The 68122-nt window shown below is 38.7% G+C and overlaps 7 protein-coding genes across 10 annotated transcripts; 3 read left to right on the plus strand and 4 right to left on the minus strand.

The window, feature by feature from the left end:
- Window positions 1–15846: 15846 nt before the first annotated feature.
- Window positions 15847–17639, plus strand: LOC112180320 (probable xyloglucan 6-xylosyltransferase 5). The gene has a single exon (XM_024318851.2). It carries the CDS (start codon window positions 16025–16027, stop codon window positions 17393–17395), a length of 1371 nt encoding a protein of 456 aa, XP_024174619.1. The 5' UTR covers window positions 15847–16024; the 3' UTR covers window positions 17396–17639.
- Window positions 17640–19513: 1874 nt separating this feature from the next.
- Window positions 19514–21158, plus strand: LOC121050551. Of its 2 annotated transcripts, XM_040510979.1 has the most exons (3): window positions 19514–19692; window positions 19726–20136; window positions 20534–21158. In XM_040510979.1, the coding sequence occupies exons 1-3, from the start codon at window positions 19654–19656 to the stop codon at window positions 20621–20623; spliced, it is 540 nt and encodes a 179-aa protein (XP_040366913.1). In that variant the 5' UTR covers window positions 19514–19653; the 3' UTR covers window positions 20624–21158. The 2 variants fall into 2 exon arrangements, with proteins under 2 accessions (XP_040366913.1, XP_040366912.1); XM_040510978.1 differs by having other exon boundaries at window positions 19516–20136.
- A 254-nt stretch (window positions 21159–21412) lies between these two features.
- On the minus strand, window positions 21413–24088 carry LOC112176403 (probable receptor-like protein kinase At5g61350). Its single transcript, XM_040510700.1, has one exon. It carries the CDS (start codon window positions 24086–24088, stop codon window positions 21413–21415), a length of 2676 nt encoding a protein of 891 aa, XP_040366634.1.
- Window positions 24089–25455: 1367 nt separating this feature from the next.
- Window positions 25456–31042, minus strand: LOC121048766 (LON peptidase N-terminal domain and RING finger protein 1). Of its 2 annotated transcripts, none has more exons than XM_040510977.1 (18): window positions 30777–31042; window positions 30038–30139; window positions 29765–29847; window positions 29531–29615; window positions 29334–29420; window positions 29042–29103; window positions 28724–28929; window positions 28572–28632; window positions 27904–28081; window positions 27684–27722; window positions 27514–27575; window positions 27346–27382; window positions 27048–27097; window positions 26893–26962; window positions 26414–26489; window positions 26067–26146; window positions 25901–25969; window positions 25456–25712 (listed from the first exon to the last, which is right to left on the minus strand). In XM_040510977.1, the coding sequence occupies exons 1-18, from the start codon at window positions 30861–30863 to the stop codon at window positions 25653–25655; spliced, it is 1494 nt and encodes a 497-aa protein (XP_040366911.1). In that variant the 5' UTR covers window positions 30864–31042; the 3' UTR covers window positions 25456–25652. The 2 variants fall into 2 exon arrangements, with proteins under 2 accessions (XP_040366911.1, XP_040366910.1); XM_040510976.1 differs by having other exon boundaries at window positions 28724–28932.
- Window positions 31043–42705: 11663 nt separating this feature from the next.
- Window positions 42706–44163, plus strand: LOC112178823. The gene has a single exon (XM_024317054.2). It carries the CDS (start codon window positions 42809–42811, stop codon window positions 43793–43795), a length of 987 nt encoding a protein of 328 aa, XP_024172822.1. The 5' UTR covers window positions 42706–42808; the 3' UTR covers window positions 43796–44163.
- Window positions 44164–45107: 944 nt separating this feature from the next.
- On the minus strand, window positions 45108–55617 carry LOC112177078 (formin-like protein 20). The gene is given in 18 exon segments (XM_024315271.2): window positions 45108–46136; window positions 46342–46408; window positions 46497–46565; window positions 46705–46821; window positions 46901–46972; window positions 47740–47834; window positions 48700–48781; window positions 48864–48914; window positions 49004–49084; window positions 49309–49350; window positions 49522–49620; window positions 49709–49780; window positions 50155–50275; window positions 50657–51398; window positions 51401–53267; window positions 53344–53565; window positions 53641–54344; window positions 55119–55617. Coding segments are annotated over 18 exon segments (4728 nt in total). The 5' UTR covers window positions 55192–55617; the 3' UTR covers window positions 45108–45984.
- Window positions 55618–59587: 3970 nt separating this feature from the next.
- LOC112177079 (protein IMPAIRED IN BABA-INDUCED STERILITY 1) lies at window positions 59588–64189 on the minus strand. 2 transcript variants are annotated; one of them, XM_040510912.1, is made up of 9 exons: window positions 63384–64189; window positions 62685–62969; window positions 62231–62548; window positions 61551–61778; window positions 61148–61245; window positions 60966–61053; window positions 60345–60881; window positions 60105–60243; window positions 59588–59956 (listed from the first exon to the last, which is right to left on the minus strand). In XM_040510912.1, exons 1-9 carry the CDS (start codon window positions 63741–63743, stop codon window positions 59937–59939), a joined length of 2073 nt encoding a protein of 690 aa, XP_040366846.1. In that variant the 5' UTR covers window positions 63744–64189; the 3' UTR covers window positions 59588–59936. The 2 variants fall into 2 exon arrangements, with proteins under 2 accessions (XP_040366846.1, XP_024171041.1); XM_024315273.2 differs by having other exon boundaries at window positions 60345–60878; window positions 63384–64186.
- Window positions 64190–68122: the final 3933 nt, after the last annotated feature.

Raw genomic sequence — 68122 nt, forward strand, 5'->3', positions numbered from 1 at the left:
CCAAGAGGGTTTCCATTCCATAACACCGAGAAAGAGGCAGTTGAGACACAATCCATAATCTTCTTGACCCAAAGTATAGGAAACCCCAATTTCAACATCATTGCCTCCAAGAAACACCACTCCACCCGATCATAAGCTTTTGCCATATCCAACTTAATTGTCATCACCCCACAACCTTCTGTCTTTAATCTTTTCACAACATGGGTAACTTCAAAACCAATCATGACATTATCCAATATATTCCTATAAGGAACAAAAGCTCCCTGAGTTGGAGAGATGATCGATGGGAGAACCTTCTTTAGGCGGTTTGCAAGAGTCTTGGCCACTAACTTGTAGATCACATTGCAAAGACTGATTGGACGGAACTGAGAAACCTCCGAAGGGGATAATACTTTTGGAATAAGAGCCAAGAGAGTGTGATTAAAAGGCCTTATGGAATCCACACCATTCAAAACCCGTAAGCAGAGAGCAGCAATTTCATCTCCAACAATATTCCAAAACCGTTGATAAAACAAAACTGACATCCCATCCACTCCAGGGGATTTCGATGGAGGCATCCGGAATAAAGTTTGTTCCAGTTCAGCACGCTCAAAAGGCTGCAGTAAGCTCCTGTTTTGTGTTGGTGTAACCATGGGTTGAATGTTGGCCAAGACTCTCTCCATTCCAAATCCACCCGATTTGGTAAAAAGATCAGAGAAATAAGTACAGAACATCTCCCCAATAATATCTGAATTAGTTTGCCAAACTCCCTGAGAATCAAAAAGACCAAACACATTATTATTTCGTTTTCTGCCTGAAGCTCTTTCATGGAAGTACTTGGTGTTTTTGTCTCCAAGTTGTAGCCAATCTGCTCTTGATCTTTGTCTCCAAAGAACCTCCTCTTTGTCCTGCAACTCCACAAACCGTGTCTCCAATTCCACCATAGAAGCCAAATTAGCATCTCTGAAAGACTCTGAATAGGCCCCGTCCAACCTACGTTTCACCTCTCGCAACTGGTGCGTAATATTACCAAAATCAACTCTACTCCAATGAATAAGAGCATCAGCACAAGAAGAAAGGCAATCCTGTGCAGAGTTTCCCAACGCAATAGAAGCAGCCCAGTTATCTTTGATGACTTGAGAACACCTGGGATCAGACAACCACACTTCCTCAAAATGGAACCTTCTTTTTCTTCTCATTCTGGATATCACCAACTGTAAATCAGTGTGTAGAGTAAACAGCAAAGGTCGATGATCCGAAACTTTACTAACCAAATGTATGCAAGAGATGTGAGGAAAAACAGCCATTAAAACAGTATTTGCAACTCCACGATCAAGTCTTTCCTCCACCAATTCAATACCCTCTCTCCCATTAGTCCAAGTAAAAGGATACCCCTCAAAAGGCACAGAACTGAGATCACATTCTTCCAACACCGCCCTAAACCGCAGCATTTGACCCAATGGTCGTTGCCTTAACCCAGTTTTTTCCTCCACTGCAACAATCTCATTAAAATCTCCAAAGACAAACCATTCATCTGAAACTGTAGAGGAGATTCGGCGGAGAAGCTCCCAGGAATGAAAGCGAGAGTTCGTCGAAGGATTACCATAAAAGCCAGTAATGCGAACTCTATGCTCTGCATTCACAGCAACTCCATCGATATGACCCACGGATGAAGAAATAAACTTAAAATCCCAATCAGAATTCCACATCATCATTAAACCTCCACCTCCAGTGTCACTTCTACCAACTACTGTACAAGACAAATTCAAAAATTCACATAAACTAACCATTTGTTCTTCTTCCAATTGAGTCTCCATCAGAAACAAGAAGTCAGGTTTATGAGCCCTTAGAAAGGTTCCAAGAGCCCGTCGTGCCCGGGATCGAGCTAGACCCCGGACATTCCAACTGAAAATCTTCATTACAGGGTAGGCGGGCAAGAATGCCCAACCTGAGAGTCAGAATTCTCCTTTGAAGAACTACTCAACTGCTTCCCCCGCCTTCTGGTACGAAGAAAATGAACCAGATCCTCCCCTGCACTCGGGACTGCCGATATTGCTTTGCCACTATCTCCAAATTTTCGCTTAGCCGTTGGTTGGGAAAATGTAGTAGGAGGAAATTTTCTTGGACTCACACGCGGAATGTCAGTTGGGCAATGTAAGGGGACAGTAACCAACCCAGAAAAATCAGCAGGACTTGGATTAGATTCAGCAACCGCTTCCGGATGAGTATGGTAAGAGTTGTCCCCACCCAAATCGGAATTAAACATAGGCATGGGCCTGTCAAAGTGCAAATCAACATAGTTAGGGCTTGGGCCTTTCATCTTTTGTAAATAGACCGGGCCTGCACAACTATCCTTCAACAAATATGAAAAACGGTTTGCTGCAACTCTAGTCCCCGTGGTCGCCGCCGTTGCCTTCGCCGGTACTGTTTCCGGTGTTGGGTTATCTCCAATACCAGAATTTGATGGAGAAGGCAGCTGGTTAACTGAATCACTTACTGGTATGTTTTTTGGAAAACGACGAGCCATTGTCTGACGGTGATTTGCCTTCAGATCCTCCTGGAACAGAAAATCCTCCTTATTTGGAGGATGGTATCTACGCCATGGACAATTTGCCGTCCAGTGAGTTAGGAGGCCACAAAAAGCACAGAATCCTGGCACCCGTTCATAGGAGAATTCTAACTCTGTATCCCCAGTGTCATCCAATTCAATTACAGTCGTCCGACAAAGAGGTCTAGTAATATCCCACCGTACTCGGATCTTCATTGTTCCTCCAATACATCCAAACTCCTTGTCCCGATCAACATCAATGAAGACTCCCAGGGCGTCTCCAATTAACTTTGCCATCGGATCAGTCATTTTGAGCCACGGAAGTTTGTGCACATGAACCCAGAGTGAAACATGAGAAAATTGGACATTGTTAATTGAAGTGGAAGAGACAACCCGCTCCATCAATAACAAATTTCCAGCATAAGACCACGGTTCCTTTTGTAGAACAGAGTTCAAATCTTCTAGAAAGTGGAAACGAAATAGGAAGAGATTGTCATCCATTGATTTCACTGCCAAACCTTTTGCAAACCTCCAGAGGTTCATAAATGTAGAGATGAACTCATCGCGACGAAAACCCCTTCCAGGAATCAATTTCACTGCCAAACAGTGTTGGAACTCCTTACCAATCTCATTCAAAAGGGAGGACCTCGCTTTGATCCCCTGTCTTTCAACGGGATTCAGTAAAGCTTCCAATGAGAAATGATCTGGATATGAAGACATTTTGTTACTGCAAGATAAAATAAGAACCGAGAATACCAAATAAAAGAAAATAGAAAACGAAGAACACAAAACACGGTTATAACCGTTAACAAAACTGCCCAGGCGTAGCCTGAGCACGATCTCCCGTAGTGGGAGAGAACTTGGGGAGGGGGGAGAAAAACAAGGGGATATGTCTTTAAGACACTATAAACTGCCATGTCTGAGATTGGTGCAGTGACAATTTCACCTCTCAATATTAGATTAGAGAGCGCCTTGGGTTTGAAGTTCCTGATTCAGGCACGATCTGAGATTCCGGACTGTAGAACTGAGGTGGTGGTTCGTGAGTGTGGATCTGAGGTGGTGGGCCGGCGGTTCTCCGTGGTGGAAATTTTGGTACCTTACCTATGTGAACCTTGAATGTTTATAATTAATTAATGCAATCTTGAGTGCGTTATATTTGACCGCAATGCATATACTTTTTTTTTTTTTTTTTGGTAATGAAATAACTTCATTGAGGAACAAGCCCAAAGGCCCAGCAAAGCTTAATAGGCCAAGAAAACATACAGCCGAATAGGGAAAGGTCCATCTCCTCCTAGAACCCCAACCGGTAATAGGAATAGGAAAAAACGACCCAAAATAACAGAAGGTACAATGTGTAGCCTCCGCAATGCACATTCCTTTTCTAGATGGGCAGAGTAAGAAAAGCAATCAGTTATTTAGAATCAGCTTTTATTGGTTAGACTGGTACTTTTATGTCCTCCAATTCTAGCTACAAACAAGCTGCTTCTAGCTCTCTGCAAATGGTAGATAGTCAAAAAATGTGGGTGTTGGGATTAATGCATGAGAGAACTGAGAAATCACATGTGTTTTTCTTCTGTTAAGAAAAGGGCAAGAGTAATTAAGGAATGGGTTTTTGTCCATTTACACCATTTTTAGAGATTTTTTTCCCACTTACCCCACTAAGTTTTTTTAATTCCCTCTTACCCAAAACACTCTAAAGAGGTCTTTCCTAATACCCCATTAAGATTTTTTTTTGTTTTTATTATTTTTTTAATACCATTTTACCCTCACCTTTGTTGCTTAGAGAGAGAGAGAGAGAGAGAGAGAGAGAGATAATGGAAGAGAGAGAAATCATAGGGGACTTCGCCGGAGTCCGGTCACCGGTCGCCGGAATCCGGCCAATTTTCGCCGGAATCCGATCACCGGCCGGCGGATTCCGATCACCGGCTACCACCCACCGGAAAGTCTTTTTGCCCCCAATAGATGTCTATTACCCCCTAATAGACGTCTATTGCCCCCCCCAATAGACGACTATCAGCCATGTATTGCCCCCCAATAGACGACTATCAGCCATGTATTGCCCCCCAATAGACGTTTATTGCCCCCCAATAAAGGGGCAATAGACGACTATCAACCATGTATTGCCTCCCAATAGACGTCTATTAACCATGTATTGCCCTCCCAATAGACGACTATCAGTCATGTATTGCCCCCCAATAGACGTCTATTGCCCCCCAGTAGACGTCTATCAGCCATGTATTGCCCCCCAATAGACGTCTACTATCCCCCAATAAGACTTTTAGTTGCTAGAATGAGAACTAATCTCTTTAAATTTAGACAAATAAAACTTTGATTATAGGAAAAAAACAAGGAGATTACATCAATTCAAAACGTCTATTGCCCCAATATAACCTTTTTTTTTTTCATAAAAAGGCCTTACCAGGTGCTTTATCTTTGATACCAAGGGCCCTACTTGATTGAGATGCTTGTTCGGGCTTATGAACAACAGCAAGAAGGCTTTGAAGATCTTTCTCACCATACATCGAAAAGTCGAAAACCATAACTCAAATCTATCATCGATTTCAGAATCGAACCAAGTTGCCCCTTTTTCAACTCAATCGCACGATTATACTTCTTCAGTCTCTTACCCCTCTCTTTCACACGGTTCTGAATCAAATCATACTCCCTCTCCTTTTCCCCAACCAATTCCCCAACCTCCGAAAGCTTCTTTTTCTTTAACACCAAGCTCTTCTTCATGTTTTTCAATCAAAACCCTAAGAGACTCCAACTGACTCTTACCTTCTTTGGCCCGCTTCTCAACTTCATTCAATCCCTTGGCCTGAGCTTCGAATCTCAGCTCTTTCACCTCCAACAGCTTCTCACGGACTCCGATTCCCTCCTCGCGGGCCTGGAGCTCCTGGAACCGGGTCCGGAGCCCTCTCCGGGTCGAGTCAAAGTGGTCGTCCAGCTCCTTCCACGCTTCTCTCACATTTCTCTGCTTCAACTCCGATTCTCCCAACTCCGATGCTATCTCCTCCTCCATCCTGAGAAGTGAAAACCCTAACCGACTAAAATTCGAAGAAATGAGCAAAACCTTAGACCTAACAGAGCTGAAAATCGTACTCACCTCTGGTTCAATTCTACTTTATTTCGAAAATCAAAACGGAAGAGAAGCAAATTAAGAGAGAGAATGAAGCCTCATACCTTCAATTTTGACTCACAAGAGTTTTGGTTTCAGCGGGTATCTCAACTTTATCTGCGATCGATGTTGTGCAGGAGGTGGATACCGGAGGGAGATGGAGGGAGAGAGAAAGAGAGAGATAGAGAGACCGGAGGTGGAAATGGAGAGAGAGAGAGAGGAAAAAGTGGCAGAAGCTTGTAATTCTTTAATTAAGTTATGGGCAAAATAGTCATTTTCCTTAAAATTGGGTTAGTGGGTATGAAAAACTGTTGCTGGGATAAGTAGGAAAAATTTTGCTCATTTTGGTGCTTTTGGGCAAGTACCCTTAAGGAATTTAAGGAAAGTGCTAATCAGTAGTGCCTTCACTTGATGTCTAGCTTCTTCCATCTAATATGGAGATCAGGCAGGCTATATTCACTACTTAATTAATTGTTAGGGTTATCCCCTGGACTTCTCATCCATAAATTCTTGTGTTCATGATGAATTGCATGAGCTTTAAGTTTGGAATTCAAGAGGTGCTGCAAATAAGAAGCTTCCTGGAATTATTACTGAATTGAGACGCATTCGTAATTTTGATGTCATAAGGCACTTGTAAAGTAGTGAAAAGTCTGGATTATTCAGATTATTGCATGGTTGATGGTTGCTGTTGGGTTTTTTTTGGAGGCTTATGGCTTCCATGGAACTCTAATAAATGAATTTAAAATGTTCGACAGTACTCATTATTAATTTAATTATTATTATTTTTATTAAGAAGAGTTGGTTGCCACCCTATGCAACAAACACAATTGTCAATCCAAATTTCTCTTCTAACACATTAATTTCAACCATAGTAATTGCTCTACTTTGTATTACTAATAATTAAATTCTTTCTTGTTTCAGATGTAGTTGGTACTGTGATCCTTAGATATTTGAATGGTCAACAGATGAGTTGGTTAAGGTCAGCTTTGCATACATTCTCTATCTGTTTTAAAACACAAACTTTCCCTAGTTAATCTTCACAGAGATACGAGCCAGAGTATATTTGTTCACAACTTTTGACCTTCAACCAAAACATATATATAACATATTGAAGATCAACTTTGCCGTGGTTTAAACACACACATATCTATAATACGCATGCAACAATTAATTCAAGTATTAGCCAGCCCTTTCAAAAGAAAAGAAATATAAGCTAGCTTGAAAGAAATTAAAGATGTGCGTGAGCACAGATCAATTGAAGCCGTACTCACGTCTTTTTTAAGCCTCGATCACCACTCTTTATTTGTAGTCAAGGGTGTTCTTTAGTTAGTCTTCCTGTTTTCAGTAACAGACAGATTGAATCCGGCCCCTTGTCCCAACCATCAACTTCATCAATACGAAATCAAAATCAACACTGCGAGGATAGAGGAGAGCCACGGTGCAACATTCATGATGATTGAGCTGGCTGCCGCCCATCCACTTGGATTGATGGAGGCTTGCTCGATCTACTTCGTATTACTAACAATTAAATTCTTTAAGAAACAGAAAAAGAAAAAAAAGAAATGAAAGAAAGAAGGCGACAGACAGTAATGGGAGTTTAGGGACATAACATTTTAAGATGTTACTGTGGTCCCTTGATAATCGATAACATCTGATGATTCTGATCTGATCTGAGAGAGAACCACAAACTCGCACAAAAATAAAAAAAGATGCATGTCTTTTCCTCACGCGCTCAAATGGATGTTGAAGCTTTTGGTTTGGAATTTAAGAGGTGCTGCAAGACCTGAAATTACGGATATATGTCCTAGCTATTTGTCATTTTGTCCATTTCTGAGCCCAAAACTGTGGGCGCTTAATAACCTTAATTTGAGTAGAGAAAGGTTTTCCAGATTATTGTACAAGGCTAAATATGCCACGCTCACCCTTGATTGGTTGTCAACTTATCAAGACATATGGCCGACATATTTTTGTGAGACTTCATAGGATTGGCTTGCTCGGCCGACCCTCTAAGACAAAGTACTCTAATAGTCTTGTAGCAGCTGGAGATGAGCTGTGAGAAATATGTTTGTTACTAAGCTAGCTTAATAAGCTTAATTTTCTCCATTCCCAAACTCGACATCTATTACGTACTTGTTTCCTGATATTGTTTCCTCGACTCTTGGACGTGATTCGATGAATTAGTCTCTGATGCTGACAAAAGTTGGTTAGTGCTCATAAGAAAAAGGACAAATAGCTGAAAACAAAATCCAATCGTTTTCTTTTTTAGAAGTTTTGGTCTGACTATCTTTAATAGAAGACTTTTTTGAATGTTTATTTTGAACACCATGATCCACGATCTGTTGATAAGTAATGGGAAGAATAATATGTTTAGTTTTGAGATATTATTATTTACATGTAAGGTAGATTGGTGTATTAATCAAGATTAGAAATTGATTAGTGGTAATAATTAAGAGTTTTTTTATTGGAACCTCCAAATTTACTCACTCGACCTCGTTGCATTTTTCACCTCCTATCAAATTTTCAAATATTAAATTTACTCACTAAACCTCACTTAACTTCCTAAATAACCTTACTCATATAATTTGCAAACAAACTATTAATTAGATATTCATTCATTAACCAGATTACATAAATCTCTTAATCCAATAAAAAAAAAAATCAAACACAAGGTATTGGGCTTTAAAAATTAATTTATAATTTTTTTTTTTTTTAGGGTTTTTGTCTATTTACACCATTTTTAGAAATTTTTCTCCCACTTACCCCACTAAGTTTTTTTAATTCCCTCTTACCCCAAACACTCTAAGGAGGTCTTCCCTAATACCTCATTAAGATTTTTTTTTTGTTTTTATTATTTTTTTAATACCATTTTACCCTCACCTTTGTTACTTAGAGAGAGAGAGAGAGAGAGACCATAGGGGACTTCGCAGAAGTCCAATCACCGGCAGCCGGATTCCGGTCACCGGCCCCCGGATTCCGGCCAACTTCGCCGGAATCCGGTGAGCGGTCGCGGGAATCCGGCCAATTTTCGCTGGAATCCGGTCACCGGCCGCCGGATTCCGATCACCGGTTACCACCCACCGGAAAGTTTTTTTGCCCCCAATAGACGTCTATTGGGGGACGTCTATTGCCCCCCAATAGACGACTATCAACCATGTATTGCCTCCCAATAGACGATTATCAACCATGTATTGCCCCCCAATAGACGTCTATTGCCCCCCAATAAATGGGCATTAGACGACTATCAACCATGTATTGCCTCCCAATAGACGTATATTAACCATGTATTGCCCTCCCAATAGACGACTATCAGCCATGTATTGCCCCCCAATATCCGTCTATTGCCCCCCAATAGACGTCTATCAGCCATGTATTGCCCTCCCAATAGACGACTATCAGCCATGTATTGCCCCCCAATAGACGTCTATTGCCCCCCAATAGACGTCTATCAGCCATGTATTGCCTCCCAATAGACGTCTATTGCCCCCCAATAGAACTTTAGGTCACCAGAATGAGAACTAATCTTCTTAAAATTAGACAAATAAAACTTTGATTAAAGAAAAAAATCGAAGAGATTATATCAATTCAAAACATCTATTGTCCCCCAATAGATGCCTATTGCCCCCCAATAGACCTTTAACAAACCTCCAATAAACTTTTGAAGTCTAAGGAACAAATTCACAAAAAGTAGAAAAAGCTAGTAGCAATTAAATCACTAGTGCTCCAAAATAAGAAACCTTCATAATATTATAGGAATAGAATTTTGCATTTTCCAACTTCTAGTTCACACATGTCAATGTGATAGCCTTCTTCTGTGTTATATATCAACAAGAGCACGTGATGGCCTTCCTTTCTATTTTATATATCATCAAGTGCAGAAGGGTTTATCTCACCAAATAGTAAACTCACATTGGCCACGCTGCTGGCTTGCTTCGTCTCTATTTCCATGGATGCTTTGTTCAGCTAATTAACCTCTTTAGAGCTACAGAGCATAGCTAATCTTTGATTTAATTTTGTATGAGGACTTCGTTATGGAGAGAAGAGAACCAAGTGAACCTCCAGTTCAAGACCCACAACCAAGGTAACGAAAACTCACAATCAATTGAACCTCCACGACAACAATGTAGAAGGGAACCAAGTTAACTAACCCGTGCCGGTTGCCAGAAATTCCGGCCCGGAATCGAACCCTTTGACCCTGACGTCCTCAATTATGATTCCTGGATACCGCTCCGACTCGCCAAACCGTCTTCTACCTCTGGTACGACGACATCCGACGCCGAACTCGTTTTCCAGCTACCGAACCAGCTCCAATGTGGCCGGGTCGAACTTTACCCGGTACATCAAATCCAGTGAAGCAGCAAACGACTCCAATTGCAGAGATCCTTCACCGGGGGGGGGGGGGGGGGGGGGGAGGGAGAGAGAGAGAGAGAGAGAGAGAGAGAGAGAATAATTTTACCGGAGATTTTCGACGACCGGCGACGAGCTGAGTGAGTCAGTGTGGGATGAGATAGATTGATGTTGAGTGGCAATGGTTGTCATTTTTTAATTGGGTCGAGGGTAAAATAGTCATTTGACATTAAATTGTGTATGTGGGAACAAAAATTTGTTGCTGGGGTAAGTGGGATAATTTTTGCTTATTTTGGTGCTTTGGGTCAATGACCCTTTTTTTCTTCTCTTGTACATGTGAAAAAAGAGAGAGTAATTTTTCTTAATGTTTATTTATTTTCTCTATTTTATGTACCTCATGATTAATTATTTAATAGTTTTTAAGTTTTCTTTTACTGGTAGCTCTTCTTCTTTTTTTTTGCTGCAAATATAATGGATAGACTGTGATTTAGGTCATAATATGATTTCTTTTGTTATCCCTCACCAATATACATTCAACATATATGATGATAGGAAATTTTATGTCACATTTTTTTTTCCCATTAGTACAAGTCATCAATCTCCGTGGAGTGCGGATGTCCCTGTCTGTTTTCTCATCACTTGCAAATTTTTATGTCACATGATCTTGGAATAGTTTTAAATCTTATTAAATATATATAGATGCTTTAATGAGTATGTAGTGAAATTAAAAAATGAAAAATAGATAAAGAAAATAATAAAAAATGCAATATAATATTATTGAATTGGAAAGTCTAGAGAAATTAAATATAATATTTTTTGGGTATAATTATTGTCCTTAATAGTCATTTTATAAGAGGTTATATATGTCATTTAATAATTCATAATAGAGTGAGGTTAACTGAGCAAATTTGGAGGTACCAATAGAAACACTCAATAATTAAAGGACAAATAGCTGAAATAGACTTGGTTTGAAATGGGTGTCCAGAGTAATTGAACAGAAAATAAAGTCCAATAGTTATGTTAACAAAGAAGTTTTGGTTTGATGATCTTCAATGGAGGACTCTTGGGTTGTGATTTCAATGTTTGTTTTGGACACTATGATCCACAATCTCTTGACAAGCTAATGGGATTTGTTTATTTTTGAGATATTATTATCTACAATTCTACATGTAAGGTAAATTGGTAATAAAATTTAAGTCGTCTTTGATATTGATATTGAAATCATCTATGAAAAGCTAAAATTTTAGTAATTCTAACCGACTTGAGAATCCATTTCCAATTAAGTTTTGAAGATCTACATGCTCCGTGAGTCGATCCTCTTAAGATTAAAAAAAAGAGATAATATAACAAAGAATCGTTGTTTTGTCAAGCATGAAGAAACACTCGAAAACACACGAGCTATGCCACACAGATTTTTAATAAACTTTTGGAATTCATTTATTCACAGGGTATAAGAAATACTTTACAAGCCTAAGATTTAGGGTTATAAAGACTTCAAGTACCAATATGAAAAATCCTTGTTGGTTTATGTTTTTAAAGAAAATGACATAATAAGTACACACTTTAACGACAATTTAGTCATCGACGAAGGTATTTGACCTGTTTTATTTAAAAATTATCTTTCATGTGCACCTGTTTTTTTTTTTTTTTTTTTGAATAAATTCAAATTGACCTATTATTGACACTTAAGCTAAAATGACTATTACATACCATTCCTCTACCATATATAGACAAAAAAGAAGTTGTGGAGGTACTACGGGAACATAGAGATAGGATCACTCATTATACATTTATTGCTCACTTAACAAAAGCAAGCCTATTTATTCAAAAAAAAAAAAAAAAACCTATAAACTATTATATCACTACGTCATAGTAAATAGGCATAATACAAACACAAAAACTGCATAGCTCCTTAAAAAGTAGTTTATAGCTCACTTAAGAAAAACAAGCCTATTTATTAAAAAAAAAAAACCTATAAACTATGATATCACTACATCATAGTAAATAGGCACAGTACAAACACAAAAACTATTTAGCTCCTTTAAAAAGTAGGAAAATTATTAGATTGAAACAACTAACTAATTACTTAATTGGAAGCCCAAAAAGCCCAAAGGCAGCAGCCCAAAGCCCAAGGGAAGCTGCAGAACCCAATGCCTAATAAGACTGGCCCAACCCAGCTCCAGCCTTCACTTCTTTGAGAAAGAGCTTTTCATGAATCATGAGCACTTGTGGATCCTCTTGAGTTTAAGATGACAAGTCTAAAAATTTTAGTACAAAAATGATACCTCTGTTAAATTTTTCATATCAAATTGTTAGCCGCCCTAGCACTGCAACAAACACAAATGTCAATCCAAATTGTAATCTCGAAAATCTAGATGAGCAAACAGCCACTGGATTGATGGAGGCCCCCTGCAGTAGTGCAGTTCTTATATTACTAATAATTAGAATCATAAAAAAAAAAAAAAAAAATTAAGGGAATCATAGGAATCAAATAAAAAGGGGACAGGCAGTAAAAACATAACACGTGGGGGGGTGTACAATGGGATGAGAGATTGAGAGGTCTGTCAATGACAAGTTTTTAAGTTGATCTTGTGGGTCCATCTGGATCAGGGACACATCTCACTGATCCCATCTTCACAGAACCCTCACGCGCTTAATGACGGTGTGAGCTGCCTTTTCACACGACGGTGGATCAGCCGTGCAAAATTTCCCTTTGGAGGAATTTGAAAGTTACGCGTCAAAGCCAGCCAGCTTTGCAGCCGTGGAGTGCAGAACAGACCGGAACCAGCTGAGGCGTTTGACTCCTTCACAGAAACAAGCGCGTTGGATTATATTTTTATAGGGGAGTGAATTATCTATTTACCATATTTTTTTCAAGACGAGTGTGCAAGAATGTATCAACTTCATCCGTCAAGTATAGTCTAGTCGTAAACTAATTTTCATGCAGTCTCGAATATAAAGAACTAATTTACGCAACCATCAAAGTAAATGTATAACAATGTAAGTAAGGAAAATCATGTTGAATTAACAAAAAGTATTGTAATATGAATATGTAGACGTATTTAACAAAGTTGCACACACACTTATTAACAGGGGCGGATCCAGGATTGAAACTTTGGACGGGCTGAGATTTCTTCAACAAAATATATATATATATATATATATATATTATAGAGAATCTCGACGGTGTGAGAGAATTTTATTAATTTAAGAAAAATATACACCTAGTCAAGGGGAGACGTAGTGAGCCTTACCCTTCAAATGCATATCTATACAAAACTAAAAAACAAAATCAATAACAAAATAAACGTGCAATGCAATATAAGAACCTAAACTAACCACATCTGAACTTGAAGACTCAACATTTGTTCTTTTAAACCACGAGTCAATGAATTTTGATCGCTTCGGTTTTGGCTCATGATTTGACATATTACTCTAACACCTATAAATTAAGAAATTAACTTTGAATCAACTACTTTTCATAATAACTAATTTAAGAAAAATAAAAAACCACAATACAAGTCACAATTATATGCACTGATGCACAATGAAACTATGAAAGAAAAAGAAAAAAGCAACTCAGATTTCTTGACAGTTAATCAATTAATCAACTTAATCAAACATTCAAATCCAATTCATCAACACATTATCTCCAGTCCGATCATCCACTTAATCTCCAGTCAGATCATCCACTTAATCAATTAATCAAACATTCAAACCCACTTACCCACATCACATTTAACCCACAGTCCACAACAAATTAAACAATAAAATGTTAAATTGCAGATTTGCATACCAGACGATGGGACGATGAGACGAAGATGAGTTCAATCCATGAAATCTTCATTCTTCAATGAGTTCAATCCATGAAATCTTCACCTGAATACAACCCAGGAACATGAATTTCACATCAATCCTTAAACCCTATAAATTACCCCAAATTGGATTGATTCAATTAATTAAACAAAATCTTACATTGAATCATTGCCTCAAATTGATGTTGATGTCTTGGAGAAGCCGAGAATTCCATAGCCCAGAGGCCAGAGCTGCAGATTTGCAGAAGTTTAGAAGAGGAGGAGGACTGGAATCGAAGTGATGAGGAGCTGCAATCGAAGTGATGAGGATTGAGGAGCCGAAGTGCAGTCGAAGAATCGAACTCCCAGAGGCCAGAGCTGCAATCGAAGTGATGAGGAGCCGAGGAGGAGGAGCCTGGGAGCGTAATCGAAGTGAGATGAGGAGGAGAGGGACTGACGAAGACACGAAGTGATGAAGGGCGAGTTAGTCGAATACTCGAACGGGCTGGAATTATAGACAATACACTTATACCCAACTAAAATATATATATATACATCTAGTTTTTTTTTTTGTCCAAAATCTTCGGACGGGCTATAGCCCGCCCCACTTACATACTAGATCCGCCCCTGCTTATTAATAGGGGTGAGCATTTTGTACCGAAAATACGGTTACCGACCCGAACAGCACAGAAAAAACAGTTCGACAACCGCACCGAACTAAAACGGTGTCATTTTATGATCACACAGCACCGAACCGTATAAAAGCGGTTCAGTTGCGGTTTCGGGTCATAAACCGCCCGATTTAAACCTACCCATTCCGAATTTATTTTAATTACATTTTATTTATTTATTATTTCTCTATTGGTGGAAATGTTGGTTTTCAATATATAAGAAATCCATTTTTGATTAGGTTTTCAGTTTGTAATAAGTTGCTATGTTTGCTTGATCATTGATATATATATATATATTTATGTGTGTGTGTGTGTGTGTAATAAGTTGCTATGGTCTTTCTGCAAGGTGCTTGATATTTGGGTGACATTTACCGATTTGTGTGGACTCTAAATGCATTCAAAATTTATTTATGCCTTATTGAAATTGTTAGGTAAAAATAAGTCTGATTTTGACGCTCTCTTTCTAGTTGAAATTAATAAATTGCTCTAAATCGAAACTGACCCGCACCGCACCGAAAAATGGTGTAACCGAAATAATCGGTTCAGCCTTTTTGTAATGACTTGGCGGTTTGATATATAGGCCAACCGAAAAAAACGGTTTGGTTGCGGTTTGAGCCTCAAACCTAACCGAACCGCACCGCGCCCACCCCTACTTATTAACAACGAAACCTCTTATTTATCAAAAGAGATCATAATCTTGGTTGACGTATTTATGCAACAATGTCGTGTGGTTATGGTCCCATCAAGTAAAGCAGAGACATCAACCATTTGTGGGTGTTGTCTCATCTGATCTAGTTTCGACAATATCAACTCGTAGATGTTGATGTGTCCATAGACGATGAAATTAAAATTTCTTTTTATCCTGCGACAAGTGACTTCATAGAATCAAGCAATGGAGGGTTGAGCTCCTACTCTTGCCTCGATCGGTCATCCTTAAATGTTTAATGTGTAAACTATCCCAAGATAGGGTTACTCCAAAAGCTCAAAAAAGAATTTTATCAAAAGAGGAAGAAGAGGAAATGAATTCAACTCCAAGGACAACAAGATAGTGATTAAAAGCATAATCTTTTCACAAAAGGAAGTGATACAACTATTCTACAAATTCAATGGAAAGGCGAGCATCCAAACTTTGAATAATTTCTCAAGCTTTGACGATAAAACTACTTTAGGTTAAAAAAAATATTGAAAAATTAACCACTACATACAAAGCACCCGGGCCCGAATCATTCCAAATCAAATCCAACCCCATTTGGGCCTATTATAATTCAGTCCTATTTAGGAAAATTCAAACACACAGATCAGACAACAACAACAAAAAACTAAGAAAATGGAAATACCAAAAAAAAAAATGAAAATGAAAATACTTAGAATAATAAGCATAAACCCCCCAACGACAGTCGGTGTTGGACACATGTCTTAAGCACTCCATTCTCTTCTACATAAAATCTCCACACCTTCAGCACAGCCACCTCCCACCTCCGCCATGACCACCGCCGCCTCCGCCCTCACTCTCTAGCTCTTTTTCCGGCTCTCCTCAGCTAAAGACTTCATCTTTTGGCGATTCCAAGAAATGGGTCAGGACAATTTCACCCCCCAGAAGCGGAGCTCAAGTGGGCTACCCACCACCACCGGCACCGGCACCTCAGCCCGAGCAGCCTCCGCCGTCCGCGTCCTGCCACGTGGCCGCCAGATCCAGAAGACGTTCAACAACATCAAAATCACCATCCTCTGCGGCTTCGTCACCATCCTGGTCCTACGTGGCACGATCGGAGTGGGCAACCTCGGCAGCTCCGAGGCCGACGCCGTCAACCAGAACTTAATCGAGGAGACGAATCGGATCCTGGCCGAGATCCGATCCGACAGCGACCCGGACGAGTTCATCAACGGCACCCAGAGCAGTAACCCGAACGTGACGTACACGCTCGGACCCAAGATCGGGAATTGGGACGCGGAGAGAAGGCGGTGGCTGCAGTCGAACCCGGAGTTTCCGAGCTTGGTGAACGGTAAGCCTAGGGTTCTGTTGGTTACGGGGTCTCCACCTAAGCCTTGTGACAACCCGATTGGAGACCATTATTTGTTGAAGGCTATAAAGAACAAGATCGATTATTGTAGGATTCATGGGATTGAGATTGTTTATAATTTAGCTCATTTGGATATGGAGCTTGCTGGGTATTGGGCCAAGTTGCCTTTGATTAGGAAGCTGATGCTTTCGCATCCCGAGGTGGAGTGGATTTGGTGGATGGATAGTGATGCCATGTTTACTGATATGGTGTTTGAGATCCCATTGGGGAAGTATGAGAAGCATAATCTTGTTATTCATGGCTACCCGGATTTGCTGTTTGATCAGAAGTCTTGGATTGCTTTGAATACCGGGAGTTTTCTGTTTAGGAATTGCCAGTGGTCTTTGGATTTGCTTGATGCTTGGGCTCCGATGGGTCCCAAGGGGACGATAAGAGAGGAGGCCGGGAAGGTTTTGACGGCGAATTTGAAGGGGAGGCCGGCGTTTGAGGCGGATGATCAGTCTGCATTGATATACTTGTTGCTGTCGCAGAAGGATCTGTGGATGGAGAAGGTTTTTGTGGAGAATTCGTACTACTTGCACGGGTATTGGGCTGGATTGGTGGATCGGTATGAGGAGATGATAGAGAAGTATCATCCGGGTTTGGGGGATGAGAGGTGGCCGTTTGTGACACATTTTGTGGGTTGCAAGCCTTGTGGGAGTTATGGGGATTATCCGGTGGAGAGGTGCTTGAGCAGCATGGAGAGGGCTTTCAATTTTGCAGATAACCAGGTGCTCAAGCTTTACGGGTTTAGGCACAGGGGCTTGTTGAGTCCCAAGATCAAGAGGATCAGGAATGAGACGGCTACTCCGTTGGAGTCTGTCGACCAGTTTGATATTCGGCGGCATCCAGTGCAGGGGAGCAGTGGATCGCACAGCTAGAGAGTAAAACAACTTCAGTGTGTGATAATTGATAGGTAATGATGTAACACATCAGTTAAAAACAGATTTAAATTTGATAACAGTACATCTTTACTTGTATTTTGTTTATTCTGTTGTCTTGTTACCTTGTTTTGAACTTCCAAGAACAATAGAGTAGAATTCTTTCACAATCCTGAGATCATCTTTGTATCGTGTTCAAGTAATCCTTAAAGGAATTTTATTTATTGATTGCAGCAAACTTTCCTATGTTCTCTTTGTCTTTTTACTGTGGAGCTGAAAAAGTTAGCATCATATGCTGCTCCACTTATCCTTAGTCTTCTTAAAAGCTTTATTAAGGAAATTTCTGCTTGGTAGTTCATCATATGCAAACTTTAGGTGTAGGGTTCATTGACTTGGGCATGTCAGTAGTACTTAGTAGAGAAGAGACAATTATTGTATTAAAGATGAAGTAACTGTGAAGTTTGGTATTCAGAAAGTTTCTAACATCCTTTTTAAGTTTGTGCATTGGAAAATGACCTTTTCTGTATCCTGGATTCTAAGAAGCAATGCTTTGTGTGGAGAATATTTCAGTATTGCTGCCATGATTGTTCAAGTAATCAACAAGTTTAGACTGTCTAATTCAAGCTTTTGAAATTCCATCAGAGCATCAACTATGCTTAGTGGCATCCGTATCCTTATTCACAAGTGCATCTCATTTTGAAGTAATATTGAAGTCTCATTTTCTGCATGATGATACTAAGGTTTCCTGCTTCAACAACTTGTATCTCACTCCATGCTTTTCGGAGTCTGCAGGGTTTTGTTCTTTTTCTTTTCCCGCAAATTGTTGTGATGCTTGGAGTGACAAGTTTGGGTAAATGTTTGTTAGGAAACCCGCATTCAGCAGACTACCTGTGCATTTACATTCTTAAATCTATTTGAAAGCATCAATTACTGAATTATCTTATTCCTGCTACCTGAGTATTGCATCGTGTTAAGATCTCTGCTTTACATACATGCACCACTTGAAGCAAAGTGTACCAGTCTAATGCTAATATCTGGTTCAGTAGCAGCTGTCAACCTGTGAAATGCATTGAAGATACATATTCGCATTGTTGAAAGTTGTTCTCGATAAATTAAGTACCGTCTTTGTCTCTATAAAAGGGCTCTAATTAACATCTAATCAGTCAGCATCCTGGATGTTGCAAATCCAATTAACATTTGCAGGCTCTAGCTGTTACTAGCTGTTTCCATTAGATGAAAGGAAAAGTCTTTAGCCTGAGCTATTGATTGTGATTGTAGGATATTAAGATAGCTCTTAGTCAAGGTAGTTTAACAAGTGGTGCCAAGCACGTTACTTTATTTTTTTATTTTTTTAAGGTTGCAAATGAAATTCGATTCCCTAACTTATGTTCTCCATGTATGATGACTAGTAATGAGTTGATGACTCAAAAGGGAAGAGCCAAACTTGATAGAAATGATGCTGTATATCATGACATCTTTTACTAGCTGATGAATGATGGGTATAGAGTTTATGTTCATAAAACAGTAAAATCTAATCATTAGAAATCATTTTTCTTTTTTTTTGAGAAATTAGAAATAATTTTTCTTGTTAGTACATGTCATTGTTATAGTCGATTTCGTTCAAGTGTTTCCAATTTTGGGAATTTGATTCATAGTTTTAAATTGTGAACAGAATAGTTAAGAAGGATAACGCTATAGGCTAAAGAAGCAAATAAATTCAATTGGCTAAGGAAAATATAAAACAAAAGCATAAAAGAAGTAAATGTAGTCAATGACGTGAATTTTTTTTTTCATTGAGAATATTCAATGACGTGAATTTAAAATGTGCATATTTGAAATTGAGTAATTGACCAAATAGGTAAAATCATAGGAATTTACCTGTGAACATTCTAGATTTGATTAGTACTTAACTGTGTACAATTACTGTTAGATTTAAATTCAATGACGGAAAACAATAAGCATTTTAACAGTCTTATTATATTTCACAATTTAAATTTAGATTCATGATAATTGAGCTCAACCGACTAAGGAAATCAACTGATGACCTAAACGGGACTCTAAGTATAACATGTCATGTGAAATTAAAAAGCAAGAATTATTATTTTGTATAAAGACGACGTCGATTCACATGTGAATTGACTAAGACGTGTGATCAGAGCCGTTAATAGCCGAACCCCGCCCTCATGATAAACATGTGTTTACCAGTGACCCAGATTTAAACAAACAAGTTTTCCGAGTAATTTAGTCAATTGGGAAAAATGGTGGGCGACCAATTCGATCCAGAAGGCTTGGAATTGAAGCACTGGGACAAAATCTCCAAAACCCAATTCAAGGAATGGTCAATGGTAGCCATCAGAGACTCCAACTCCTCCGTTTTCCCTCCAATTAATCACGAAAACCTCCACCTCCCGACCTCCCCATCACTGTCGTCTTCTTCCTCCTCCTCGCTCTCGTCGTTTTCGCCGTCCGATTCCGACGAATCGGGCCCGGTTTCGCCGAAGAAGCCCGATGCCCAGGTCGGAAAATGCGGCGAATTGAGGAGCTGGGTGGGTTTTGGGGTTGGGTTACTGCGTTGTAAGGTTTTGGGGATTGGTTCGTTGATTGGGTGGGAGAAAGTTTGGTGCTTTGGTTCTGGGGCGGGCATTGTGGCGGTGGTGTTTATGGTGTGGTCGTTTTACTTGCGAGTGAGGCGGAGGCGGTATCGGAAGCGTTCCGATTTGATTATCAAGCAGAAAGACGAGGTCTGATTACTTGCACACACCAAGTGTTTGATCAATTGCCTCAGTTGGATTGTTTTTGTGTGTGTGTGGAAAATGCCAAGTATATGGCCTTTTGTTTTTGCATTGGCTTAAGTAGTGAAAAATTTACAGCATCCTATAAATTAGTTCCATCTACTTTGATTTTACGCATTGCTTGTTTAATAATTTTTGAACTTTTTATTGTTATAGTGTATCTGTTGCATTGTCAATTGGAAAGGAGTTTTGTGTGTGTGTGTGTGGAAAAGGTGAACTTTGTTGATAGAGATTTTGAGAAAATTTCAGGATGGGCAGGAAGGGTTGATTTGCACATGTTGATGCTAGGCGCTGTCTCTTTCTGTTAGCTGTCCTTTTACTAAATTTTGATTTTTATAATGTGCAGAAAATTAATAAGCTGCTGCACCAAATCGCGCAAATGAATGAAGTACTGGTGGCTCGGCATAGAGCTCTGGCTTCCAAACTGGCTAATTGACTGACGAAGTGTAAAATCTTTTGACTGCTGGATTGGTAAATTAGGAGGATCGGTTCAATACCGGAGCTGAAAATATTGGGGGAAGTTGCAGACGCTTCTGTAGATGCCTGCAAATTGGTCACAACAGAACTGACTGTAATGGAAATCTGATTCTCCAGTCATCTCTGAGGATCCAATATCGAGTTGAAGGGTATAATGGGAACCGCAAGCACCAGTGTGAACTCTGCAAACAATTGGATGGAGAAAAGGAGACACAAGGAATTACTGAAGCAGAAAATGTGGCGCTCAAGCTTTCGAGTTTGGTACATGAATGGAGTGACTAAAGATGCGCAATGATCTTCATGGTATACGTCAGTCAGAGACTTGGTGGTTTGCTTGTATTTCAGTTCATGGTTTCATGTCCTGTTAATTATCTAGCATTGATTAAATTATAGTTTAATAAAGTCTAGCTATGATTAGAGTTATAAGGTGCAGGAAATTTGTTTATTATTTTGAATGATATTCTGGTTTTTGTTATTATTTGTAAACTTTTGTATCTACTGCCTCATAAAATCATGATATATACAGAAATATGGTACATTATAAAGAAGTACAAAAACACAAGACAATGCTATTGAAAACTCAATCCGAAGGGTTATAAACAACCAAGAGGGCCTATCTACAAGCTAATTACAAAGCTGGGAACATAGTACATAAACATAACTGAATCAATCACACAACTAATGCAGAGAGCATAGAACTCCAACCCTGAAAATAGAAAAGTTTTAGTGTATTCGGAAAAGTGCCCGGTTACCTCCCCTGGACATTCCCTTTATCAAACAGAGGAGAACCACCAGCTGTGACTACAGAATCCTCGCTCACTGCACCACCAAGTGCAGAGCCATCCTTTGAGTTTGTGTCATCTTTCTCACTTGCTTTATCCAAAGAAATGAGACTCGAAGTATTGTCTTCTCGAGCATCAATCTGCGAGGCTGTCTCTTGAAGCTGCAAAGCATACTCCAAGTTCCACAACACATCTCCTATGCCAGGCCTATCCACACCATACTCCGCAAGGCATTTCTCTGCAGCTTCTACATACTTCTTCAGCGAACCAGCGTTGATGGAGCTAGCGATTTGAGGGTCAACAATCTTCTCAATCATGCCCTTCCTGTGCCATTGCATTGCCCACTCTGCCAAACTCACCTGCTCTCTTGGTAGAGTGGGGCATATAACAGGCCTTGCACATAATGCCTCAAAAAGAACCACGCCGAAAGAATACACATCGGATTTCTCAGTAAGCTGCTGCCTCCTGAAGTACTCAGGATCAAGATAACCAAAACTTCCCTTCACGGCTGTGCTGACATGGGTTTGTTCCAACGATGGAGCAGCTTTTGACAGTCCAAAGTCAGCTACTTTTGCAACGAAATTCTCATCCAGGAGGATATTCGTCGTCTTGACATCACGATGGATAATGCCTTGTGCTGCACCAGTATGCAGATAATGCAAACCACGAGCAGCGCCAATGCAAACCTCGAGCCTTTGCTTCCATGACAATGGAAGCAGGTTCGAGCCATAGAGGTGGTCTCGAAGGGGTCCATTAGCCATGTACTCATACACTAGTATCATCTCATTATTCTCATCACAGAATCCAATCAGTGAAACAAGGTGGCGATGTCTTAGCTTGGAGAGCATGTCCATTTCTGTTCTGAACTCATTAATACCTTGCTCAGAGTTCGGGTTCCCTCGTTTGATAGCCAGCTTAGTACCATCTTCCAACACCCCAAGGTACACTTTCCCGAACCCCCCAACACCGATCACCTCCTTCTCATCCCAATTTTGAGTTGCAGCTTGTAACTCAGCGAAAGTGAAGGACCGGCCGTAGCAAGTGGAAGAAACATAAGTTGAGTAACTCTTGCTCTTGCGTGAGCCGAAAATGCTGCTTGATCTTCTAGAAGTACACTTACTTGACTTGGAGAACAAGCTAGAGTTACCGGAATGTATAGGAAGCAACCATGATGAGAAGCTATCTTTCTTTTCCCAACCTTGAGGTCTCCTTTTCCACCTTATATAAACCACGCCAACTAAGAACATTGCCGTCACTCCCATTCCCAATCCCACACCCGCAACTATCTTCATTTTGTTTGATGAATTCACCGGACCCTTGTACTTCCCATCAACCGCGAAAAATCCATCCAAGCTTTCTGCTTCATTGCTCAATTTCAAGACCTCCACTCCATTAAGCAGTCCATCATGAGTCCCGGACTGAGTAGTGCCAGGACCAATCTGAATGTTGATGGTGTTATTTGAGGTGGAGACCGCTGTGGAATTGAGCACGAAATCTTTGTAAAAAGCAGTGGATAGCGCGCCGGTGAGTGAAGAGAGATCAAGATTGGAGACAGCCATCATGCCATTAATGTATACATTGAAGTACAAGTTATCAAGGGTCTTGCTCACAATGTCGCAGAAATGTAACCTGATCAAGTAGGAAAAGTCCTCCTCAACACTAAGCTTCCAACTGAGGTTGAAATTCTGGTTGCTTGTGAAAGAATCCTGCATGTGCTGAGCAGTTGCATAGACCGAATTCGGGGCAATCAAGGAGGCATCTCCTCTCTTCAGATACTTGACGATTTTCGGAGCAACTGACACGTTTTGAGAGCCCTGAGGAAATGCATTGTATGGAGTGTCTGGCTCCCAAGTCCTTGACAATGTGTCATTTTGAGGTGATACCAATGGCCCTCCCACATTTAGCCGGTACCGGACTTGGAAAGCGTAGTTTTGCAAGCCGTTGAAGTCTCCGGCTACGGGAACAGTGGTGGCAGAGTCATTGAAAATAGAGTCTGGGGCAGAGACAACCTCAATGGCATTGACAAAAGCAAAGGAGTGCTTCTTTGGTCGGAAATGGAGAGAGAATCTGTTGTCAGAGACATTGAAAAGGTATTCTTTGAACACCAGTGTGGCTTTGTCCGAGGCAGAAAAGTCATGCAAGAGAACATACTTGTCTGTGTCCACCGAGAAAACTGCGTCGGAAAGGTTGTATGTCTGGTGTGGGAGAGGATAGAAGTATAGGCGAATCCAATGGCGGCCGGGCTTGTTGATGTGGAATGTATACATGGATTCCTCGGAGAAGATCCTCGCCGTTTTAAATAGAACTATTGCATCCGGTGGAACAGATGAAGAGACATTGGCATTGATGGAGTCAGCTGAAGCCTTAAAGTCCTCATTTGTGGACAAGAGGTCAGCCGATTCGCGGTCCGATTTGAATGTCCTGCCATCAGGGAGCTTGGCTTCTTGCGGAGCGCCACAGTCGATGAGGAAGTTATCAGAAGGCGTGAATGTCAATGTAGCCGAAGAATTTGCATGGCCTTTGGCGGAGACATTGTTTATGAGATTGCTGAAGAAGGTGAAAAGGAAGAGAAGGAAAAGAAAGGGGAGGGGGGAGAGTTGTGGAGGAACATTTGATGATGCACCATTTGTCACTCTCCCCATTATCTATACAATGTGGTTAGTCTAGTATATATCTCGAGGCAGCGTCTATGGCAGAGGTGGTGGAGGAGCATTAATGATCATAGCCAAGCAATTGGCAGTATGATCAATAATGCGACGGTTTAACTCAGATGAGGGGGTTGTGGTGGAGAAACTGAAGGTGGGTTTTGGGGATTTTTGTGTATAAATATGGTTGAGATAGAGAAGGAAGAAGATGAAGATTTAGGTTGTTGGAAGCAAGCAGAGCCAAAACGTGCAGAGATGAATGTTCTTTGGTTTTGTTAGTTCGAGTTTGTGATAGAATTGGTAAAACAAAAAGAGAGAAGTTGGGAGTACAGCGAGTAATGCGTTGAACCTTCCAAGCGACTGAAAAAAAATGCTCTATCTTATTTGTGCTAATAATCTCTTAGTCTGTTAACAACGAAGTGGTTTTGGACACTAACATAATATGTGTTGAAATTATTTGTTATATCGTTTTGAATATAAACATTTGAAAATAACAAATAAAAACGATAAAATTGATAGTTGGGTATTGAATTGAATTTGGAGGATTTTTTTGTAATTAATCTATAAGAAGATTCGGATTATTACGTTTGGGGATGTAGGAAGTAAAGCTGACCCTATGCTACAAAATGTGTAGCTTTCTATAGTTCGATTGATATTTGCTTTCTTTAACAGAGCTTTGAGGACAAAGATGGATGTTATTGTTTGTTTTTGTTACATTGAAGATCGATCAAAAGTCGTCGTTGATATATCCAAAATTCTAATTTATTCCCACTCTGCTTGCTTCTTGGAACTAATTCACCATTAGTAAAACATCACTTCTAAAACCAAGATTATTGTTTATTCAAATTGTCCCGAGCCATGATCTCATTATTAGTAAAATATGACTTTTAGAGCGTGTTTCAAGTGATATAAGTCAAAAATGTCGAACGTATTTTTGAGGGAATGTACACATAATTTAATATTTTTATATAAGATTACTGTAGTCATTCAAATGGAAGGTTTTATTTTTCTCCCTATTTTCCTATGCAAGAGGAAATACTCAACCCTGCACTTGCCAAACGTTTGGAAAAGATAACAGTTTCTCTTTTCTGAGCTCCGAATCCGTGAGACGAGGCCTAAGCATGCCATGCAGGCAACCATTGCAGAGAAACAAATGAAAAATAAATCACGTTTGAAAAGGAACAGATATAACAGCTGCCAATGGAGATGGGCGGCTTCTAACCCAAAAAAATAGATAAATTAAGATGCAGGCCAATGTAGGTTAGGATCTTCGAAAGAGTCAACTCTTAAACTAGAAGGTCAAACACTTTCATTCCACTCTGGACATTCAACTGATTAATATGGTTAGAAGATGATACAGGGGATTTGCTGGTGTAAATATTGGATTTTATTGATATGGGTCTAACCCCGATAAGTTACAACAAAGAACAGGGATCCACCAACATTTGGCGGATCAAAGAATGTTGAAATCTGGCGTATACAATTTGTTTGTATCAGAGAGTATACATTCTAAAATATATTTCAATAACAGTAATGAAGAACCGACCCGTTACAGCTTTTCTCATTGCACTTGACAACCTTGCTCTTCTGCTCTGAGATATATTAGTCCCCGTTGTATTCTCTGCAAAGCGAAAAATGCATGCGAAATATTTCAGTATGTAAACCAAGAGTAGACATTACTAGTCTGATCACCAAGTTACTCCTCTCTTGGAAGCTCTGCTGTTCATATGCCATGGAATAAATTCAATGCTGCAGAAGTAGTATGGCATTGGCATTACATAGAAGATCTCAAAATAGTGCAATTCCTACCTCTTTTGTATCTCTCATGCATAAGAGATCCAATCTTTCGTGAGGACGTCGGTTTGAAAGGGAAGCCAGCTGTATCGGAACATGCTAATAACTGTCAATAACTTGATCTTGTATTCATAAATTGTTGCAAATAAATAGAAAAGTAAATTTATAAATAACGTTTTACCCAGAAGCTGAAGCGCTCAGGATCTTGAACTGATGGCATCATTGCTTCTACACTGAGAAGTTTCTCAAGTCGTCTTCGATCTGTAAAGAGTTGGTGTCATCCAACAAAAAGGATACAGAGGGAGACACGTCATAAGAACAGGAACATAAATCATTCTTATGTACGCAGGCATTAAAGAGTAACCTTAAAAACAGTTCTACTTGTCAAAATAAAATAAGATATAGTGAGCATGTCCTCCCCAGTTTTTCCGGCAGAAATTTAAAATAGATAAGACGAGAAACAACATTATCCCATAAAGTTTGACTCTAGTAACAATTAATCTGAAATCACAGGATTCAACAATATACCTCGACTTGCTGCTCTTTTACCGCGCCCTATCCATAAGCGAGCATATTCTGCTGCATTATTCGTCAATTCCTGCAACTGTACACATATAGAAGTTAGAACAAAGATATACAACCAAAATGATGAATGCTACAGTTAATTTAACACATTAGCTACACGGTGTTTAGCAAGAGCAATACTTGACCTAATTCTATTCGAAGCTCTATATTTTGAGAATCAGAACCAAATCTAGTTCAATAGGTTATATTATAAGATGCCTTGTCCATCACCATGTTAAATATTGGGAATTGCAACGGAAAGTCCACAGCTTTGCATTTAGCAGATAAGTATAAAATAGTGTATTTTGAAAAAATTCAAAGCACCAGATCATATTCAAGCTTCTCTTACTACCTTTGTCATGTTTAAAGAATAATAATCAAAATAAAGACGAATTGCTCATACAGAGAAATCAATATGCGAAGCAAAATTATCATAAACTTACTTCTGTTCTCTCACTAGATCCTTCTGGTGGGCATATATCCTGTACCCATTCAATCTCTGCAACTCGGTACCTGAAGACCATATTACAAAGATAAGATATTGAACAAGAGCAGTAAGTACACAAACGAATAGCTAGCAGATCATAAGACAACTCACCCATCTTGGTCCCAAGATCGAATTATGCGAAACCTTCGGCGACTTTCAATCTGTGAAAAGATTCACACATACACCATTCAATAAGACAAACATCACAACTTTAGCAAAAATATGTGCTACCATGGAAATATAGGTATCTTAGAGAAGACTTTTCTTTTATTTGGAAGTTTGGCTACATAATTCAAGACCAAAATGAATGAATAAAAAGTAGATTCTTTCAAAGTAGACCAGTTTAGCCATTTACAATTTATGAAAAAGAGGTAAACATAGATTTGAGCAAAAAGCAATCATATCCAACCTCTAAATAGAAACGCCCATCTGGAAGCGGTTCGCACCTACACATATAACCATTATAGTCAGTTTTTTATTTTATTTTATTTAATTTATTTAATTTATTTGCACTAGTTTACCAATGGCATTTCCATGATAAAAAAAATTGAGGAAAGAAGCAGGATGAAAGACCTACTCAGTAATTTCCACCTCACAAGCAAAATCAGCTATGGAACCTGTTGTAGAATCGATGATGACCTAGACCATCAAATAACAAGCCACAATCAGTGAAAGTTTCAATTGGGTCAACCTTGATACACCTTAAAACTTAAAAGGGAAAGAAAAGGACCAGTAACAATAATCTACCATTCCCATCCGACGGTTGCCTTCCATTATCCTCCTCACCTGTAGTTGAAGTATCAAATATCAAACAAAAGAATCGATGGGCCTTACTAATGTAACAAGCAGGTACCTAGTATGCTGCCAGATGAGCTTATCAGCATATATCTGCTGGCAAATGCAGTGTCTATGTTGAATTATGTTTTAAAAACCATGTTTGAATATTAGAAATTGTTACCCAGCTTACCATAAGTCTATATCGAGGCTCAAAAATGTGTAGTGGAAACTTCTGAAAAGGAAGGACAACATCCATTACAAAGAGTGGCATCAAATCAGCACCAAAGTTTGTCATTGTGTCATTCTCTGACTTCCTTTCAGCAAATTCCTCTGGGAAGTTCTTTTGTATAATGTCGTTAAGTGTCACACTGGTAAGAGTATAAAGAAATTGAGTACAGAGTATAGAGTATAGACTATTAAAACACAGCAGTATTAGTAAATCTGAAAGGCTTCAACACTAATTAGACAAAAACAATTAGCAAATACTTTCATACTAAGAAACCTAAAGCCTAGCATTGTCTGCATGGTGAACAGGACAACAATTTAAACGACCCCACCAAATTGATTGCCTAAACACAAATTGACAGATAAGAAATTTCACATGGGTTAAAGTTTATATGTGCACAGAGGGTGGAACCACAGGTCTTAATTATTATAAGGTTGTATTTTCCAAATGTCAGCGTCAGTGTATAGTGTATACTTAGGGATTACTGCCTGGGTGTGCAGAGAAATGTTCATTACAAATAGCATAGGCCATATGTAGGGAAGACAAAAAAAACAACAAAGCAAAGCTTCTGTTGGTAAATGAGTAAATGAATACAGGCATCTCATTCAATTAATACCAAATGAGCAAATTACCTGATTGCACATGTTCTAGGACTAATGAACAGAACGGTTCGGCATAATGGACATTTGTTACCTAAGATCAGTCAGGTCAAGGAAAAAATTAGGAAAAGAAGGATATATATGCAGGCACAATTGAAATAACTCAATAATAGCAAAACACTCACCTTGATCCATTGACTGAAATAAGCATGATCGACAAAAGGAATGTCCACAAGGCGTTGTCACAGGTTCATAGAGTAACTTGAAACATAACGTGCAATCAAAATCATCGCTGCGTTCTGCTTTTCGTTCTGGTTTACTATGGCTTATCTTCCCTGTCATGCTAACTTGTATACTCTCCAAATTCTGAAGAGCTGTCCGAAGAGGATTGCTACTGAATAGCACATAAAGCAGACCACAAACTCAGAAACAGCATATTATATAGCCAGTGGGTATCTATATTTTGTTTAGTAATCAACAAAATGGAAACAGTTATGTACTACCTTAAAGGGTCAACATGAAGACCACATAAGATAATATCCCGGGCCATTTCATATTTCTCCAGCTGTAAATTCAAATCAACGTTAGCCTTAATATGATGGACAACCAATTCCTAGAAATCCATCATAGGGCGGACATGCACCTAACTAAAAAATATAAAATATTAATGTTTTAACTGATTATAAAATAAGCATAAAAAAGGCAGACTCCTGGAGGATCGATTCGCAACCACTTGCATAATCCAATGGCCCTTCTCCCAAAATAAGAAAAGACAAATAAGCAACAGTCACTTACCAAACTTAGAGCTTCAGCTTTCAACATGTATGGTTTTGCTGAATTACTTCGGAGGTTGATTAGCTTCTCCACATCCTTTAAAGCAAGCTGAAAGAATTTTTTTAAAACTTTTTTAGATTGTTTCTAAAGGTTATCTGGTTGAAACTTGAAAATTATCTTTTCTCCTAATACATAAACAATGAGCCATTAAGACATACTTCAGCATGTATTGTAGGATCCAATCCAGTCCGTGCTCTATATTCAGAAGCCGACGCCGGTATGCGTTTAAGGAATTTACTGATCCTGTTAGAGATGGGGTTTACAATAGTGTAACAAAATTTAGGTAAGAAGTCATGCAGGTGGTGCTTGAAAAACCACACCCTGGACAACTAATGAAGTAATGATACAAAAGTAAATGCGGAGGGAAAAAAAAAGCGATTGTGAAAATTAACCTGATATAAGCAGCAGTTCGGTTGCCAAGAATAACAGGGTCACATGGTTTAATGTAATTGGCTCTTGAATAGCAACTAATTGCCTGAAGAAAGTAACTTGATTGATTAGTAAAATGAAAAACAATCGCTTCAGAGTTATCAGAATTATTTATACAAAATGGTGCATCACAGAAAATCACTTGAGTTTATTCTTTCATTTCTTGGAAGATTTATTGAACAAATAAAAAAAAACAAACTTTCTTATATATTCTGGATAAAATGCCAAAATGTCACCTCCTCAAATCGGTTCTCTCGAAAAGCCTGGTTTCCCTTCTGCACAAGATCAAAAACATGACTAAATATGTCCCAGGGCAATGCCGGTTCTCCTTCATTAGCCTGCGATTTCAAACATTTCCTTACCCTTCAGATTCCCTATCACAGTCTCACATTCTCAACACACAAAACTCAACTCTCAATTCAATCAGATTACATATAAAGGCTCAACAGCTCAAAAACCATAATTTCTCCGCAATCAAAATCAACATCTTATTGTCAACATGAACTCATCAAATGCTCGATTTTCCACGAACCAATGATCAAACAATCCCAATTCCAGTTCATAATTCATTTTCTCAAGACTCTTACTTTTTTTCTCAATTACTAACTAAACTCCAGCTGGCAAAGTGAAAAAAATTACAAGCAAAAGCAAACAAACCAAGCTCAAATCTTTAACTTGTTTTTGCCCTAAACTCTTCACAGCAACCCAACACTAGACACAAACCTCCAAACAAAACAAACAAACCTAAAACCCAATTCATGAACAAAACTCCTCTTTCCTCTCGCAAGAAAATGCCGCCAAAAACTTCAATTTCTCCACCTAAATTTCCCGATCTAGTTTTCTACGCTCCGAAAAACCAACTCAATTTCCTCCTCATTTCTTCACATTTTCACCACAACAAGCACCAAATTTTTTTTTTTTAAAGAAAAAAAAAAAAGGAACGCACAGTTAGAGTTAGAGGATAAGAGTCGTCACCGAAATGTAGTCTTCCACGTCATCAGGGCCGTCGGTCATGAACCCCGACGTCGACGTCGACGACGACGGCTCTGCCTCGGTGGACATGAAGAGCTGAAATTCCAATCGGAAATCGAAAAAGCTTGGAACTTTAGAGAGTCTTGACACTGAAAGCTTGAAGCTTTGAAGCTTTGAAGGTCTTTATAGAGAAGAAAACGAAATGGGTGTCCATCGTGTTCCTCCCTCTGCCCCTTCTTCGGTTATACGGACCACATTTCACTACGTCTTCCCCCACCCCGCCTTTAATCTACCGGATTTTCCAGATCCTCTGCTCCGCAACCCCACCTAGTCCCCCACCTTGGATCAACAGTTGACGTTGACCTATCACACGTGGCGTCGTTACATTGGCCGCATCATATTCCCCTATCCGTTTTTCCAAGCACGTTTTCCTAATTGTTTTTAATCAAAGAGGGGAGAGGAGTTTGGGGAACTCTCTTTGTTGGAGAAAAATGTTACGTTGTTGTTGACTGAAGAATACGTTGTATATAAACATAGAGAAAACTTGTTCGCTTCGAGCATCACTCGGCATTGTGAAAACCTTTTTGCGAGTGATGGAATGAGTTGGAGACAGAGAGGAGTATATAAGATTTGGTGCCGTCGTGTTGATGCCCTTGGTGGGATTTGGGAACGGCGACCGTCTAAGGGCACCAAAACACATACTTCCACTAGTGATTAGTCCAAGCTTTGATATTATAGTGTATCTATGTGATTGTGTGTGACACAAGATTTAAAAATAAGTTGAAGAAAAAAAAAATGGGTCAACAACTTGGACTTTTAAAAATACCCATAAAGGAATTGAAAAGGGCCTACGGCAATGTTTTGGCTAGGAGTGACTTGGTTTTATGTGGACAATACCCTAGGGGGTGTGCTACATTGGAATTTGGCCACGTTGACTTGGTTACATCCACACTTTTGTAAAGGTTAGTTGGTACTTGGAATCTTCTATGGTTTTTGGTGGCCATAATGTTGTGCTTAGTGAAAGATGCGACCCTTAATCATCGGCTAAAAGCATCTAATAATCACCCTTTGTCATAATTGGTGCCATTTGGGAGGTTTTTAAGTCAACTAACTTTGGTTTAATAAATAAAGTGTAGTGGTACATACACCAAAAAATTATACAAAAAGCTAATACCAAAGGATGTGGCATCCTACGTGGCATGTGTTCAGTCATTACCTTCAATTAAATAATTTGTAGCATATTATCTATTTAATAATATTCATTTTCAATTAACCTAAAAATGTAAAAAAAATAATTTAAAATAACTTCCTTATCTAAAAGGAAGACATGATGATCAAACAAAACAATCTATAACTCTACAAATTTAACAGTTCACAGATGTATTTTTTTTTTTTGAAATAAGCATTCCTTTGACAACACAGATGTATAGAAAGAGGTGGATGATTATAGATACCCAGCCTTGAAAATTTAAACTTTTTTTTTTTGAGAAGAGAAAAAAAAATTAAACATAACTGAAACAAATCATGTAATCTAACTAAGATGTCACTCATCTTTAGAAATTAGAAGCATCGACCTTCGATTATTCAACTATTGATTAAGGCACTTGAGGAAGGGTGCAAAAGATGCCTATGTAGCAAGTATTCTTGGCTGGATTGGAGGCTGGAGGAATAGTAAAGTGTCTTTGCATGATTTGCAATTCTTTGACAGTTTTATCAGATTCTGTCTATAATTTTGTCCTTTGTATTCCTGATTTCATGGTTATGGCTATGACAGGTCATCTTCACTGTGGAGGACTAAAGAGGTTAAAAATTTTAATTGTTGATTTTTATTTTAAATAAAAAAAACATGAGGGAAATTATTAAATCTTAATCCATATGGCACATGCCACCTCATTTGGTATAGGTTTTAAGTATAACATTTTGAAATCTTAAGCATTTTCCATAAACAAAAGCATGGTCCAATTATTCTTGTTATGCCTCCTTAATCATGAGTCCTATGTTACGGCAAGTACAGCTGAGCAAAGTCAGAGTGAATAGTAAGAAACTGAATGAGTTAAGTATATTGACTCACGTGAAAGAAGAAAATGTCAAAATGGAGATTGGATAATTAGTTTGTCCTTATTGTTTTGGAAGGTATGAGCTTTGTCTACGTCATTTGTGGGTTCCTCCCAATGTACTATTGTCCATAAATGGCAATCGTATTAACAAATTGTGCTCAATTATTATATATATATATATATATAGAGAGAGAGGCTCGAATATGCTCGATCAGTGAGGTCACTACTCGAAATGTGTTTTACATCGAGCTCTAATAGTTTATAGATCTCCTCTATTAGTATTTGGACCTCCTTCAATATTTTTTTATTATAGAACTTCCAATTTAGTTATTTGTTATTTTCTCTCTACAGCTCCTCTTATTCCTCTCTCTCTTCTCTTTTAAAATTTCAAGCTTGAAGAAAAATAAGGGAATCGGAATACACAATGGGATTTAATGATTAATTTCTTTAACTAGGTAAAGATATAATTGCAATCAAAATAAACAATGAATTGGCTCCTCCATTTTGTTTAATAAACACATCGACTTTTCTGATTAGATAGCTTAGATGCAGATTGCATTTGCTGCAGGTATGATTTAATAGGTTTAAAAGGGGGTTGGTTAGATTGGAGAGATTGTACTAGAGTTTGATAATTTAAATAAAATGAGCAGAGGAATAAGGTGTTAGGACTTAGGAAGAGAGAGTTTCCAGCAATCATCCTATACCATATGAATTCAAGCATGCCAAAAAAATAATTCAATTAATTTTTAGGTTATAGAGAAATAATTTTATATAAACTACAAATAAGAAACACCTCATATTTATGGGGTTGAAAGAAATGAGAGGTTAGAAAAGGTGCACGCAGCCTTGAATGAAGAAATGGGAAAAGAATGAGATTTTTTTTTTTTTAACTTAGAGGGCAAAATAGAATTTTGAAATGTTCAAAAATGGTCTCAAATGCCAATTTTAGAAGTTTGAATAGAAACACTCTTTTCAAGTTCGGACGATATGTTTTAACTCATAAAGCTGATTTGTAGATTAAATGTTGTTCATATATACGTTTTTTTTTCTTCACTTTTTATGTTTAGTATTTGGGAAACGAGTGCTAAAATCTTCGCAAATTATATATATTAAAGCGCTAAAGCTCTATGAATCGTATCAACCATATTGATTTATGGACAATTCTTAAGTTCACCCCTTAGGTGAATGAGCATATTCACCATCTCTTGCGATTCAGACATAATAACTTTATAATTTTCTAATCCGACCATTCATGTTGTTTGACGTAATACAAATATTAGCTATGTAAAAAATCAATCAAATTGAAGACCTTTTAGTTATTCATTTATATGAAATACATGGACGGTTTATCATAATAGTAAGAAATGTTGTTAGAACCATCCATTTGTTTGATTCAATTAGATAATTAAACTATTTATGATTCGATTGATTTAATTTACAGAGATGATCTTTAATCTTTAAAGGCTTCGTTAAGATATAGACCGTTGGATTATGAATTTATTAAGTAAAAGTATCTTAATCAATAATGGGGGTGAATATGCTCGTTAGGGTGAACTTAAGAATTATTCTTGCTTTATCCATTTGTCTCCGCTTGTTTATTTATTACGAAGCTACCATCCTAATAGCAATATTAATTAAACTACCTGCACAATCCAAACATATAATTTAAACCTTAATTAAATTAGAATTAGAAGTGAGATAAGAGAAGATTTTAATTCCATAATTCACACCATTCATGTAGTGTGTTGGCAATTTCTAGCATCTACAATTGACAGACGAGGTATACTCTTCATGCTTTTAATTTCGACTTATTTGGATTATTAATGCCACTTTGGAAGTATAATTATTTCAGGGCGGTTCTATTTACGCCAGCTCTCTCACAATGATGTGGAGGATCCCAACTAACATAGTTTCTGTACTTGGACAACATCAAATGATAGGCTAGGCCCAGTCAATCTTCAGACAAAAGGGGCCCAACGGGGTGGTTGCGGTATGGATGGGCGTATAAGTCCAAATTGATTCCTACAACAGGCCCAAATAACTAACTTGATAGGACGTCTCGAAGTTAATACAGAAAGTAGCGAGAAACATAAAGACAAAGTTTGGGTGTCTCAAATTTCATTATTTGAGAGCCTTTATCATGATATGGAGACAATGTTGGACTACTCAGACATCTTCAAAATGAGCCCATATGTGCCATAACTTCTACCTCAAACCTATTTATTCCTCTAACAATCATAATATTAAGAAATCTCTGCTCATTTCTTAATATAATTTCTATGAGTAGCAAGAAACATGTATTTCATGGTTACATGCAATTGGTTCGTGGCCAGAATTATGGATGATCAGCGGTGCAAGTATACGTTTTCATTGTTGATCACGTCACATTACACCGTTTAAATTATAACATTATTTAAAAGAAATGAGCGATTCCTTTATTTTTTTTCGGATATGGATATATAGGTCAAGTCTATTCCATGTCAGATATTCCAGGTCCAAGAGCATGTAGCTCCCCATATGCAGTGAGACATACAGCTACAAGCTTACACAGAACTAGTTGCTACTTGGCCCCATTTGAATTCCTAAAAGCCACACAAGCGATTGGCATGGCTCTTTTATCACTTTGCAACTTTGTGCAAATTCTCAACTATTAAATTTAGTGATCATTGCATGGCTTGATTTCAATTTCAGGAATATTAGCACTCATTAATGGTAACTCATGACGAGACGAGTTGGTTATCATTACGACAAGTGTCTTCTAACAAAATCAATCGAGTAAGAAATGTGGCTTCTTATCTTTCATGTATGAGACAAATATATGTTGTTTGGTAGATCTAAATCTCCCTAGCTACTATATTGTTCTGTCCGTGACATCAATGTGGTGTAACTTCGAAACAGTTGACTTAACCCATTGACACGAAAGTTCGAACTAATTAGCATGCTCTAACCTCCTGTCTTGATTAAGATAAACCATATATTAAAATAGATTTTCTCCAATTATTTTTGGATACTTTGAAATATATTAGGCAAGTTGTTTGGTATGGATAGGTTCCAACAATAACCTACGTAATCCACAATACATTTCAAGTGGTGCGGTTTCCACTAATACGTGGATAATGTTACAACAAGAAAACAATGGGATCGAGTCAAAATAATGTTCTACCTGATTTCTTTGTAAAACTTGGGTTTGTGAGTTTCAAAACTAGTTTATTAAAACTCTATCAAACTAGTGAATTAAAACTCAACCAATCTAGGAAGATAGGCATTTTCAATGGTTCAAGGTTGGACCTCCTTAACTCATGACGGTCGTACGGGATAATAGATAAAACTCGATCAACTAGAGTTTGATAGGTTTCCAAGCCAGAATGCTTGTGAGTTTATAGCAGGTCGAACCAATTAATTTATTTCTCTATCTTCTTCATTTGCATGCACAACATTAATCATTTGATGATAATAATATGAGTTGCAGAGGTTCTATTATTGAAGAATCAGTGCTCAATATAGGGCTGAAAAGAATTTGTCTTGCTGTTTGCAAGTGATCGACAACCCACATTCCGACCAAAAAGAAAAAAATGACAACCCATATATACACGAACACAATGAAATTATGAAAGTGTGAATTATTGTTTGGTGGATGAAACAGCTCTATGAAAATGAAATGGAATCACAAAAATAATGAAATTAGTAACACCTAAATGCCTACAATGTGTGTTCGTGATTAATTAACTAATTAAGATTGTTCAACTTAAGCAATGATTTCTGTAGGAAAGTCTAGGCCAGGTTTCAATTATTGTAGAGTTTATATACAGTTGAATCCCTATTAGCTAGGGTGTTTTTTTTTATAATTATTATGCTTTTTGTCGTTCATAGAAAGAATAAAAGAAATCTTAAATAGTTGCATAACCACTAAACCCTAAACTATAGAGCCGCTTGCTATATATTTTAGCTATTAATAGTAGCGTTACTTTTTTTTGGGTATGTATTTTTTTTTTTTTCAGATAGACCAAGAATAAACTAAGAGTGGTTCTAGTCAGATCTCCCTATTTGTTCTTTAGACATCCTTTGACATTTTTGATGACCAAATTTCTAATTTTGCCCATAATATTTGTTATCTCTATACCTCCTCTTCCCCACTTCACACCGCTAATCTCCACCAATGACCCCATCCCAATCTCCAACATCGTCTCTAATTTCACGTTATGATCAATAATGATGGTGAATTCTTGAAGATGTCAATGGGTAAATTTTAAGCAGAAGATCAAGGTTGAAGATCACTTGGTTATGAACCACATTGGGGTTGCTGGGTTTAACCGGCGTTTGGCTATGAAGGTTCTCATTATCTATACATTCATTTGCTTTAATCATGATTTGATTTGTTTCAATCAGCATTTAGTTATGATCCATCATTTTCTCATTATCTTAACATCACAAACATAACCCCATTGGAAGTATTTGATATGTTTTTATCTAAGCAAAGTAATTATGAACAAGAATCATGCCTTCGACTTGAAATACCTTCAATTTTCTCCACCACTCATCTATCTATATATTATAAGTTGTTTTGACAGCGATGTTAAGAGCGGTAGAGGAGAGATCGCCGTCGAGATCTTACTGGATTTGGAACTTTGAGAGTGTTTTTTTGTTTTTTCAATGATAAGGGTAAATTATGATTTTAAAATTTTCAAAAATATAGAGAGGTACAAAAAGTAAATAATAGTGTTACTTTTTTGTGTGTACATAAGCGTCGCTAGTTTTTTTTTTTTTTTTTTAATAGATAGACCAAGAATAAAGTAAGAGTGGTTATAGTAAGACCTTATTTGCTCTTTAGACCTCCTTTGATATTTTTGATGACCAAATTTTTAATTTTGCCCATAATATATTTTCCCTCTATACCTCCTTTTCCCCACTTCACACCTCTAATCTCCACCAATAACCCCATCCCAATGTCCAACACCGTCTCTAATTTCATGTTATGATCGATAATGATGGTGAATTCCTGAAGATGTCATTGAGAAAATTTTAAGCAGAAGATCAAGGTTGAAGATCACTTGGTTATGAACCACACTGGGGTTGCTGGGTTTAACTGGCGTTTGGTCATGAAGGTTCTCATTATCTATATGTTCATTTGCTTTAATCATGATTTGATTTGTTTCTATCGCATTTGGTTATGACCCATCATTTTCTCATTATCTTAACATCACAAACATAACCCCATTGAAAGTATTTGATATATTTCTATCTAAGCAAAGTAATTATGAACAAGAATTATGCTTTTGATTTGAAATACCTTCAATTTTCTCCACCACTCATCTATCTACATATTGTAATTTGTTTTGACAGCGATGTTAAGAGCGGTGGAGGAAAGATCGCCGTCGAGATCTTACTGGATTAGGAGCTTTGAGAGTTTTTTTTTTTTTCAATGATAAGGGTAAATTAGAATTTTAAAATTTTCAAAAATAAAGAGAGGTCTGAATAGAACCACTCATAAACTAATTTAGGCTTCATAATTTAAAGTTTTAGAATTTAGATAGGAATGCAATCAATTACTTTTCTTAGCATTTTAGGGAGATGTATGATCGTTTGTAGATAGTGTGGATCGATTAACTTTGTTACATAACTCAAGACTGATAGGCCATAGTAATCACTTATGCTATAAATATTTCTCCTCTCTTTCAGTTGGAAGGTTACCAAAAACGTAGACAGTTCACCAGAAGAAGCAAATTGGAAAGCCTAGCTGATATCATTTTGCATTCCTTTAAACCCAAGTATACTGATGAATGGGAAATGCCACATCGATCGTGTATGATATATGCAGAACTCCCTAACCAGCAGAGAATAAGTAGGCAGAATTCCAATCAATCCATGATCGAGGTCAAAAGTCTGCGCACCAACTCTGTGATATGAATGGTGATAACTCATCCACTTTTTTGGACCTTATTAGGTAATAGGGTTCCCCACCTGACCTATACCTCAAGTCTTGTTCAATGTCTACGATTATAAATTGCAATATACATGATACATGAGGAACAACAATTTGGTATTATGATATGTAGCATTATTATGATCATAATTAAGATTCAAAAGTTAACCAAATTAATAAGGTAAAACTTCTATGATCACTAATAGAATAGAACACATTATTGATCGAGAGCAACATGTCTGTGGTAAATCGGAGGAAGACAGGAATGACATTAAAGGCGTCATGTCCTGCACACTAGCTAGCCAATAATAGTAAGAATTCAACTCTCACATTTCTCATCTCTCCGAATAAAACAAATGTAGCTATTCTACATCGGGAATATTATTAAATGAGAAAAATTCAGTCACCGTCCCCAAACTATGCTGCCAAGGCCAATTTGATACCCGAACTCTCAAAAGTATCAATGTGATACCCAAACATGTATTTTGACATCAACGTGATACTTCCGTTAAAAATTCCTAACGGGACCGTCTGTTTGCTGACGTGGCAAGTACGTAGGCCCCAAAAAAAATGTAAAATGACCAATTTACCCTTTTTTAATTCATTTTTTTCCTTTTCATTTCTTTTTCTTCTTTCTCTTCTCTTTCTTCTTCTTCTTCTTCTTCTTTTCATTTCTTTTTGTTCTTTCTCTTCTTCTTCTTCTTCTTCTTCTTTTCATTTCTTTTTGTTCTTTCTCTTCTTCTTCTTCTGGGATTTTCCTCTAGCCAAACTGCCGCAACTTCCGCCGCAAGCTCCGCCACCACATTTCCTTACTTACCTGAAATCGTCATCAGCCACCAGCCACCCACCCCAATTTAATGATTTTAATCATCAATAGTACAATACAAGCCAATACAATTCGATAGCTCGATCAAATCTAATCACGGTGAAATTGCTAAGCAATGGCAGCGCCCAACCAACGAACCGGTCAACCAAGCTCCCATGTTCATGTGCTTCTTTAAAATCTTCTTCTCCTCCTCATTTCCTCATCCTTTGAGATATTAAATGCCAAACTCACTTTCTGTAATCTGCTTCTCTCGGCATCAGACTACTATCTTCTCTCCAACATCAATCTTCTTCCCATGCTTGCCAACTCTCTCTCTCTCTCTCTCTTCTCATTGTCCAGACTATGATGTTCCTCTCTTGCTTTTGCTTTTGCTTTTTGCTTTGTTTAAGTCTCTGACTTTTGTCAATGCCGAACTACTCATCATCTCTTTTTATCAATTTGATCATCTTTCTTGTTTTTTTTTTATTTTTATAGTTATTCCCTCCTTTTTCTTCTCCCCACATCTTCCCCATTGTCTGCCACATTTTCCCTTTTTCTTTGTTTACAATTTCTTTTTCGCATGCTTGCACACTCTCTCTCTTTTCCTTGTCTGGTGTATCACCTTCCTGTCATGCTTTTATGTTATTTTTAGTCTCTCTTTTCCTTCCTCTTGCATTTGTTCCTCCACTTTTAACGATCAAGCTCTTCTTTTTGCGTCCAAGGCTCCAAGCACTCTCCATGTTCCAGAGAACGATCTTCTCTACCTTGTCTTCGATCTTGTCTCTGCCGCCTTCTCCGAGCCTCCCGGCGGCTGGTCCTCCCTCCACAAGCTCGCCGTTCTGCTTCTCTTCAATGTGAACACACCCAATCACAATCACAAACCCAATAACCATAACATCAACGATCCTCAATATCACACACCCAGAATTTACCACAAAAAAAAAAATCTAATCTTTACCCAAGCCGTCGATGAACGCACGGCCACCGCCACCATCAAGGCTGCTTCTCTTCAATGTTAACAAAGAAAAATAGTACAAATCTTTCAAAATGGATTGAGGAGGAGGGGAGGAGGTCCTTGAGGGAGGTGTAGGACTCGGAGCTCTTGAGGGAGAGAAGCTCCAGGTCGAGCTGCGGCAGCCCATGGCGCGGCGTCACGGCGCCGTTTGGGGTTGGGAAGCTGCAGCTATGGCGGGGCTTACTGGTGGGAGTGGTGGAGGAGGATAAGGAGGAGAAGAGGTGGCTGAGCTTGGTGGGGACGACGACGGAGGTGGAGATGGAGTTGAAAACCAATCTCCCAGTTGGTTGCGCCGGACATCAGAGCCTCCTCCTTGTCGCCGACACCGGCGACGATCCCCGCTGCTCCGACTGTTCTTCATAAGCCACCAACGCTTTCGATTAAAAAAAAATTTCTCCATTTCGGCTGCTCTTTGTAAACCCACAAATCCATTCCCAGAAAAATAACCAATTGTGATAGAAAGGAGAGAGGATCAGATTGGCAAAGGAAGAGAGAGAGACAGAGCTCGATCTCATTTTTTTCTTTTTTTCTTTTTTAATTTTTTTTTATAATTATTAGTTGAGAAAGACAATTTTACCCTTGCCACATCAGCAAACAGACGGAGCTGTTAGGAATTTTGGACGGAAGTATCACGTTGATATCAAAATAGGTCTTTGGGTATCACATTGATACTTTTGAGAGTTCGGGTATCAAATTGGCCTTGGCAGCATAGTTTGGGGACGGTGATTGAATTTTTCTCTTATTAAATATAAGCATGATTAAAATTAATGAGCCAAACGAACTTTAATTTAGCAAATTTCATCACTTTATTCAGAAAATTTATGTTACTTTACTTGTATACTTAAAAGGAATGATATTGATGGAACCTAATTAATCAATTGATGGATGCGAATTGAAAGTTTTTAATGCAGAATGAACGGTGATGACAACAGTTCAACAAATTATGATGGAGTTCTAATTAATTATTTTCCTAAATAATTGTTGATAGAATAAGAAGGCAACCCATCTTAGTCTACTCTATAATTTGTATTTTTAAAAATTCCCACATTTCAAAATCAATTTCTTTCCTTCGTAGTTATTATTATTAACTATCTTGGAAGCTAAGAATCATATATTCATACTCACTCTTGCATGCCACGTGAAACACTACAAATTAAGAAAGAGGCCCTACTTTCAGTGGCGTGAATTGCAAACTACATTTATCTTGAAATTTCAGTCACTAATTTCCATTACCTCCTCAATCATGAATACAAACTACCCTGTTTCATTGATCATTTCTACAGTACTGTATGTACTTTGTTCCTCCAATACATGGATCCTCAATCCGTTGGTGAAAACATGTCTGTTAATTGAGCCTGTTTGAAATTAGACTGTTGAAAAAAAAAAAGTTGAATGCCGATAAAATGCTATGTAATTCTGGTAAATTTGTACACAATTGTCATCGAGAAGCTGATTTGAATAAATATTCAAATTAGAGTTTAAAAGCATAAATGGATAGAGGATTAGGAGCTCATGGTCAAGAGTTGGTTACATCACCAATATTGTATGAGATGAGTTTGGCAAACAGAAGGTAGTTCACATAGAGGAGTCCTACAGTGAAAAACATCTCAAATTTCAGCTGTGTTAATCATTATAAACCAGGTCAATATACCAAAATTAACCAAAACCGAAAGTAAATACCTTAATCTTAAGATTGAAGGGATGTAGGAGCCCACTATTTTTCTCATGAGAAGCATAAACTCTTAATTCCAGCATCATGCAACAAAAAAGAAGAAGGAAAAAAAAAAGCAAAGTAAGTATCAGATTAGGTGATCTAGAAGCAAAATCCAAAAGCAGGCACACACACTTCGGAGCAGCAAAAGCAATGGTGTTGCCCTTTACCCAAAAACTACATCACATTGTTGGAGATTTGGAAATTACAAAGATGAACACAGTAGAATCCAAAGAGTTCCTTTGATGAAAACAAAGCTCACCTAATAAGGTCAAAACAACTCCACGGTCTCCACCTGTGTAAAATTGGTTAGTTTTTAGTTGTTGGCCAGTCCTAAGCATCCAATACACCCAACCTCCTAATCTCCCCTATCTAACCAACCATTAGAGAAAGAAAGAGACCCAATTAATTTAAATTGGAAATCATTAAGAAACCCACTTCAAATATAATACCCAATTCGCTAAACATCCCTCATTTCATACCAATCCAGCAATCCTCTCCCTCTCTCTCTCACTCTCTCCCTTGCAATGCAAGAAGAACACAACCCAAGAATTGCAATGGGAAAAGCCACCAAGATTCTCAGACGATCAATCCACACTTTCCTCCAACACTATCAACACTTCACCTCAATTGTGGCACTCATAGCCTTTCCCTTCTCAGTTTCAGTGCTGATCTCCCAAACCATTGTTCCTTCTTCTTCAACCTCATCTCTATTCCCAACCATCCACAACCGCCTCCAGAGTCTTTTTGATGCAGCAGGCTTCCCACCCTCTTCACAATTCTTCACAATTCTCACCCAAAAACTCTCCCAAACAATCTCTTCCTCAATTTGCACACTACCCTTCACCCTAACCTTCCTCCTCATCACCAAAGCCTCCATAATCCAAGCCCTCAATTTCCACAAGAACCCATCATTCTCTTCTGCACTATCTCTCTACCCCTCAATTCTCATAACCCATCTCTGCAACTCCCTCCTAATCCTCTCAGCAAATGCCACAGTGTTTTCTCTCCTATTCATTGCCTTCAATCTTCTTGAGCGATTTGGGTTCTCTGACTCACCCAAGACCCTTCTCTTCTTATCAGCATCTGGGGCAGTTCTGTATTCTATTGTTCTTGCCAATGCTCTTATTATTTGCAACATGGCATTGGTCTTATCAGGGACAGAGAAGAGTGGGGGTTACCTAACAATTCTCAAGGCTTGTTTAGTAATCAGAGGAAGAACTTCAACTGCTCTGTTTCTGGCTCTACCTGTCAGCTTGGGATTGGCTGCAATCGAGGCATTGTTCCAATACAGGGTTGTAAGGGCTTACCATTTTGAAGGAAAGCTTGGATCTTCAATGGTTTTGGAGGGAGTTTTCATTGCTTACTTGTACTCGATTCTTGTGGTTCTTGACACAATTGTCAGCTTCAAGTTCTTCAAAAGCTGCAAGACAAGTTCTTGGGTTGAATACACTGATGAAGAAAGTGGTGGATATACCAATTTGAAGACTGCTTTGATGAAGGAAGTTTCATGAATGGATTGGGATTCAAAATTTCATTATTCTTTAGAGGAATTACAAATTATCATGAAGAAATTTGTATGATTGTATCTTCAAAGTTAATTTCTTTTGCTTGGTAATGAGGACCAGGCAACTTTCCAGGCATAAAGTAGAGGACAAACCTTGAACAGAAAACGAAAATTGTACACAAACTTTGCCCGTGGGTATTATTCCAATTCTATTTTCTTCTTTTGAATGATATACATAGCATAGGCTCTTTTTAGTTAGTTTTAGGTCAAATTTCAATGTAATTGTACCCGGAGTGGTTGAGAAATATGAAATTGCTTCGAGGTAAAAGAGATTGGAACTTTACCTTTGAATATAAAAATAGAAACTTTCAGTTCTGTTCAATTAATCTTTATAGTTTAGATGAACGATCATAATTGTTACTGTCTAATTACTTGTCATGGATGATGTTATTGTATGCTTTTATCATTGCGAATTATGATCATTTGTTTATGCTGCAATATTATTATATTATATAGGCTTCGACGCCATAACCCAATCGTTGCCCCATTGGCCAACAAAAAAGTTTGTGATGAAAACTCATGGGCAAATTTTTTATTTTTTTATTTTTTTTTTTGAAATGTTTACATCAGATTTTTTCTTCTTCATGAAACTGTGTAAACTGGCATGGAATAGACCAATGTTTCCAAAGGCGAAAGTGTAAAGGCGGTGCGGTTCAGTTTTGAAAAGTAAGTTATTTTCTCTAGTTCTCTTAATAATAGTATAATTAAGATAGTCAACAATAAATTTTGCTGAATCTTTAATTTATTTACGGTTTTTTTATTGAACTAAAATGAAACGATTTCTTCAGACAAAAGAAGAATAAAAAATGAAAAGATTTCCAATACCGATGACCATTGTAAAGTCCCATGGCTCCTAAATGAACTTGAATGACCAAATCTGACATCAAAGTAGAAGGAAAACCAGTATTTGAAAAATGCCGTAGATATAAAGTTATAATCTAGGGCACAAGTCGTTTAGCAAATTTTGGAGGCTCCTTGCCTAAGCCAAGGAAGCAACAACCGTGATCGTTTATGCACGGGAAATAATGCCGTATGAAATTCATCAAAGGCGTCAGAAACCTTCCTCTGAGAAGATCTCTAACACTACTCTTTATAATATTACTTTGGCTGAGTAATACAAGCGGAACAAGGAAATGGAGTCGTAGTACGGTAGTACCTCACATACTCAATACACATCTTTGGGTGGACCGTAGAAAGATGCATTGCCAGTTATCTAAGCATCCACAATTGCATAAAGAATGAATCAAGAAAATACAAAATACAAGGAACTGACGAAAGAATTTTGATTTTGCAAGCACATTGTTGAGCATACGGGTATTATTCTGAACTTTCATGAATTAGTATACTTTTGACTAAACGATAACCATAAGTGAGGAACAACAGTTTCTAAGTCTATTGGTTATTTTACAATTGCACTAGTCTTCTAGTCTCCTGAGCCTGAAACCTATACAACATCTAACACGACGGGGTCATCCTATGCAAAATTTCAATGGAATGAGGAAAAAAGGAACTAATTTATGTTACAGGAAAAATGAATTGAATTCTAAACTAAGGAGAGGGTTAGTGATTTGTACATGATTTCGTGGTACTGCAGGAACACGTGCTTTACTTTACAATCCCGATGGCATCTTCCCTGGTGCCATAGAATCTGAGCAGCTCGAGTGATCAAAGCCGGAACCATATTGCCAAGGCTGAACCAAGACTTCAGGAATTTATGCTCAGAAGGATGGCACAGGGGGCCGGGTCTGATTGGTATCCAACCTGTAGGGAAACTGTTGCTTCTCAATTAATGATTGAGAGCTGTCGAATGAAAGCGGTGCCAAAGTCCGGTCTGTATAATATCCAACATCATTGATCAGTTGACCATCATTCTATTGAACATCTTGTCAAGCATGTACAGTTAATCTTCTTGCATAGATCAAAGGCTGCAGGACGCAAGTAGTCCCCCTTTCCCCTCAGCCAAATCAACTTGGAGGGCTTTCCCTGGCACAAGCAATGAGAAAAGGATTCTGACCAGGGTCGTCCTAGAAGCAATATTCCCCTTGCCACTGCTAGTTAGCAATATTGCAGCCGAACTCTGCTGTATGGCCGGAGTTTGACGTCCCATGCAGTGGTAGAATGACTAAAATCTTCACACTATTTTGTTGCTTTTTTTGTAAGGTTAACACCCTTGGCCTTTTCCATTTCCGCTTCCTTCTCAGCTTTCTTCTTATCCAATTCAGCCTGTTTGCAATTCTCTTCGTGTGCTTTCTTAAACAACCTCACAAAGTTTAAGAGAGTCACAGTAACTGCATTTATCCAAACAAGACACGATGGAAGTCAGATTCAAAATTACAACATAAAAAGAGCATGTATTATGTCCAAATGAAAACATAAATTCTTGGGACACCTAAGAATATACTATGATCTCATACAATTGAACATTAAAGGTAGCAGTCTAAACCACTATCAAACTTTGCTATTGAAATACAAATGATCACGTCCACAACTAACCTTGCTCAAATGGGCAACGTGCAGGATCCTCACCAAAATATAATGCAAGTTGATCAGCTGCTCTACCCTGTCCACCAAAAGTAAATGTCATAAATTTGAATAATAAACCATACCGAGACAAGTGACAACGAGACAGTTCATAATTAGCATATTACCACCACAGAATATAGGTTCGTCACAGATGCCACTTCTGTCTCAGCAACAGTAATGAACTCCTTCAATGTCTAGAAATTTCAACAATAAAAGAAAGAGCAAAACAAATGTAAAATGTTAGGCTACCATGCCGAACTTAAAAAGATAAAAAGATAGGGCCTTTCGTAAAGCATTGAAAACATTGTGGAGAAAAAAAAAAAGACTGCATACCTTACGAAAAACCTCTGAAACAGGGCCATCATTTTCTGATGCCACCAGCTCCTGCTTGAGCTTTTCTAACCCCTTGATTAAAGCTTGCATTTCTTCTGCTAAAGACTTCAATTGTATCTGCATGAAAGCAAGATCTGTCTCATACAACATTGAACTAAAATGTCTATAATTAACACCCATGAAATCAATGGGGCACCTTTGTTGCAGGTTCCAGGTTGACAAGGTCCTGATGAAAACCAAGAAGTTCAGGAGATCTGGAAGCAAGACCCTAAGACAGAAGAAAACCAAATCTGAGATTCAAAAAATGAGCAATTGCCAAGTAAGAGATAAAATAACCCATCTGAAAGAGAACTTGTATCCAAAAGTATTTGGCAAGTAAGGTATGATTTTGCAAGCAGTCATCCCTTATATATTAGTTCAATAAAAAAAAATTAAAAAAAAGAAGTCAAGATCAACTAACCAATATTGCAAAATGAAAAGCCCCATAGCCTCCTTAAGAAACTATTGCCATCCAAGTAAAGGCGTGCAATTTTTGAATGTCTTAGGAAAAAAAAATATCCAAGTCTAAGTTATTAAATGAAGTAGAGAAATGGAGCTTTAGTCTTCTGCCTCCCATCTAAACACATAAACTCAAATTTCCATCTACTAGGTCTACTAGAATTCCTTTTCGACCTCGACGTAACCTCTTGTGTCTCCATATTTCAAATCAAAACAAAGCAATATGGATTTCCTGCTTTACTTGATACTATTATCTCAAGGAGAGACTGAGCATCTTTCCTTATCGTTTGTTGAACAAGGCCTTGGGGATGGAATCATGGAAATCAAATAAATCAACAAAAAATATCCAATGATGCCTTTAAGAGTGTCTAGTTTCTATCAGGAACAAATATATATCTAGTCCTATGGACTTACAACATCAATGTTTATTTATATTTTATAACTTTTCCGTACGAGTTAATATAACTGGATCAACAAGAACGAAATCTACCAGTGAGCCACTAATTAGAAGAAAGAAAGAAAAAAGGAACAACATACCTTACAGAGATAATGCATCAGTGTCATCTTACTAGTTGAAGCACGAGTATCAGAGAGCTTCAGAAGACTGTCCAACTTGAACCCAACAGCAGAACCTGTACAGATTTAATCAGATCATTAAGCGACACCAGGAAAAAAATTAGTACTGCATGAAACAGCATTGTAATATCATACAGAAGTATGCGAGAAAATTAAAAAGAAAAAACATCAAAATAATCCAACAAGTGCAGAGAGAAATTATATATGCCATGAGACATTCCTTCGTTTCAGGTGACAAAGGAAGAGGATGCTATATGGGATAAATTCCTAGTCACATTTAAAAGACCATGAACAACCCACACCCAATTGTAATATCATACAGAAGTATGAGAGAAAATTAAGAAGAAAAAACATCAGAATAATCCAACAAGTGCAGTGAGAAATTATATATGCCATGAGACATGTTCCTTCGTTTCAGGTGACAAAGGAAGAGGATGCTGTGAGGGATGAATTCTTAGTCACATTTAAAAGACCATGAATAAGTCCTTGGCAACAGCTTCAGCAATTGTACACGGTTCCAGTGTGTCACAGAGATGCAACGGAATAAAATTTCACATAGGCAAATTACCACATCAAACCAATGCTTAACCAAGGAACATCTTTAGAAGGAAATCTTGTAAAGGTTTAATATAATCTCTCTCTTTGAACCTGCAGACCTTGATATTTTTTGAAACAGCAATACAGTGCTCCTCAGGGTCTTGCCTGATGGTTAATCAAATGGTACACAAGTTTCTAAAAGCAAACAAGAGACCAGAACAGTGCTTTACAAACCAAAAAGAATTCTTCATATTTCCAGTCTACAGCATTGACTATGCTGCTCATTGCGACATAAAATAAACTAAGCACAGACTTTAAGCAACATATAACACAAGATCCTCCAAGATGCTCTAAACCCAGAAACATAGCTTCATTTTAACTTACCCCTTGCAGTTCCTTGGTTCAATGTATTCCCCAGAAAAAGAATTTTCTTCATAATTTCCTTGAACTTTTCAGAAGTTCGAACCTGATTTAACAGTGAGAAATACTTAGCTCCAAATCAATACCTATTAAAAGCAGGAAAGAATTAATTGCTAGTAGTGGCATACCTCCTCGCATGCAGAGTTTACTGTGTTTAAACTTTTTTTGAATTCTGAGGCCTGAAAAAGAGGTAGAATTAGAACATGATGCAAAGAACACATGGGATATACTTGTTGACATCAGGAAAAAATCAGAGATACCACCAAACCTGTGAGCTGAACTGAATCTTGAAAGAAAATACTCTTAGTTTTGACTCCACCCGAGGCACTTTCATCAACTCCAAAAAATACTGAAACATTATAAGTATATCCATAAACTAGACATTCTAACAACAGTTCTTGCTGTAAAAATAATGGGGTAAAATTTCAATACAATATGCACTGATAATATCTAACTCATGCTATTAACAATATGGTCTGAATAACATGGAAAAATGTATAGGAAAACAAAGTTCAAATACACAACAAAGAAGATATTATGATCTTGTCAAGAGATGTTGTGGCTTTGTGATACCTGTTCACACTTCCCCAGGGTCTCCTTGTCGCCAGTATAGTTCTATACAATCATAAAAATAGCAAATCAGAACCAAGAATGTAGAAAATAAATAAGAATAATATAAAATTGACCAGAAAATAAATGTAGAGAATAAGCTCTGCAAAGTGAACACCAATAAAAAAAATAGCTGAAAATGGGGAAAACAAACTGAAGGTGAAATAAAAGCTACACCTTGAGAAGTTCCATTTCCTCTTTAGTAGGACAAAACTTAATTAGATTTTCCACCTGGTCAGAATCTAATACCGACTCATCCATTGCTAAAACAGCAGCCTGAAACACATTAGTTTAGTAAATCATTAGCTAAAGTACTAAATCACGATTCCCCATTGGAAACTAAATCTGAAAAGATGAAGCTTACCATCATATCAGGAAGCGGCATCTTAACTTTTGTGAGCATAATTTCAGTGTTGTTTGCCCTTCTCAGGTCGACCTACAGGAAATAGGAAATAGTATGATGAGGATCCTAGTAACACAGTAGAGAAGTAACAGCTTCAAGGTTTACACTACTGTCAAAGTAGAAAAGAAATAAAAACAATTTTTTGAACTGAGAATCATTAAATAAATTTTGCTTTAACAAACATTTCTTTTCGGGAAGACAAACTAACAGTTAGAGCCAACAGGCAGTATCATTTCAGACAATATTAATCAGTAGGACTGCGATTGGACAATAATAACTCCTGTGAAATGGAGGGATGGAGGACAATTTATTATTTTGGGTAAGTATGAAGTTTTATATTTTCTGCCAGACATAACCTTTACAGAAATAATGATTTTAGAGCAAACTATTCAATTGTATAACCTTACCAAGTGGACTTTGTCAGGTTTGGATCCAGCAGACTTGCGTCGGTCTCCAGATTTGTTAGCAGGTTTTGGAACTGTTGCAGAGAAAAGGCTCTCTATCTCTGACACATCAAATTCAGGCGCACTACAATACAAGAGAAAACATTAGCGAGTTGCAACAGAGCAATAATGAGACATGTTTGTATGACAATTATAATCAACCAAGCCAGTACTAGAGTGGGCTTCCACTTGTGCTGCAGTTCAATAATTAGTAGGAATCGTCTCCAAGGATCATACTTGCAAATAATCAGCCTATTGGATGCCATTTGGTCATCCATATTGTGCAGATAAACAGAATATCTAAGATTTGGCTGATTATTGGCAATGATCATCCTTGTAGGACCTAAAACGTGGATGATTCCAATTATTGACTGCAAACAGTAAAGAGGAAGTCTGCAAATTCCAAAAATAGAGGTCCACTCCAGATTACTGCTGAAAAATACTACTAAATCAGGAAATGGAATACATTTGATTTCCTCCATGTCTTTGCAGTTCTTCCCATAAGCTTCCTTGCAATGCCCTTGTCACCTTGCTCCAATGTAGTGGTTTTAATGAGGATCTTCGAGGCGCTGTAGCAGAGGGGCCCATCCCTGGACGTGGAAATCCACGCCCTCTTCCAGAAGAAAGGCCTCTTGCATCATTAACTTTGGCACCCAATGGAGGTGGTGGTGGTGGACCACCACCTGGAGGTCCAGGTGGAGCAGGAGGCCCAGGACCACGAGCTCCTGGAGGTGGTGGAGGTGGGGGCGCTCGACCTCCACCAGGTGGTGGGGGAGGTGGGGGAGCTCGACTTCCACCAGGTGGCGGGGGAGGTGGGGGTGCTCGACTTCCACCAGGTGGTGGGGGAGGTGAGGGTGCCCGACCTCCACCAGGTGGAGGAGGAGGTGAGGGTGCCCGACCTCCACTAGGAGGTGGAGGAGGAGGAGGTGGGGCACCACACATTGGAGGGGGTGGAGGGGGTGGGGCACCGTACATTGGAGGGGGTGGAGGAGGTGGGGCACCGTACATTGGAGGGGGTGGAGGAGGTGGGGCACCGTGCATTGGAGGTGGTGGCGGAGGTGGGGCACCGTGCATTGGAGGTGGTGGCGGCGGAGGTGGGGCACCGTGCATTGGAGGTGGTGGCGGCGGAGGTGGGGCACCATGCATTGGAGGTGGTGGTGGCGGAGGTGGGGCACCATGCATTGGAGGTGGTGGTGGCGGAGGTGGGATCCATGCATTGGAGGTGGTGGTGGCGGAGGAGGTGGACATGGTGCACCTTGCACTACACGTGGTGGCTGAGCCCCATAAGAAGGAGGAGGTGGTGGCGGAGGTGGAGCTCCTGGAAGTGGTGGTGGAGGAGGTGGAGATGGAGCACCTTGCACTAAACATGGTGGTGGAGCTGCATACAGAGGACGATGGGGTGGGGGAGGCGGAGCTCCATGTAAGGGAGGTGGAGGTGGTGGAGGTATAGTTCCTTGCATTGGAGGCGGTGGTGGCGGTGGTGGTGGAGATGGAGCTCCACATGAAAGAGGTGGGGGTGGAGGAGGTGGTGGTGGAGCTCCATGTGTGGGAGGTGGTGGTGGTGTAGGGATCCCAACACTTAGTTTCAATGCACTTAAAGCATCCTGAACAGAAAGAGGTGCAGGAGGCGGGGGAGATGGTTGAGTACTTCCCACCAAACCCCGGGAGGCTGTAGAGTACCCAACCTTCCAAAGGGATGATGGAAGTTGTGAAGGCAATATGGGGCCACCATTTTTGCCACTAGCTTTAACAGAGGGAGGAGGAGGAGGTGGAATTATAGGGGGCACAGGTATAACAGTATCCTGCCCACTAGTAGGTGGAGGCGGAGGTGGTGGGGGAGGAGAAGGGGGCTTTAACGACACCACATTACTACTTAGGAAAGGAGGTGGTGGTGGAGGAGGAGGAGGAGGAGGAGGTGATGGAGTAGTTGCTGGTGCAGCTACCTGCAAAGATGGGGTAGCTGGTGAGAAAGACTCATGAGGTGGAGGAGGAGGAGGAGGTGGAACGGTCACTACTTGCTGTGGGCTAATATGTGGCGTAGAAACAGAGGAAGCATGTGTCTCTTGATTTGGAGGAACTGTTGATGGCAGGCAGGATGCAAGTGTGTCTGGTGCTGATTCTGAATGCTTTAAAGGATCAACATTACTATTTTTCAGTTTACTTGCCGCATCCCTTGGTGCAGTTCCAGATGCTGTATTAACAGCAGAAGCCTTCAATTTGGGGTTTGCATTTGTATCTTTTGAAGAAGTATTATTGGCAAAAGCAGCTGGTGCACTGTTATATCTTGACGGTGGATATGAAACGTGCATTGAATTAGTATGTGAGCCTTTGTTAGGAGGAATCCACCTAGATACAGCATTTGGTTTTGCTACTCTTGCTGAAGGGCCCTGAGTTTCTTGCTGTTTAGCCTTCTGTTTTGTAAGCGTTGTTTCTGAACCTGTTTTTGTGTTCAATACAGGCTTAGAAGTAGGCGGCTGCAATTTCTCAGATTTTTGTCTAGAGACCTCGGCATTCAGTTTTTCTTGTCTGAGCTTGGTCTCTAGCTTAGAAGTGTCTTCTCCATCAGTTATATCCTTCATCTCTTCCAAATTTTCACATACCTCTTCTGCCACTTCCTTAGTTCCTTCATGACTTGGGATATCAGCAGAAATTAAGATGAAATTCGAGTTTGTATCCCCATCATCCACAGCAATGTCTTTCACTGCGTCCAGATTGGAATCCACCTCTTCCAGCTTGTATTTCACATCATCCACAGCAATGTCCTTCACTGCATCAGTTGTAGAATCCACATTTCTGTCCTTTTTGTGGTTCCCATCATCTGACGCACAGTCTTGGAATGAGTGAGGCTCTAAATCCTCCCTCCAGACTTCTTTCTGATCTATATTTTCAGGTGCATTGCTGTGAACCAGTGCAGTATCAAATGCCAACTTCAGTTCCTGTCCATCTATGGCATTGCTGAAGATTTCTTCCACCTCATAAAATTCCTCAGGTGAAGCAGTCCCTGTCTCATTTCCATCATCACTTGCCACAACTGTGGTGAGATTAGGCACAACAGCATCAGCGTCCAAAAAAAGTACCTGATACAGATTTGAGCATGCATTCAACTCCTAAAGTTCTGAAAAGGAGATCCACATAAGGCTAACAGTAACATACCTCCGATCTGAAGTCCTTTGAGAACTGTTCCTTGGCATCCCAAAGAATATCAATATCGTCGCGGTTGAGCATCAATATATTTGACCGTACAAATGTTGTGTGAAACATAACCCTGAACATCATCTCCTCATGAACCAGATCTTCATCCAGGTGGATACACTCGACTACCACATCCCCTCGAACACGACAACGGATATCCATTTTCACCAGCATACACTCTGCCTGCGATTAGGAATCATAAGAATGCTTCAAAACTTACTTTGTATATCCAATTGAGTTGCAAGAAGCAGACATTACCTGTACATAGTGGTGAGTATTGTTTTTAGTCTTTAAATTTGAAAAGAGAAGCTTAGAACTTCTGTTGGCCGGTGTTGAAGGGTCTTGACCATAAACTCGTATGAAGGGCCTGCAACCTTTTCCGTCATCAAAAAGTGGAAGGTTTCTAAGTATCAGACAATCCAAAAATAGAGGTGTATCTGATGGAGGCCAATCAGCACCCAGATTTCTTCGTGAAATGTACTGAAGATATCTAAGCTGCGAGGGCTGTGGGTTTAAAGGAGTCAACAGATGGAGAAGCTGTTTAGGAGCCTGCCTGTAAACCATATCAAGAGTCTTCTGCTCCCCGGTGTAATTTTTACGGTATAGCAAAAGACCTGCAAGCATAAAGGCAAGCACAGGCCATCCTCCTCTTTCACAATGCATCAGCAGTACATTCTGTTGCCCCTCCAATGACAACCAACTTTCACTTGATCGAAGAAAGTGATGAATCATCTCCAGTGGCAGCAATGGGCAACTCTCATACTGCCGAGGGTAATCCATAACTGTCATGTCATACTGGGACAATACGTCTGAAATTTGGCTCCGTCTCTCCCCTTCTCTAAAGTTAAACACCATGAAAGAAGCATCAGGGAAGTAGTCCTGTAGCTGGGCTACAATGCCACCCAAGTACAGTTTGTACTCATCTTCTTCCAACACATCGGTGGAGAAGCAGCAGTCAAAAACTGCATAAAAGGAGAAGTTAAACGATAATCAATCCCATTGACACTAAGAAGTTCTAAATCATGTACTAAGAGAATAACTTGGCGATACAAAAATATAATGTGAGAACAAGAAGAAAAAAATGCACAAAACTTCAACTTCCATGACACAAACAATCAGACAAATTTCCCACTTCTTAAAAGGATAACTAGAGGTTGAGGAGACCTAGTAAATATGATAGAACATGCACTAACAAAATGACCCTGACAATTTGTACTCCTATATCACCAAACAAAGGCCTCCATTCTGAATAAATTGTAGAAATGACAAAACCTTTCTTCTTCTAACTAAAAGGTTTCTTTCTCGATTCAGCTTCATTTCAAAACCAATCACATGATCAGGAGTGCAATAATTCGGCTTCAGAGTTGTTCACTACATAAGCACTGAAATTCAATTCCTTCAACTTTTCTCGCAACTCTACAGCTCTGCCCCAACTGGTTTCATCATATTCAGTCTCATCATTACCATTGAAGCAAAGCTTCAGCTGAATTAGGCAAAAAGACGCTGCGCATAATCACACGGCACAATTTGACACCAATTTACGCACCAGGCATAACACATTGCAACAAGAACCCTAGCGAAGCTCTCAATTACACCAATAATCGTCCCCATTGTCCCGAAACCACCCGAAACATCCATAATCGAGCAAAGAAAAACCAGAATTTCGTACGCGAGCTCAAATTCCAGCGAAATATAGATTAAAAATTTGTGAAAGAAAGATGAAAACGGTGACGTACCGTAGACCCGTTCAGAAATCTCTAGAAGCCGATCCGGCGGCTTCCGATAAAAGAACCTTCGGAACAGCGCCATCGGCCGGTGGCGCTGTTTCTTCCACGATCGGATCCAAAACGGTAATTCAACGAAGCTCCAATTGGATCACAATTTACGATCCCTTCCAAGCTCCTAGCCAGATCTCGATTGGCCCAAACCCGACCCTAACCAAACCTCGCCGGCGAAACGTAGCCGAAAATTGGCCAATTCACAAAATATAAAAAAAAACCGAAAAATCCAAATTTCCGATGACGAGTGTGGCAGTGAGGGTTTGGGAATTGGAAAAATACGAGAGAGGATTGCGAATTTTAGAGAGAGAAAGAGAGAGAGAGATGAGAGAGAAGCGTAGTGGACTGAAAAGGAGAAAACTAATAGACCGGACCACCTCCTTGTCTGCAACTCTCGCTTTCTTTTTCGTCTCTCTTTTCTTTTTCCGATTTAAATTTTTTTTGTTTGCTTTGGATTTCTGTTAGTTTGGGTTTGGCAGCTCAGAGGCGACGATCTACGTGGCATTTACGAGCGCGCTACTGGTTATTAATGAAGAGGGGGGGATTATTAGTTGTAAATTAAATTATGGGGGCACTGTTACTGTCAACTCTTGGTAAAAAAAAGGAAGGTGGGAGATTAAAAACTAAAAAGTCAGATTCATAAATTAAATTACTTTACTGTCTCTGTCGGGATTTCGAAGGCAGGGGATTTTGAAATACTGGAAATGGAATTATTGGTAAAATGGCAAACCATGCGTTAAAATGATTCTTTTACCATTGTATTTTGGTCGATCATAACGTCTATCATCATAATAGGAAGTATAATTACAATTTTAAAAAATTAAATCCTATTTGTATAGTTTTTTTTTTTGGTAAGACAATAAATATATTGGAGTGGATATATTTTTGGATCGACCTCAATCACATCATATTAGCACATTTTGTGTTATTTATCACATTATAAGTCATGAGTATCGTGTAGGTTTAGTCTTCTTCATATAAATGTTTTTATCGTCTCACGTCTCATATATGTACAATTTGTGTATGAGAATTGATTTGATGAGCATTAGAGATTTAAATCATGTCGTCATCTCACGTTGTATATTGAAATTTTGTATTCCTCATTAGGCATGAGTACTGGTCAAAGGGTGTTGTCTGCCATGACATTGTCTAAAGAGCTAGAGTTTACAATACGGATATGTTGAACTTGAAGTATTGCAGTGGTCTACTATCTTTTTGGGCGTCGGTTGGAAATGGAGGCAACATGTATTTGACACATTGAATATGGTTTAGTAAAGTTGGTTGTTGTTGAATTTGGCCATGTGATTATTTTGGGATTTGGAGTTTGTGAAATGTGGGTCTCGATAACAACTCATCAGTTACAATGGTCACGAGCATGTCATAATTTATGTGCGATTGGTGATGCACGACATCTCCAATCATAACTCGGACCATACTTCAGTACAAATCAATATTTCAAGCCTAGTTAGTAAAAAACGGGACACGTATAATTCGGCAAAGAAACGTACATGTATTATTCGGTTTACCTAGTTTAACGATATGGTCAAATATTCGGTAAAAAAAAAAACGCGATACGGCAAATTTATAAGTTTGAATTATACGTGTATAATTCGGCAAGTAGTAGAAAAAACGGGTTCAAAAATACGGATATATAAAACACAATTTTTGTAAGAAAATAACTAATAATCTACTCTAAACTCTTGCTTTGTTTTATATCATTTATGATATGTGATAAAACATGAAAAAAAAGAATATAATCAGGCGCTTGAATTACAATACGCTATATAGAACTTTTTATTTAATTATACGCATACTGAAGTTTTATACGCGTTTTAATTAACTAGCGCTCTAATTTTTTTTTTTCAAATTTCAAGTATTTTTACTCAGTATAAAACGGATACATGTATAAAACGTGTTTTAAAAGGTCGAACTCAATAATACGCGAAAAAAATCTGAGTCTACAATTTCAATCGCCGTACTGAAGTTTTTTTCAATTATACGCATATTGAAATTTTATACGCGTTTAATACACGTATTAACTAACTAGAATTTCAAGTTTCAATCAATATACGCGGAATGAATGAGATACATTAACATTATTTTTATCGAACAATAAGAAATTTAATAATTAAATTTTTTTTTTTTGGCAAAAGTAACTAATTAGTAATTAGATGGGGTAGGGACGCAGGGTTAATCATATTTGTTAATTACTTAATTGGCTATCGTGGAAAGCTCGTTACCCCGTGTAACAATCAATCCGGCATCAATCCCCAAATTTTGCCTCCAACAAGTGACCACCGTGATTTTCATGGTTAGGTACTACGTGCCACGTCACCCGATCCCATCCCTCCCTCCATCGAAACGTTTCCTTCTTCTAATCTTCTACGTTTCCTGAAACGTCTTTTTGCTCTTTCTCCAACATACGACAACAGCTCCTGACCGCTCAACGCTGTCGTCTAGCGATTGGAACCACGGGAGAGAAAGATTGGCGCCACGTGATTTCTCTCACGTGCTCTCATTTGGTCAAGCGGATTACCGCCAAGTAAAGCTGGAGCCGACCAATCAGGCTTCAGGGTAAATGTGGATGTCAGTCAAACACACGCCAATAATAAAAAATTCGACCTCCAAGTTTCGTAAGGCACCGATCACCGATGTCCATTACTTTACTTGTAACTATTCTAAGGAATTGACGGTGGATAATTAATGTAGGGTGCTGGACAAGCTACTTTTCTTGGAACACATTTTGATTGACCTATGGGTGACGCTTAGGGGTGCTTTTTTAAAAAGATAGCTTTATTGAATTTTTTTTAGTTTAAATGTCTTTTTTAACTTTCTTGAATTAGTATCGTTGTAAAATCAAACTTTAATAATTGTGAGTTCGCGAGATAAGTGAGAAGAAAATAATAAAAAAGTGATCTAATTCGTAAATAGATAAGATTAGGGTATACAATTTTTGCAATTATAATGGTAAAAGTGGTGTGATGTACTCTATATATTTTTTGCAGTTAATTTGTAAAAGTGCTTCGATTTACTGTATATTGTGCTGTGCAAGAGACACGCAACATGAAACTAGATAAAGAACTCAAAGCGACTTAATCAACAAAATTTTGGAATATGTGATGTGCATAATGTAAAAGAAGCAAATTACCCATAAAATCAGAGACAAATAAGCTTTCACTTATTACTTTCATTGCAATGGAATTCCTTGTAATCAAAGAAAGAGTACAAAAGCAATAAAAGGCACATGTCTGGTACGTACGTGATCCAAACTCTGATACCACGAGCAGGGCTTAATTACATGCATTATTGCGAGCATTAAGAAGTCAGTCAACATAATGGAGGGTCAGAGATCTATGATCATCTTCATGCCGAGGTTCCTGAAATGATTGCGGCGTCTCCATGCAATGCCATGTGAACCCCAGTAGCCTATTTCAGTGAAAGAATATTACTATCTGGGGAAGATGGTTTGTGATGATGAAAGCGAGATCTCAACCATCAAATATGGGATTTAATCATTTATGAAACCCCTTTCACCATCATGTGTCTGTTAAGGTAATTATGGTAAACAGTGGTGTCGGTAATCTGCTTCAACATCTCTGGTTTAATTACAATGAAGGACCCACGCTCAATCCAAATTATTGGGATTGCCTCATTGTTCTATGGTGGTGACACATTGGCCCATTGGTTCCTTTCCCCTGTTCCACTTTGCCTTTCAATAATGGATCCCTTCATTTCAGACTGACCTCCCCAATCTTCAGGGCTTGTCGATCTGGTGGAGTTTCTGGAACTGTTAAACAACGCTTTCAATAGTAAATAGATATTGGTCATGTTAAATTTTGCGGAGATGTAGTTCTTGATCTTGATTATGTTCAGAACAGTGAGAATATCCGTTGCCATGCTTTATATGTGAACACTAGGGTCGAGTTGTTGCCGAGGCTTTGTTTTGTTTCTTATTATCGAAAATCGAAAAAACAAAACGAAATAGAGCCTTACATTAGCTAATGTTGGTTTGTGTATGTCCTCATTCATTTGGTGCAAGCTTACCAGCTACTGGTTGATGCTGATTGATATTGAGCTTGCTAGCACTTCTGCTTGATCTTTCATTGTGATTTGAAACCCTTGAACAAATTTTTTCGCATCTACCTGGTGGTTTTACCTGAATTTCCACAATTAGAATGACAATGATTCTTGGACATGAGAGTCCAGGACAAAGCTCACCAGTTGTAGTTGCTGCCAAGCCTGTGGTTGCTATCAGTTCCAGAACACACATTCATATCAGGTTTGGGATATTTAGCAGAGATTTATGGGCTTAGCTTACACGTCTCAGTCATATTGTTTTCTTTTCTTTTCTTTCTAAAACCCCATAATTGCATCCTAAACTCTCTCTCCCCACAAAGTAAATCATGAGAATAACCAAGGCTATAGGATAAGTAAAGAAGCCTGATATGAAAACAAACAAGGCTTTTGCTACTAATCTAGAGTATATACATTGGATTTGGGATTTGCCAAAAAATTAGGAAAGAAGAACTAAATCAGGGAAACAAAAGGTTCAAATAAGAGAAAATGTAATCATTCTAACCATTCTTTCCTCCTCTCCAAAATATTCTATAGTGAAATGGTGGTGAAGATTTTCACTTTCTCAACTATTAGATATAGCAGCCTAGTCAGAATTTGGAAATGCCATCTACCAGGCCGAAACTTTGTATATTCTGTTTTCTTGTTGAGTTCTCCTCTTCTCTTCTTCTCGATGTAGTCAATTAGAACCTATCAGATAACTTACTTCCCTTGCTTCTTACCTGCAATTCAGAACTCATACTATTTAGCCAAAAAGGCACCAAAGGTTTTAGTTTAGGACCTTTAGTTGCTTGAGGATTATCTTGGTCAAACCGTTACACTGAGCTACACGATAAAGTATAACTCTGAACTTGTACTAATATCTTGTACCTCTATAGAACCATGAGTTCCGCGTTGCCCTTCTGATGTGGCGCTCATGCCTTTCTAAGAATTCATCAACTTTATAGGGTTGAGATAACAAGGGTCCTGAAAATTCGACCTTGTCTTCTTCATCATCAAGTGGAAAACTCTGTTACAAAACCAATATTAATGAGGTTAGTCAAGTTCAGTAATTGTATATACATACCTTAATACAGAAAATATGGTTCTTATATTATTACATGAACTCACCAGATCACTTTTAGTAGCAGCTACCCTTTCCTCTCTCTGATAAAGTGCCCTTGATAATTCCTGCGAGTGATACCCATCAGAAGCATCGAAAGAATCTGGACGTTCAAGCTTGCCCCATTGATTCAGCATTGCAAGCTTAACAATCTCGTATGAATCATGCCCTCTAGAGTCAGTACGCCCTCTGTATTCCCCATTTTCATGCGTCTTAGAGTCGAAGTTCTTCCTTGTATGCACTGCAATTGAAGGTTCTACTGTGTTAAATATGTGTCCTTTTGAAATAGATCGAGTATGAGATCTTCTAGAAGCATCATCTCGTCGTCTTTTTGCCCATGCGAAGCCACTTGATGTAGAAACCTCTAATGGGCCAGAGAAGGGAATGTCTCCTTGAGATGCATTCTTTACATGTGAAGCATCTTCTGCTTTAGAAGCTGATGGCTTCGGCAACTCCCTGCCTATGACACCATTTTCTTGCTTCGTAATACGTCCATTAGTGCCATTAATTTTATATGAATCTTGCACTTGGGTTGCCAAGTCCTGCTAGATAAGGTAAGATAGATCATTTACAATGAAAAGTATGTATCTCTACAAGTCTACATATAACAGAGGATGAAAGAGACAGACCTCGACTGGTGCCAATTTACTTATTCCATGTGATTTTCTTGTTGACTTTCTTGTTTCGCCTCCACGAATTCTACCACCAATCTTCTTCCTGATAATTCAGTGGAGGAGACACTAAATTTCAATTTTCATCTTCTGGTTAGCACTACGGTAAATTCCTCATAAAAGAGAAAGAGAATCCTCACCTCTTTGCCTCCTCCCGATTTTTCGCATCAATCTCTTTGCTAGGTGGGTAAATTGGCAAGCTTGATGGATCACAGGCATAAGGCTTCATTTTGAAATACTGAAAGTGGCATATAAAGAATGCTTAGGAGAATCTGTGTGAGGAAGATTAATGCTTAATTTAAGCAATTTTCACATTCTTGCTCCACTTAGAGCATCAAGAATAAGAATCACAATGTAGGAATGAGAGAAAGGAAAACATCTAATGCATAGAGTTCATAATCGAGAATTAAGAACTCTCACTTCTATAATGAAAAAGGACTTCAGAACACTAAGATTTGGCAACAAAATAGTGAAGTATGCGTGAGTATACAATTGGTAGTTCTGGCAAACAAGACTAAAAATTCCATTATCTTGCATGATTACCTCAGATGCAAGAGCAGAGGAGGCAGTCCCACGCTTGTGCGGTTCTACAGAAAGAAGAGTCCCTAGTAGGTTAAAAGTGGCAGCTGGCAAATCTTTAAAGGTCTCCTGCAGAGTACTATCATAAGGTTGTTGGGGTTTAAATAGAGTTGCATGTGGAAGTTTGGACTTTTTCCAGTATTCCTCCGGTGGGGAGCCGCAGAGCTTGAAAATCTTGTGTAATTGTTCAACCTGTCAGTGGAAATTCTTTAAGAACTCGAACTGGAGGTGTCAAAGCAAACTATGATAACTAACAATTGTTGTAGAAAATCTTCAAAATGCATATATGACATACATTTACTAATCAAACCCTTGATCAGAGAATCAACCTTGTTGTTCTAATAAGCTTATCCAGTTGTTAAGAAAATTGGACTTTGCATAATTTTCCGAAGGGCATAATTATAATGGAGGACTCTGCATTCATGCTGCTGTGTTCAACATATTGATCTTTTACCACAGAAACAAATGGCGGTCTTTGCGGGTGCAGAACATACATAATTTCCATATAAAAACGAGTCCAAAGACACCCTTTTTAACTTTTCTATGTTATGTTAATCCACCAAACTATCTCTACAACATATTTCAGTCAAATTTAAATGACTAACATTATAATCAAAAGCCATGTACTTTGATTAGTTAATCACCTCTGTTCGCCCTTGAAGAACAGGTTTCCCAACCAGGAGTTCTGCAAATGCACAGCCAACACTCCAGAGATCGATATAAGCTCCATAGGCAGTTGATCCAAGCAAAAGTTCAGGAGGACGATACCACAAAGTGACAACACGACTGGTAAGGGGTTGCTTGTGCCCGGAATCACAGAAGTTTGCCAATCCAAAATCAGCCATCTTCAAAATTCCTTCATTGTTCACCAGAAGATTTGATCCTTTTATGTCGCGATGCATTACACCCCGCGAGTGACAATGTTCAAGTCCAGACAACAGCTGCTTCATGTAACATTTAATCTACCAAATAAAACCAACATCAACCATATTAGCAAGAGATTAGACAACAAAGATAGATGAAACCATTTTGCGTGGTCTCAAAACAGCCCAGAACGATATGCAACAACATGTACTCACAAGGGAAAGGCAAGCAAACCTGTGCTTCACTGAACTTGATGTCGGGGTTAGACAGGAGTCCAGTAATGTCATGTTCCATGTACTCAAACACAAGGTATATGCTACATGACAACCGGGAAGTAATTAAGCCCTCCAATTTAATGACATTTGGATGGTCAAGCCTTCTGAGAATCAAGATTTCTCGGGCCATAAACCTGACGCTCTCAGGCTCAAAATTGTCGAACCGCACCTTCTTCAAAGCAACTAACTTCCCAGTCTCCAGGTCACGCGCTCGGAACACACTGCTATACGTACCCTGTCCAATCTGCACAAAAAAGCAGTAAGAACACATAAGAATCAAGATACTAAAACAGCAAGAGCCATAACAAAAGAGTTATACCAACCACCACATTCTATGCAGCACAAACACCACTAAATCTTTGAGCTTCTTCATTTCTTAACCAGTAAAGTTTCTTAGTTCGTAAACACAAAAACGCAAGCTTTTTAAAAAGAAATGTAATTTAATAAAACAATGAAAACGTTGCACTAAATCCAAATTCACACTACTCAAAAAAAAAAAAAAAAATCTTCTTCAACATTTTCAATAAAAAGCTGAAATCTTGTTCGTCAACAACAACAGAGAAAAACCAAAACTAAAAAAATTCCCATCTTCACACAAAAACCTGAAACTCTCAATGAAAAAAAAAAAAAAAGAGAAGAGAACTTCTTTAATTTCTACCTTCTCTAATTTCTCAAAGGCATCGGCCCGAAGTGGGACCCAGCCCTGAATGGCTTCGGCGGCGACGGCGCTGAGCCAGGCCGGCCAGCCGGCGGCGACCTGCTCCCCCTCCACATACCTCTGCAAATTACTCAACCGAAAACTCAACGACTCGGAACCATTACTCTTCTTCATATTCGAACTCGCTCTCCCGGACTCACCCAACTCGCTGCCACTCAACTCACCCCCCTTCTTCTTCTTCTTCACCACCGCCTCCCCGACCCGGCTCCGACCCGAGTTGCCGACATTGTCCCTGAACGCCCCCGAGTGGTCGAACGCCGGCGTCACCGACACCGTCTGCTTCGAGCTGACGCAGCCCATCTCCGAACACGAAGGCACACCCCCGGCCGAGGAACCGGATCGGGAAACTGTGAGCCGGGTCCGGAGCTCAAACTGGGTGCTCCGGCGGAAAAAAAAAAAAATTTCGAAATGCAGATTACAGCGGAAGAATTAAGGGGGCACCTAGAAATGAAATGATGGGGGTATATAAACCACTCCAAACATAGAATGTTTTGCTGTTTCTTTCGCCAAAATGATTCACTTCCAACTTTGTTTTTTTGTTCGTCTCCTCCAACTTTTTTTTTCCGTCACTTTTGATTTTTCGCGACGATTGCGGGAGATAATGGATTTAATGCGCGGCTTCTTCTTTCGAAAAAATAATGAATAATAAATCAAATCCAGCGAGATCCACGGAGAAAAAGAGGTTTTTTAGTCGATCAAAAGCCCCCCCAAATTTTTTTTTTTTTTGGAGACGAAATGGGAATGGGAATATTGTTTGGATTAGGGGGAGTTTCGATTATTCCCTGGTTTTGTTTGGATTGGTAATTTGTGTTTTTTCGAAATGGGCTGGCACGTCGGGTGGGTCCGGTGGATCGGATCGGGCATCCAATAAGATAGCGCGTGAGGATGTTGGTTGGGTCGTGGGTGGTTGTTGACCAATGGGTTTGGGGTAGGTTTTGTGATTTTTCTTGTATTTTTGTATCTTTGGCGAAAAAAAATAAATAAATATGTATATATTTGAGATCTCAAATTTTGGTACTAGACATTAAGTATGATAAGATGTCATGTCTTTGGTTCTACTATAATGATCTTCGATGTAATAATGTGTTATCTATCGTGTCATTTAGTTCTCGAATTCGGTACAAAACTTGAAATTTGTGGACTTTAGGGTTTAGAGGTTCATGTATGAGCAGGAGATGGGTTGCTTGTGGAGGAGGAACGGAGAGAGTTGATTAAAGAAAAAGGCAAAGAAAAAGCCAAAAGCAGAAAGAAACAACTCATACAATGATTGTATATTTCTTGGCAATTGCTACTGCTAGTAGTTGATACAAGCCTAAAAATGCTACACCTTCTTTAGGGTTTTGAATCTTCTTTCTCATTTTTGTTCTATTTCATAATTTACATCCCTAGTAGTTGCTACAAGCCTAAAAATGCTACACCTTCTTTAGGGTCTTGAATCTTCTTTCTCATTTTTGTTCTGTTTCATAATTCACATGTTTTATAGTAACATTATTTTAATTTTAAAAGTCTTAAATTATATAAAGCAATAGTATATTTAGCACATGATGAAATATAATAAATAAACACATAATTATAAACAGCTTAATTTATTTTTCTCTTAGTCGTATATAAATAACAGGTCAGGTCAATCATGACCGTCACAATTTTCCCATCTTCTAAGTTCATCGATCTTGTGACAATTCCCCATCAGGTCTTCATATGGTCCACTGAAATTAACAATGGGACAAGCATCTCCATAACCAACTTTGGTTAAGACTTCATATTCCTCAAAAGTCTAACTAGTTGATTTGTTGGAGCTGCCATCTCCACCCTAATACTAAGACAATGAAATATCAAATATCTTACATCAGAAGACTAGTTGTTTTGGTAGAGTTTCAATATAAAAGTGATGTGTAATTCTGGACATACAATATGACATTGACCACATCTTCAATCTTAAATCAGTCCCATTTCTAGATGCTGGAAAAGTGGAAATATTTTTTTTTTTTTTTGTGGGGATTGCATCTATATGATGATTTGGGGCCATTCCAATTCTATTGATGAGTAGCTAGTGCCCTAAAAAAAGGTTTTTAGAGGTACATCAACTCCCCCTAAAAAACCTTTTTTCCCCTACGCGCTTTCTCTCTAGAAACATTGAGAGTCGGTGGCGCTCATCTCGCCCACCATGGGCGCTTTTGCCCGGAGCTCGTCTCCGATTTGAGGTCTTCTGCCTCTCCTTTCCCTTTATTGTTTTTCCCTTCATGTTGTTTGTCTCCCTGTTTCGTCTTCTCCTTGGTCTGTTCCTCAACACCCAAACCCCCAAATTTCCAGATTTCTTCTTCTTCCTCTTAAACCGGTTGCTGTCCCTGTGGGTCGCCTTCTCCGGCGGCCCTTATCCTTTTCCTTCTGCCCTGATCTGTAAATATGCTCTTTGGAGCTCTGTTCTAAACGGGGTTTGCCCGTTAGTGCACCGGGTGATGCAACAAGGGTCTGAACATCCTCTGGATGCCTGTCCCTTAGATCCCTTTGTGGATCCTCTCACCTCCCTCTCTCTTCAACTAGTTTTTCTGGTTGATCTATTGGCAGAAGATGTTCTCCGATTCGGAGATGGTTTGGGAATTGGGTTTCTTGTCTTTGAATCTGGATTGCTGTTGGTTCGGTGTTTGATCAGAACTACGATGGGTCTGCCTGGTTTAGGCCCTTTTGTCTTTATTTCTCTTGCTCCGTGGATCTGGTCTTGCCTCCTGCTGTTATCGGCGTGTACCTTTGGGTCGATTGGCTGGCTCAGCTACCTTCTCCTGCGAGGTTGTGTCCCTCTTCTGACGGCGTCAACCAACATGGAGGCTTCTGGGCTAGACTTTGTTCATGGAGTGGGCTGTGTTCTTATCTTGTTGTATTTGTTGTTTTTAGTTTTCTGTATTTCGGCCCTTTTTTGGCCTTCTGTTGTACTGATCCTTTTTCTTTAATGAAAGTTTGTGTCACTTTGCCAAAAAAAAAAAAAAAAAAAAATTCTATTGATGAGTATATATGTAAAAAGTGGTTTGGTGTAAAAGTAATGCTTCTCTTTAATAAAGTTTGAGAAAGTGAGCACACAAGTAAAACTTCGAACCTGTTACTAGAAGACCTGCGTTCTCACTCAAAGGACAGCTCAAAGTAGTCTCAACTCTCAACTCTCAACTTCAACTTCAACGTCGGAGTACTATAGAACACCCCGTAAGCTCAAAGCAATTCTCTGCAATACAACGATAGTCATTAATTGATATATATATATATATATATATATATGTATGTATTAGAGCGCTTGCGCTAATCACTGACCTTAAGCTAATTAACTCATAAATTTGAAGACAGATTTAGCTAGGTTTATGATCTTCATGCTCGCTGGAATTAATCAAACATTTACTAAGGCTTCAGATCCTTAATCTGCAGTAGCTAGCAGACTGAGCAGAAGCTGGCACTGAGCCACTGACAATTCTCTGCTTCAGGGTTTTTCTCCACCTTTGCCATTAGTTTTCACCAAAGAATTTGTGATAATATTCTAGTACTACTATATATAAAGGGGTTCTTTTAATTTTGAAATGCACTTCAATTGGAATTAATTGTTGGAGCTGCATATCTTCTGATCGACTTCATTTTTAACAATTATCTCTCAACAAATTAAAAATCGACCAAATTAGAAAGAATAATTTATATTACGATATAATCCTCAACCGATTTAATAACTTTTATCATTAAATTACATCCTGCAAGAGTGTAAGGAGTACCGATCATCTTTTTATTAATTACTGATATATGTTTTTGATTAAAATATATCTTCCTATATATGTGTATCTGTTTTGAGCTATAGTTCACAGTGTAGATAATCCAAACAATGCATGATTGTTTTGAGAAGTTGGCATGTGAATGTGCTCTTTTAAGCTATGATTGCTGCTTCACATGATCCAATCAAGATCTATCTCTCATTGCACCAAGCTACTCAATAGCATGAGATAGATGATGGAAAAGAATTAAGTAAAGAACATATAGATGATCATATAGAAAACCATTAACAATGTCCACCAAACACCATTTAGAGCACTTTGTGGATTGACCAAGGCATAAGGATGCTACCCAACACCTAATTTAAAAAAGAGACCAAGCTTTTAAAATGGAAGTGGCATAGTTTGATGATGTATTACTGTGCAATTCAAATCCAAATAAAATTCTTTATTAGCATGTAGTTGGAGTTAGGTCTACTTGTGTCACTACAAATAGACAGTGTCCACCAACCCTCACTCATTAGGTCAATGTTATGATTAGCTTAATTTACTTCTATGTCTCCTTAGGTGAAAACATTTAATATCATATGTATTAGCCAGACATAAAAGAACCATCCATATACCTAACAAGCTTCAATTCCTCCTCCAAAGTCCAAACTCATTTCAGATATGTATATTTTATCTTTTGACATTTGAGACTCTTGCACATTCTATTTGGAAACGCACTAAAAGAATGATTGGATGCCCCAAAATGCTTGGTTTTGTGCATTTGGTGGTGCTTGTATATGCAAATCACTAGTCATCCTGAATTAATTTCCACTATAAAATACAGAAGGTCAAAAGTAATGGAGCTTTAGGGGTAATCATCTTATCCAGCTTTGGGGTTATTATCATGGTTATAATTACCACCAAAAGAATGAATTGAGCTAGACTTATGGGTCA

The sequence above is a fragment of the Rosa chinensis genome, chromosome 7 (assembly GCF_002994745.2).
Source record: "Rosa chinensis cultivar Old Blush chromosome 7, RchiOBHm-V2, whole genome shotgun sequence".
NCBI lineage: Eukaryota > Viridiplantae > Streptophyta > Magnoliopsida > Rosales > Rosaceae > Rosa > Rosa chinensis.

Coding starts and splice junctions, on each gene's coding strand:
- LOC112180320 (XM_024318851.2), top strand. CDS start 16,025: ATGGGTCAGGACAATTTCACCCCCCAGAAGCGGAGCTCAAGTGGGCTA.
- LOC121050551 (XM_040510978.1), top strand. CDS start 19,654: ATGGTGGGCGACCAATTCGATCCAGAAGGCTTGGAATTGAAGCACTGG. Junction 20,137..20,533: donor TTATCAAGCAGAAAGACGAG/GTCTGATTACTT, acceptor TATAATGTGCAG/AAAATTAATAAGCTGCTGCA.
- LOC112176403 (XM_040510700.1), bottom strand. CDS start 24,088: ATGGGGAGAGTGACAAATGGTGCATCATCAAATGTTCCTCCACAACTC.
- LOC121048766 (XM_040510976.1), bottom strand. CDS start 30,863: ATGTCCACCGAGGCAGAGCCGTCGTCGTCGACGTCGACGTCGGGGTTC. Junction 29,848..30,037: donor GAGAGAACCGATTTGAGGAG/GTGACATTTTGG, acceptor TACTTTCTTCAG/GCAATTAGTTGCTATTCAAG. Junction 29,104..29,333: donor AAGCTGAAGCTCTAAGTTTG/GTAAGTGACTGT, acceptor TTGAATTTACAG/CTGGAGAAATATGAAATGGC.
- LOC112178823 (XM_024317054.2), top strand. CDS start 42,809: ATGCAAGAAGAACACAACCCAAGAATTGCAATGGGAAAAGCCACCAAG.
- LOC112177079 (XM_040510912.1), bottom strand. CDS start 63,743: ATGGGCTGCGTCAGCTCGAAGCAGACGGTGTCGGTGACGCCGGCGTTC. Junction 62,970..63,383: donor CCTTTGAGAAATTAGAGAAG/GTAGAAATTAAA, acceptor TTTTTTGTGCAG/ATTGGACAGGGTACGTATAG. Junction 60,882..60,965: donor GTAAATTGGCACCAGTCGAG/GTCTGTCTCTTT, acceptor TACCTTATCTAG/CAGGACTTGGCAACCCAAGT.